The sequence below is a fragment of the Eupeodes corollae genome, chromosome 1, assembly GCF_945859685.1.
Source record: "Eupeodes corollae chromosome 1, idEupCoro1.1, whole genome shotgun sequence".
NCBI classification, from domain to species: Eukaryota; Metazoa; Arthropoda; class Insecta; order Diptera; family Syrphidae; genus Eupeodes; species Eupeodes corollae.
This window is the reverse complement of record NC_079147.1, coordinates 206090663-206162751: the sequence shown is the minus strand read 5'-3', so window position 1 is coordinate 206162751 and position 72089 is coordinate 206090663. Positions and strand designations below refer to the sequence as shown.

The following is a 72089-nucleotide window of genomic DNA, read 5'->3' as shown; positions in this document are numbered from 1 at the left end:
CGTTCTGGAAAGAATTGTGCAAAACTTAACCGTCAACAATAGAGGCACAATCTTCCAAAGGTCCATCCAATTGGTAAATGAGGGCTAAACCAAGTATATGCAACGACGTCTTATGGAGAAAACGTTACCATGGACAGCTATAACTTTGAGGTAGTTGGGTACTTTGTCTACTTAGGCACCGCCACTATAAGCTCAGACAACGACACCAGCGCTGAAATCAAACGAAGAATAACTCTTGTAAATCGCTGCTTCTTTGGACTTAGAAGGCAATTAAGCAGTAAAGTCCTCTCTCGAACATCTAAAATCACCATCTTTAAGACACTCATAATCCCGGTTCTCATTTATGGCGCTAAGGCCTGGACACTGTCAAAGAAATATGATAGCGTTTTAGAATGCTTAAAGAGAAATGTCTTCGGGTGATTTTTAGTCTCGAATGCATAGATGGAGAATGGAGGAGAAGATGTAATGACGAACTATACGGGCTGTACAGCGACACTGACCTAGTTAACAGAATTAAAGTCCAACGACTTAGATGGCTAGGTCATGTAGAGCGAACGAACATCAACGCTCCCGCCCGGAAGGTCTTCGAATCCAATCCCGAATCTGGCTGGAGACGCATGTTGGTCGAGGCCCAGGCCCGCCTGGAATGAAATGACAACCTACGAGATTTCTAGATGAGAAGATAGTCTTTAAACTTCTAAACGATGAGCTAAAAAAACGATTAAGTGAGCCAAAAATTATTCACTTAGCAGATTTCTAAAAAGTCTGACGTCAGATGCTTTTATTAAATGCTCTGTAGTAAAAGTAATAAAGTGTCTAAATTTACCCCGAAAAAAAAAATTAACAAAAATATAAACACAAGAAGGCAAATGGATCGGAAACCGGAAACAAAAAGCGTATGTTTTTAAACACTAAACAAATTCCTTATAGTTTGTTGGTAGGAACGTCTACGCCCAAAGGCTTTTGTGCCAACATAAGTTATCTAAAAAAAATTACTTATCACTGTTCAGCTTTTGAAAGAAATTCTAAAAAAAAGCCTTAAAAAACTCCAATTTATAATCAACTTATCATACATTAAAGTAAGATATGTACTACCTCCAACAGAAGTAACATCTTTCAGACCAATATCACTTACAACAATCATGTAAAAAAGGCTTAACAAAATAATAGAAGACGTTTGCGGACTACATTGTTCTTTTGGCAGCATTACCTGAATCATTGCAGTTAATGACGAACCGCCTGTATAAATATTGTCAGCTTTGGAGTTTGATGGTCTTAATCTTAATAAGTCCAGAAGGCCGCAATTTGTCGAGGTCATTGAAGTTATCACGGAATTCAAATACCTTGGAGTTCACTTAATGACAAATTTGAGCATGGAAATTCGTCTTAAATACTTAAGCGAAACAAACTTGGGGAACGAAACAGTTGGGAAACTTCTCCAATACTTTATTAAGCGAATTTTTAGACTGCCATCAAATACACCCAACTATGTTATTAGGTTGGAATCAGGGATATTACCTATGTTCTTACGAGCCCTAAAAATGCAAGTCGATTACATCTTGAGAGTTATGAAGATGAGCAATAATAGGCTGTTGAAAATAGCAGCGCATTAAGTAATACGAACCAAAACAAGTTGGTGTGCTGATTGGATAAATTTGCCAAGAGAATGTGGAATGGAACTTAACCTTTTGTATAATAATCAGGATAATTTAAAAGCTTCTTTATACCTGCTCATTTCCACAGTGGACATAAAACAACGAGAGAAATACTTGAATGACGCCACAGGAATTATATACAGCAGCTAAATCACAACTTGGAAGAGAGGAATTATTGTGGAAATTTTATTGATGGTTAAATTGATAGGTGAAGTAATGCAGCTGAATTTTATACCTCATAGAGATGACTTACCAATTATATGCTCATTGTGCAATTTAAATGAAAGGGAAGATGTTTTAAACTTTGTTGGAAGATGTATGTACATTTCTTAAAGAAATAAGAAGGAATGCTTTTGCTAGCGAAATACTGATGCAAAATCAATTCTATATCAATTCTGCAGGCTAGATCTTTTCTATAGAAACAGAAATAGAAATAGAAATAGATGAAAGAGGTCGAATTTTGAAACATCAGTTTGGATTAAGAAATAAAAGTTCCACGATAGGCCAACTCCATCGATTTGCGGAGGTGTTGGAAAAGGCACTTAAAATAAAAACAAGTATGATCGGCTATATTTTTCTATGCTGCTCAGGCCTATAGCAAAGTTTGGCACTTTGGATAAAAACTGCATAGGGGCCTTCCCAATCTTATGTTACTAAACTACTCTTTAGACTATACGGAACGACCAACAATACTCGGAACTAAAGAAATTTGTAGCCAGTTACCGCAAGCAAATTTCCTAGGACCAACGTTACTCGTATATCATTATATACAAGGAATATTCCAGTGAATATCAATGCTATCATTTATGATGATACTGAAATATTGGTGCCAGATAGATCTGTTGCAAAGGCTACGCAGAAATTACAAAATGCATTCGATAATTTTAGTGTATATTTGAAGGACTGAAAAATATACTGGTTTCTAGAAAATAACTCTGAGCCATATACCAAACTTATGATATAAGAAAGTACCGAAACCCGTTTAGACAAAGCATAAAGAAAAATAATTCCGAACTCATCCGAAAATTTCACAACAAAGCCCTTTGGAATAATAAATGTCTCTGGATATATAAGAAATAGCTATCTAAATCTTGACCTTCAAATTTAAAGAGTATCACACAATAAGCGACTGCAAAATCATACCAATTCCGAAATGATGGCCGACAGTATTTGGTGATTAAGAAGAACCAAGCCTCATGAGCTATAAACTCTCCCTAAAGTGAATTTTAAATTTAGAAAGTAAAATCAACTATCGATCTTTCATCGATTGGTACTGGTGTTAAATTAAACGGCACTCCCATTGATGTCTTTTAAAATAAAGTTTTTTGAATAGGTAGCTATAAATTTTAAAGTTTTATTTAAGTTTTTATAAAAGTTGTTACGAAGGTAAAGAATAAACTTGATACAGTTTTTGGGACATTTTTACTTTTAAGCACCGCATTAAAAACTTTTTCAAAGAGACAATTAAATTCTCTTTTTATCATTTTCTTCCAGATGATTCGATTTTTTATAAAACAGTACTGGATTTATTTCTAGGAGATATTTTTTTAATATTTTTTTTTTTAATTTAAAATTTTACTTATTCGAAAAATGTCAAGAGCTTGGGTAGCCTGAGGCACAACAGTGTTTAAATTTTCAAAACTAAAAGTTTTACTCAAAAGTGTTATTCAGGGACTATTCAGTCTCACTTTGTAGACATTAAGCTCTATTATTTTTGTGTTTAATGACAAAAATAACTAAATGTAATATTATTCCAACCTTTTACCTGTTCAACACACTGTTTATGTTTGCAAAGATATTTGATCGCGATAAAATTGTGGACTATTGCACAGCGACGTGTATCTGACTGCATGTGACACAAATGCGCAAACCACCTAAACCAAGACCAGATCCAGACCCAATCCATATAGAAGCTGCCGAAGCTGATCATGCTTCTTACCAGGCCAGCTAATTTAAGTCCCTTCTCGTATTTTTAACATTAACACAAATAAATTGATCAGTTTTATTGGCGCGAACAAATCTTTCATAATAACTCAACTAATTAATTGGTGATGTCTGTAAGTTGGTTTTGGTTTGGTTTGCGTCTGGTCTTCTGTCCAGGGATTACTGATGTGTGGTTGCATTTCTACATTAAATATTTTAACATCGATGTAATTTCAATCTACGCTCATATCTAAAACAACAAAATATGCAAAAGTGTAGTTAATTTAAATTAATTGCATGTTGTGTTCCAACGGCGCGGCGGCCGGCGGGTACAGTTGAATCTGATGTACTGTTTGTGGTCATCATCAGACTTATACAGAAGGGGGCTTGAAGCTGTAAGATCTGTTTTTTGAATATCAAATACAGTAACAACTGGAAGATGAGGGTTAAGATATTAGCACGACATTTGTATATACAAGCTCAAGTCTCTAGGCCGGTCTTGCATTTTTGAGAGCATATATAGCAGACTAGCTAGGTAACATATATAATCTATAAATTGATGACATGAAGGGTGTGCTGCCAGCTCAAACACTTAACCCCTATATAATTTCCTCAACTTGTTTGGTCTTCATCTTATATCTATGAATACCTATAAATAGTTCTACAGAAATATTGGATAGAATGTCGTCTATATATTGCGGATGCCCATTCATTAAGATTTGGTCGTATTTAAGGCGTTGCGTGGTAGGAATTCTGATGCGTGTATCGGTATCGGGTGGCGCCTGTTAATTTTTGCTTCTGTCTGAATTGGACAGTGGTCGGCATCGGAATCGGGTCCGGGCGTAGAAAACGGTAGTAATATAGATTGGTGATTTGTTAATGTGCGTCATGAAAAGTCTACAGCTGAAGTTAGATATTAGGCTCATTCAGAATTTATTGTAGGCCTTCAATTTTGTGTACTACCGAACACGTTATGAGAAATAATTGCAATCGGAAAATATCGAACATGTATCTTCACTAATTGAAGAGTGTAGTCACTAAGAAAACAGTATGAAAAAGTACTTTTTATTAAAAATCACTTGGTTTTTTAATTATTTTTATTTCTAGTTCCGAAAAATAAGATTTATTTAATGTAGGATATTGGTAACTGATCACCTGTACCGAACTTGCAAATATGTTAAAATTTTGTACAGGCGTTCGACCGAGTTTCGAAGGATATCTTGTATGGGATATTCGCAAAACACTCACATACTATTTAAGTGGTCTATAACATCCCAACAAAATCAAAACTTCTTCACTGATACAGTTAAAGAACTTTCAAGACTAGATTGATATATGGTATTCGGGGATATTCGAAGAAAGACACAATTATGGGTTTTTCAAAACAAAATTAAACGGAGAACTTCTTCAAAGAAATGGTCAGCCATGATATTTACGAGTCTTGAAATAATTTTTGTTTTGGGATATTAGTATTTCATAAGTGGGATATTCATGAAACGGGATGATGGTAGATATTTTACCAATATCCCACTTGTTAAATTTGTATAACATACATTCTGTAATACAAGTCTAGATCGAGAAGTTTTAGCAGCCTTCCTTGCATCACATACTTTTTAATGTGGACAATGTACGCAAATTCAATACGCATTTGCGTAAATAAAACGCCACCATCTCTACTCCTGAACACTGAATAAAAGTTAACACCATACAAACCTAAAGAAAGACCCCAAATGACAACACAGAATCAATTTAAAACCAATTTGTCATCTAATTTACGAGAGTGGATACTTTTGGACAACGTTCTTGGTTACGTACGGCCTCGATCTTGTCTTTATATGGCCAACCGTGGACCGTTCACTGCGTCGTCGCACGCGGACAACTAAGAACAGCAACAACAACAACAAAAACTTATCATTCTCCTTGAGTTAAATTTGAATCTTCAAAAATAACAAAACCAAACCAAAACATCTCGAACACAGGAATATTTCTTATTTAATTTGTGTTCTGTTTAAGGCTTGAGGCTGGGTTCATTTCGCGGAGAGAGAGTTGGTACTCAGAGCTCTAGGAGGCTCCTTCATTCTTAAAGTTTCTGAAATTATATCTGCGGCAGCATAAGAGGGCAGGAGGACAAATGAAATATTGAATTAAAAACGATATGCGGTGAGCGCGTGCACTTTGTCTCTTGTTTTTTTCTTTGGTTTGCTTTGAAATGTGTGAAGATGGTGCATAGTGGCAGTGGCAGCGAGGCGACTTGGGGCCTTCTTGGGTCTTTGGGAGGCAGTTTGTGCAGTGAAATAAGTACCTATTCCTTTTTAATATACTTAAACCCTAGATTGGAGTACATTTTTAGAAGACAAAAACGGTTGGGCGATGAGCGGCGCGGTACACTGCTGGTGGTGATTTGCTGGTTGTTGCACCGATTTTCTGATGTCTCGTAAAACGACAACGAATTTATACAAATTGAAAGTTTGTCCGAATGTCTGTTGGCTGTTTGTAACGTTTAGATGTCTGACATAAACTTGGCACGTTCATGTGTGTGAATTTCATTTGACGCTAGAGGGGGTTAATTTACAATTATTTTATTTTAAATACGGATATGAATTCGAGAAAAATCTAAGGAAGATATTAGATTGGAGGACAAAATTTAAAGATTTTTTTTACCAAAAAATACTCAATAAATTTATTATTTATTTAAAAATGATGTAATTAATTGAGTATTTTTACTTTTGACTAAATTTATTGCTTTACTTGGACTTAGTTTAAAAGTGTTGATGTTAAAGCATTATTTTGATCATTGAAAAATTGGTAATAGAGGTAACATTTGAAAATTTGGACCCTAAGGATACCAATTATATCCAGTCAGTTCATGAAAACAGATGAAAAGGTGGCTAGTGTGTAGGATTGTACTCACAAGATTCGGTCAGTTGATTCAATTGACCCGATTATTTTTGCTAAAATCAACAAGATATTAAAGAAAAAGAATTATAATGAGCTTCCGTGTCTGAAACTCCAAAGAACTGAATAGAACATAGACATACTTATGACAGTGATAATAGTTCCACTAGAATTCTTGAGGATGATGATCCGACGGAAAGGGTGGAGGCAGTGGGAGCTGCTTTCCAGCAAAAATATAAGCTGAATGTAAGCATTCGACTCAACCAAGAGCTAGAACAGAGCCTTACTTCAATCATTTTACCTTTAAAATGAAATGAGGCAATGGCGATCTGAGAACCGCTGTTTCCTGCGGTTCCAGGACGATTTCTTTGCAACGGGACAAAGTTCCTTGTTAAAAACAAAAAGTCAGTAGGTTTCGATGGTATATCCAACATTGTACTAAGACATTTGCCGGTTAAAACAATTGCATTTACACCACACTCTTCAATAATGCACTGAATAATGCATATTATCCAGTGCATTGGAAGACCGCTGTGGTTCATCCTCTCGAGAAAAAGGGAAAGGGCAACTCCAACCCGTCAAATCTTCTTCTGAACGTCAACAAAGTTTTCTAGAAGGTCATCAATAGGGCTCTGACTAAGTTGGCTGGCAGATAACAAAATAATTCCGGATAAACAGTTGGGGTTCAAGGCTGGTCATGAAACAATGCACAGGTGCCTTTCTGGTTCATTTGGAAAATTCTTTCGACACCGTATTTTTAGAGGGTCTTTATCTAAAACTGAGCAGGCTTGTTATATGCTTAACAAAGAAAGTTTATTGTCAAAAGTGGCAACATAACTCCTACCACAACGTTGCAAATTAAAAATGGTCTTCGCTGATTCTCTTTAGTATTTACACCAGCTATCTGATAGATAGTCTAACCAAGGCAATAGCTTACGCTGACGATCTAACTGCGTTAAGAACGATCCGAAAGGTTGATGTTATTAAAATTCTCTTGCATTGTGATTTTGACAACATTCAACAATATTGCGACGACTGGAAACTGAAAATAAATGCCTAGAAGTCGGTTAGATTAGTAATTTTATTTCGACAGACATAAATGCTGTTCTGACCAGAGCCAGAAGACCTTTGGTCTTAGGAATCTGCTGTTTTAAGGCAGTCAGATTGACTACAAATTGAAAGTAATTTGCTACATGCTACATACGACTAATGATCGTTAATGGCTGTCCTGTATGGTTCAACTTTCGCCCTTCCCGGATGGATAAGTTTCAGAATGAAAATTATTTGGAAAATACACGCTTCAGCCATTAGTTAGTTGTTACTTACGGCTTATTAGGCTAGTTTTATGAGTTCTTTTCTAGCTTTATGAAAGTTTTAAGTTAGAAAAAATACGTATCACTGTCTTGCGAGTAATTGAAAAATCCTCCAATTCCAATTGACAATTCTTGCCAAGAAAATCGCTTTCATAAAATCAAACTGGGAAGTAATAGAATAAGTGTTGTTCGTACTCTATCCAATACTTATCAGAATGTTACCTAGAAAACTTATTTAGATAACAGAGTTATGTTTGAATGTGGTTCTTTGAAGAGTCAAAAGTCATTTAGGCCAAGAAACCAATTGCTTCTAATGTTAAAAAAAATTGTGGAAAAATACAATGATTCCTATAAACCGAATGTACATGTGATAAATTTGTCTTGTACAAAATTTTAACAGAATGAGTATGAGAGGCTTTAAAAGTAAGTCTAAGTCCAAGAAAAAAAATCAATCACTAATATTTCTTCAAGCTGAGAAATTCTAAAAGAAACAATAAAAAGCAAACCAAACAAGTCACCAATTCACTAATGATTCCCTAATTTATTATTCTTCGTCTCCAATTACGAAAAATGATTTAACAAAACTGTTCTATAATAAAAAAAAAAATATACTAATTTGTTAAACAAATTCATGGATATTGACCAAAAAATAAAAACGCAATAAAAACGTATCAAAGAAGCTGGCTTATTAGACGCTAGATTCAAAACCAATGTAAATTATGTAAATGACAAATCTTATCGTTCATTGATGCCATTTAAGTGCCATAAATTAACAAAACAAAGAATAAATTTATAACAATTTATAAGCAATTTAAGTGAAAATTGAAGCATCTTAGCAAAAAAAAGTTCAAAGGAAGAATAAAAAGCTTCATAACAATGGAATTGACCTACAAAATTTTAAGCCTTCTATAATAACAATTCTATGATAGGTTAGGTCCATGCTAACTTGACAACATTTCTATAAATACGCCGATTTCTGCTGAAATTCTTGCAGAAAGTTTTGTGTGTCTCTTTAAGATGAACATTTTGTATTTACTTGTGACAGTTTTCTTCTTATTTTTTGGCAACTCATGTCATTGCGCAAAGTCGGTCAGTTCGAAGAGGCGCCTAACTAACAATAGAGTTATTGGTGGTGTAGTTGCTACAGAACCGATATATTATCAAATATCTCTCCAAAAATTCTATCCAACTTCTCAAACGTGGAGACACATTTGCGGCGGATCCATTATTGGAAAAAGTCATGTTCTAACTGCTGCTCATTGTACCGATGGCAAAAAGCCCGAACAATTATCTGTGGTTGTGGGTACTTCTAGCTTGAGGGCCGGAGGATTAAGGCACTTGATTAAGTCATATGTTCAACATGAATCCTATAGCTCACGGGGAAGTTCGGTTTATAATGATGTATCAGTTATTAAGGTCGAGGTTCCGTTCAAATTTTCCGATAAGGTCGGTCCAATAAGCTTAGCTGAGAATTTCGATCGTCGTATGGAGAATAATTATCCTGTGACTTTGACGGGTTGGGGTGTTATTGATATGTATAGTCAATTAATCATACCGGAAAATTTGATGATTTTGAACTACACAACAATTTCAAATGAAGAATGTAAATTAAGAGGCTACGCAGGAGTTTCAAGCAATGAATTGTGTGCTTTTGTCGGAAGAGGCAAGGGATCATGTTTGGTGAGTGTACATATATTTAGCTGCATACTTATCTTATTCCTTATTAAAATTATTGCATACTTCTGAGTTCAAAAAGCCAATTTTGGCTAAACCTGATATTAAAATTGGTATTTTGGTTCTCTATTAAATATAAATAATTTTCTATATTCCTGAAATAACTGCACAACAATTGAAATTAAAAGATTCGGTCATGTTTTCCTTACTCTAAGAAATGTTGGATATAGCACCTAATATTCTCTTATCTAGATGTACGTTTGAGATTTCCCAAGCTGAAAATCCAGTTCAAAATCACTTTTAATTTGAAAAAAATTCTTTCTTTTTTAATATTCAACTACCTTGTTCTATTTTCATCAAAAATTATGGTAATATTGCCTTAAAATTCAGAACTCATAAAAATGGTGCTTAAGTTAAAATTTCAAAGTATTTAATTCAAAGGTAGTTTTGACATAAGGGAATTGACAGTTAAATTCGATTGATATTTATATTTCAATATTGAACATTTTCACTCATAATATAAGAACATATGAATAATATTTTAATTCTCGTGTTTTACTTTCAAACAATTCTTCCAGTTTTTAAGAAGATCGAATGCATACTTTAGCTAGTTTCATAACTTTTTTAAGTACTTTAAATCAAGGCAACATAATAAGGAGTTCATAAGACAGGTTTTTATTTCACAAAAATTGTATACAATTCTATTTTCAAAAAATTTTATACACTTTTATTTGAATCGTAGTTATTGGACTCGACTTTTATTTATATTTAAATGTAAAAAAAAAACAATGTAGAGTGTTTTGTATACTTTTCTTTAATATATTTCTAAGTGATTTGATTACACTGATCAACAAAATTAAATTTATTATGTACATAACAAATGATTTCGCTGTCCTTAATTCCAATCTACTCCCAGGTTTTTGAAATACATATATGCCTCTAACAAAATTTCAAAAACGGTGTTTTCAACACTAAGATAAAACACATACAACACAGTCTCAACAATGAATGATTTTACAGTTTTATACCTTCTAAATCATTTAAGAGTCTTACTAATTTTCTTTAAATTCTCATAAGTTATGTGTCTTTATTTGACTCTATAGTATGAAATTTTGAAGAAAAAAAACTCTAATTCCATTGTTTTGAAAAGTAAACTTTGGAGTTCATTTTTGATGCTGATTATCTTTGATTTTAACAATCTGTTAAAGTTTTAAAAACACCAATTTTTAATATTATTTTCATATCATTTCAATATATTTCAAAGGCCTTGCTTAGACGATGTGTTAGTGGCAAATCAAAAATTACTTTCAAAGCGTTTTTCCATTTTTGTTGAAAACCGTTTTAATATAAATGATTCTGCTGGTCTTCAATAAGATTTTTCGAAAATTATAGTACTATAAATATTTTAACTGAATATTGAAGACAGGGCTTAAAGAACTGGAAAACAATCACTAATTTTAATGAAACAAAACTATTTCATGAATTTAGATAGCCTCAAAACCCAATAAATGTGCTTTCTTATTTCAAAAAGTTTTATCTCAAAAACCTGACGTAATAAAGAACTAAGATCATTAAAACCCATCGGAACAGGGCAATTTGATTGTCAGAAATAAAATCTTGTCAAACAGTGTTACAGGGGTGAACAGATTTTTTAGGAACTTTTAAATGTATTACCAATCTCCTAAAAGTAAACAAATGTTGCATACTTTCGGTAGTAATCTTATGCTTTTGCTTAAAATTACGAGTTGATGACTCTTTCGAAAATTTATAAATAAGGCGCAATTTCATAAAATATCTTTAAAAATTTATGAAATTCTTACTAAAAAATAAAGTAAAATAAAACAATTTATTTATTTTTGTTTTGGTTTTTTACTTTTAGGGTGACTCTGGTGGTCCATTGGTCAATCGCGATCGAAACATTCTAATCGGTCTCGTCTCATACGGCTCTAATATCTGTGCAAGCAATAAGCCTGATGTCTATGTTCGAGTATCAAAATTCATTCCATGGATTCAAAGAGCCGTAAAAGATCTGATACCATGAACCAACAAAAAGCTGAATAAAATCAATTAAATGGCTTCACTATATCTACAATTCCAGGTGTTTAATTTTTCTTTTAAATAATTAAAACTCCACACTTGAACGGGACGAGGAGGGCTGCCTGTAAAAATAAAAACCGCCCATATTTTTTCTTGATCTTAAATAAATATTAAATAGAAAAATAAAACCAAACCAATTTACTAGCGATTCGATGCAGATTTGTACCGCGTGCTCCACGAAATTCGATATTCGATTAGTGAAACTATTTCGAATGCCCACCTTTTGGGGCAATTACATGGTTCTGTAGAGAAAAACAAACACACAGCAGAACCCCACAACCTCTTCGGATATGGGATGATAGGTAAGGTATACCAAAGTGGTTTGGTTATGGGGCATTGGGCATATGTATCTACCCAGATTACAGCGGCCGGCCAAGCGGCGACGACGACGATGCTGATGGTGATGATGATGATGATGCTGCTGAAGGTGTGAAATCCAATATCCCCGAGACCTAATAATTTGTTCGCCAATGATTTCATCGTTTGTTCCTTTGTAACTATAAACCTAAGGCTGTGGATATAGTAGAACAATCGAACTGGGTATATGAACATGGCGAGAAGTCATTTCTCTGGAGCGACCTAGGGCAGCATGCTGAGGCCATAGACTATGGTGGTAACATTCGTTTCATGTAGATAATTCAAACATCCTTGTCGTCGCGTCTTCAACAACCATGAGTATGGCTACGACTACGACTACGACGACGAAGTAGTCATTGTGTTAGAGCAGCTGAAAACCAAGAATCGAGATCGGGACGGGTTTGGGCTAGGGACTTGGAAGAGCTAGCCTGGCTGATGATGGGCCATTGCGCATCGGCTTACGTTTTATGTGCGAATTGTTTTAGGTTCCCTCTATATACAAAATAGATTTCTCTGTTTTTTCTTTATTTTTTGTAGTTTGTAGTTCTGTCCAAAGGTTTGTCGTGTCGTCGTGCCAGTTCACAACAGTGTGGATTGAACAACATTAACCCTAGCAGTTGACCTGGTATCATACAATATTCCTTCTTCTTGTATTATATATGTACATGTGTACAGCTACGTGTGAAAGCCCCTAAGAAAGCCAACACTTCTTTGGAGTCTTCTCTCAATAATTTCACACTTTATCGTGGAATTGTCTTTGGGTTCTTTGCGCCTTAATGTATCTGTATCTGTCTTTGTATAAACCTCCTGGACAGAGAGTTAGGTTAAAGTTATTACTTGAGACAAGAGGATTTGTGACACTTGCACTGCATAGGTACACAAAGCGTTTGAGTTGCACCTCGCTCTCTCAGAGTTTCTACATTTTGTTTGTGTGGACAAATAGTTGGAACTCGAGAGGGACATTATGTCGAGCAATTGAAATGGACATGATAGTTTTTTTTTTGGAGAAGGGAGGTCTATAGGCATATCTACCTCAGCATAAGAACCAATGGTATAAAGATATGGAATGTTTAGCACATTGGTTAAGAGGAAGTATTATGCCATAGGTTTCTAAGAATTCGGGAAGGCTTGACAAGCCAAACTATTGAAAAGCAAAAAAAAAACAACTACATACCTTCCACGAAAAATAATGATATGGGCTCAAGAGTACTCTGCATGGGCCCGTAAGAAAAGCAGCTCAATAAGGACTCAAACAGTACCAAAGAAAAATGGAAGGACAGTTTTCTAAAATTGATTTGCATATTGAATTGAATTAAATAACACAAATATTAAGATTTTAGTAAAAGGATGAGAGAAGTCCTTAGGTTCCTAGAAATGAACAGGGGATAGACATTACGTTTTTTTAAGAAAAGTGGTTAGAAAAGGAGAATTTTTAATTAGTGATCACATTCAAATCATACGTTTCAGTAACTTTGAATAAAGAAGATATATGTATGTATTTCGGAGACCTACAAAGACTTATTAGCTTATTTATACAAACTCTTGGAATATGATAACTAAGATAAAAAGAAGGGGTACTTAATGATTCTCTTGTGGAACACCGGAAATTATCGCAACGGTGGCAAAACAAAATTTTTTTAAGTTGGCGCTAGTTTGTGACTTCATTTTTAGATCCATATTTGAAAACAGGGCAGACACAAATGGCGCAACTATCTCGAAAAAAGCAACTCAATGTAAACTTGCCCCATACATATATCGGACTGAATTAGGAATTTCAGTAGAACATATGTATATATTCAGCAGGCTATGCTAAAAGCATGCTCCTTCCTAAACTATGGCAAATTCCGCTGTAGGGGAGATAGCACCATTAAACGTAGGCGATGGAGAACAAAAATTCCGCCTACCTGACCTCTACAAATTTAAGATAACTTTATCGAATCTAAAATCCAAAAGAGCTGCTGGAGGTGATAGTATCATTGCCAAATTATTCAAATCAACAGGCGATGACTTAATTTGGGGTATGCACCAACTCATCAGTGGTAGGAAGAAAGCATGCCCGTGGAGTGGAATCTAAGGATAAATTGCCCAATCTTTAAGAAAGGAGACCCTCTGAACTGCCGTAACTACAGAGGCGTCAGTCTCCTTAATATCGCCTATAAGATTCTTTAGGCCGTATAATGGGAAGGTCTGAAGCCGTTCAAAAACAACCTAATAGGTCCTTATCAGTATGGCTTCAGACCAGGAACGTCCACCATTGTCCAAATATTCACATAACTGCAGATCTTGGCAAAAACCTAGGAACTTCAAATATATAGCTTCAAATGTCTACGTGAGCTTTGCTTTAAATTCTGACAACAGAACCAGGGCAGAAATCAAAAAGAGAATAGCTCTTGCAAATTGTTGCTTCTTTGAACTTAGAAGGCAATTAAGTAGTAAAGTTCTTTATGGAGCAACTTAAGTCATCCTCTATATGAAACTCATTATCCCTTACTGTCATCTAGCGCTGAGGCTTGGACCTTGACGAGGCAAAATAAAAACGTGTTAGTGGATGCTTGGAAACGAAAATTCTTCGGGTGATTTTAAGTCATGTCTAAATAGTGGAGGAGAAGATACAACGACAAACTTAAGTGGATGTACAGCGACATTTATGTGTATAGTCAAATGAACAGAACTCCAAAGACTTAGATAGCTAGGTCATTTTAAGCGAATTAACATCTATGCTCCACCCTAGAAGGTCTTCAAATCCGATACGCAGGAACGGTGCAGTACAGGTGAAGGCTGCGACTCAGGTGGCGCACCGGAGACCTAAACCAACTCAGCGTGATAAAATGGATGCAGCTAGAAGTCGTGTGTTGGTTGAGTAAGTAACGAAGTACAATATATCTTGTTAATATCTTTGTAAGCTTACAGAACAATTTACTATTTCTTTTATATTAAATTTAATACTTTATTGAAATTTATTATAAATAAATTTGTTAAAAAAAATTAAATTCACATGGAAGGTAGTTCATATGAAAAACATTATAATTCCTGAAATCACGAGAATCGTTTAAGACTTGTTTTTTTTTTTTGTTGATTATTTAAATTTGTTAGCTTTATATTAAGCAAACAAGGCTTAGATTGAGAGATCTTTGACTTTAAGTCAATTGCATCGCTTAGTAAATTCGTTTATATGGTAGAAGTTTCTTCGGTATTGACTAAAAACCAAATAAATTATATTTATCATAGTTTTGAACATTTTCAAACATTGAAATATTTTTATGATTTTTTAATTATTATACAAATCCGAATTTTCTTTTATGTATAGAAACATTTATGCAAACATTCAAACAAAATCCAAAAATGTATCCACATCACCTGCGGTGCTACTTCATTTTCATAAGTCAATTATAAATTCGCCAGCTACCGCTTTTATGCAAATTGCTACCATAAACGTGAACAGATTTCTGCATTAATTCAATCCCCCAATTGACAAAACGAGTTCTAAAAGGCCAAACCCTATTGGATGATGGCCTATATCGAGATTGTTATCCCCCAGAGCAGCACGAGTAGGCAATTAAATTCGAATATTTCTTTTTATTTATTTTCTCGAGCCTTCAGTCTTATATGGACTCGGCATCGTCTCGGCCGCCGCTGCCCGTCCAGCCAATGATGAGTTGAAGATGGTGTGATAAAAAATGCCTGCCCAAGAAGCGACAATTTCATCAACAAAATCGTTGAATGATATTCGAATCTCAATTCACCGGCACTGGCTGACCACACGCACAGTTCCTCTGAAATATTGCTCACAGAGAGCCGCTTGTCATCACAAGAACGAAAAGTGATCCTCATTTATGATAACACGCGATATTATTTATGACAGTCGGTCTCGGCAGAGAACAAGGACAATCGGTTGCTACGACTACCTGGGGACCGGTCATTGAAGCGATATCAAAATCGGCAGCAGAAGCAGCGTTGATGATTTAGTTCACTATAAAGTCTAAATAAAGGGTTTGTCATCATCATAATTGGCATAACCATCATAATGACGTTGAACGTCATTGGAAAAAAAAAGGTATGAATGACAATGCGCAAATTCAAGGATTGAAACGTATAGAGAATAAAAAAAACACGAAGACTTTTTTTTATGAAGACATTGGTAATAGCCTTTTGTTGAATCTCAAAAGACTATATAACTGTGAGAGGTTGCGAAAGAGAAGATTTCTTAAGAAAATTCCCGCGTAGTTTTCCTATCCGATTTGTAAATCTTAAAAAAAAAAAATGAAATGCAAAAATGGATTTAAAGGCGAATTTCATCTATTTTAGAGAAGGGGAACTAAGTTCTAAGCAAAGACTGCTTACTTTGCAGTTCTTTTTAATCCATAAAATTAAACTAGAGACGTCTATTTTAATAAGTACGTACATTGACGCACGCAATGGTCTACAAAAACTTGGTGTCATCAGGGTAAAGTGAGATGTGGGAATATTTAGTAATCAATTCCATATTTTTAATGGTGAGGATAAAAGAATAGGACTTATGTATCTACATTGTGGTACACCAAAGATACTAATAAAAGGTTAGGAAAGAGCGCATCTGAAGCGAATATTAAACATTCAGTTTTCTTAGCTCGAAGAAATCTATTTGAACAAAATCGATTGGAAGTCGAAAATAGAGAGAATAGAGAAGTATAAGTATATGAGGAGATAACGTCTGCTTCCGTTCGTTTTTCAAGCGACTCTACGAGTCTCTACACACATTCCACAGGGTTAGTAGCTGTAGACTAACATTTCTGAAATCTATATGTTGTCTAAGGGTGAATGAAAAACTCAAAATATCGTAGAAAATAAAACTTCAAATAACTTTCGAAGTATTAAAAATATTCAGAATCTAGAATGAAAGGGTAATCGATACAAAATTCCTTATAATACGAGTAGGTGGGAAATGATTTGGGGATCACTTAAAGCTTCGTTATTAAGAGTCCTTTGTAGTTTACGGACTGCTAAAAGGACTTTTTTTCATGAATTATACTGTCTTGAATGTCCATAATTAGAATAGTTGAGTAAAGATGGCAGAGCGAAGTGAACGAAGTTTTCAATTTAAGAGGTGAAGAAGAGGACTTTATTTTACGGTTTGATAAATATACATACAGGGGGTGGACTAAAATGTTTCTAAAACTACTTTTACAGATTGGTTAGTTACATCAAAAGGAACTCTACTTAAGTGTCTTGATTTCATTAAAATTGGCCCTAAGAAAATGTAAAATTGTTGGAGGAGAAGTCTGTCAAGATCTATTATTTTTCAAATAACAGATTTGAAAAGAAGCAAATTGGTATAAAATCAAAGAAATATTAAGATACTGCAGGATTTAAACTACTCTTATTTTAATATAAAACTTTTCATCTCCGTCATTGGTGAAATTCACTTAAAATACAAAAGTGTGTTTAGCCCACAAGATCGTAAAAGAAACAAAGAGAAACTGTCCCTCAACAATTTTATTGTTATGATTTCGCGAAATTTTTCAACACTATACCTTACCTATACTCTTAAGGTACCGAACATACCCAGCGCTGAACCTTTGGTTCAGATAGCATGCTGTGCCACTGATGGCGCTGCTGTTATATTCCAATACCTATATGTACCCGGTTGTTCCTTATGGAAAATGACTTTGCAAAACATATTAATTCACAGATCTCAAAAAAGGGGTTCCTTTCCTGATGACGGCTGGATTGGATTGGATTTGGTGGTGTTGAGAGGAAAAATTACCCAAAAAACAAAAGAAGACAGCATTATCATCGCTTTATATGAGAAAATAAGAAACACACGTCAGACAGGGATTGGATATATTATGTAGTTATAGATGGAGCCTTCTTGGCTTAGGTATTGGTTTATGCGCACCGCAGTGATCATAGAGTGATGCGGGTTCAAGAATAAGGAATAATCGCACCAGCAACAGCAGCACCAGCACCAGGAACACCACAAGCACACAGCATCACACAGCCTCTTCATCTTCATAGATAGATATTTTTTAACTTGAATTCACGGTGTGTCGCCTTTTTTGCAATCTTTATTTTTGTTTTGTTTATTCAAAGAAAAAAAAAATTCTTTAAAGATTCCTATCAAAGATTTGTGCGGAGTAGGCAACTTTTTGGGTTCTAGAGAGTGTCTTCTGTGAAGTGTGCGAGTTTGTTTTTTTATCTGTACGAATGCAAGGATATTGTTTCTTATTTCAGCAGAGGTCAGGAACTTAGATCAAGTCGTGTGTAACATTTGTCATTTGATGAACTCACTCGATTTAGCGATTTAGGGATAAATTTAATAGAAGGATATGCATTTCTATTTCGGTTTTATTTTTACGATTTGTTGCCAAAATCGTTCCACATACTCATATATCAAAGCTAAATTTGGGAAATATTTTGGTGAAGAGTTAGATGGGCAACAAAATTTTGTGTAAGACCTCCAGTATTCTAATGGAGATAAGGAACTGAAACGACACCTGGGCAACCGTTAAGGAACTTATTCTTGTATGTTTAAGAATACGGGGAAATCACCAGCACCATGTAATAACATTTCCTGTTATATCTAAGTATTAAGGTGTGTCCACACCAAATATTTGAAAAACATTGTTTAAAAAAAGTTTCTGAAATGTTTTAAATGGAACTTTTTTTGAGTAAGCGAACTTCTAAATGTTATTCCGTATTTATGTTTATTAAACCACTCACGTACTTTCTGTTTATGTCAATGTTTAGGGAATAAATAAAGTTTCCTAATGGGAAATTCGAAATAGGGAACAGAGAAACATTTTATAAACATTTCAGAAATGTTTCGCGAGCGTCCATACCAAAGATAACATTTTAGAAATTTTTCTTTGTTCCAGAAATGTTTTTTAAATGTTTAAAAAATGTTTCTCTGGTCTTAAAACAACACCATAGACTTTATTTCAATGGCAGCACCGAGAGGAAACAAATTGTTTCTCTGATATTTAATGAAGGAAACGAAAAGCTTACAGAAATTGTGGACGTTGGAAACATGAAAATTGAAGATGGTAAGCCAAATATCTCTGGTAACATACAAAAATCAAAAACTTAACATATATTCAACTGTGATTTTTTGCTCAGACTATTCTGTACGATCAGTGAAGACTTTTCGTAATCAAAGGCCAAGGTAGTCGGAAGTGGACAACGGTACCAAACTCTGTCGATTTTCGAACCTCTTTTTACTTCAGAACAAAGAGAGTTAAAAACTTAAAATTCCACCTTTGTAGGTGGGTTAATTTTAGATATCATTACTTTTCACTGCAGACTTTTTTTTTAACACTTACAAATTTGTTTGGTGTTCATTCTTCGAATTCACTAAAAGGATTGAAGTTTTTCATTTCAAGTCTTTGCATAACCTCAGATTTTTGTTTAGTTGAACAATAAAAAGACCAACAAAAAAACTACCACAAACAATAATTTCAACAAAATATTTAATTAAATGTTGTTATTCGTACCCACATTAAATTAAATTTGGGGTTTTTCAATAAAAGGTTTAATTTAGGTTAACCGATATTTGAACAGCAGGTGAAGCTGTTTTTTTTTTTTTTGATTTTTTTAATTGATTTTTTTTTTATTTTCGACGTTTCAAGGTCCATGTACATGTATTCGTCCGTTAGAAACGCCCGTACGTTCGGTAACATTATTTTCGGTCATATCTCAAAAACGAGTAGAGAATATCAAACAGAAATGACTTTAAAACAAAGTGAAAAATATCCCAAATATCTTAATAATCCAAAAATCTTATATGACTTAAATAAAATTTTATATTATACATTGTAACGTGGTTCAAAGGTTTTTCTTATAAGGAGAAAAAATATTTGTCACCTCGAACATTTTTCGAACAAAAATTGATATTCAGCCCTACTCTGCTCTCACAAATAACTATTCTACTATTGATTCGAAGTGAATCTATGTCGATAACGTCGGTAATACTGCACGGTATTCTTCTATTCACATGAACGCATTCATTCTATACAATAAAGATCCGCATATGAAATGTTACGGATTTTTCATTTGTCAATTGTTGTTCGCAAAATGTAAGTAAAATCAATTATTTTTTTATATATAAAATATTATTAACATTTTTAGGGGAAGAAAGACACACAAGGCACATTTCTCCGAAGCTCTCTTGTTGAGGATTCTCACCTTATTCCTCTGCTTACAATTGGAATAAAAGGTCCATTTCCACAAATTACACAAATTAAACAATTAATTTTGTTTAGGTGTATTGATTAAACTTAATTTTTAATGAATCAAAACAATTTATGCAACATTCTCAAGATTGTCACATGAGCAGCTGTAAACGTGAATGTCAAATTGGTTTGGGATAATGTAGTTCATGGATAGCAAAATGCAGAGGCAATGTGAAAGGGGATTGAATGGGTGAATCGAATACACGATACACGTAAATATCAGAATAGGGCTGATTACCTCAAAAATAGTTGTATGCGAGTAAGGTTTTTGACACCTTTTAATTATTTTTTAAGAAAATCAACAGTCTAAAAATGTTAAAAGAAAAAACATTTCGAAAAATTTAAACCTCAACAAAATACTGTTTAAAAATTGATAATTAAAAATATTGCCTTCAAACCAATTTTGTCTTATAAATAATTCTGTTTTTAACTATTAGAAAATCCAATTTTCAGAATAATTACAAATCTTTTGAAACACTTTACAAAAATCGTAAAAACTGACATTCGATTCGAATTTCTCATGAATAGTTACAAGGTTCTAAGTCAAAAAAAAAACTTTTAACAAAGCTTTGAATCAGGCCTATGATGAATGAGTTTCTTCTATTAAGGCATCTATCAGTTCGGATTCTATTTTGCTGATTAAAGGCTGGAAGAATAGTTCCAGCAGCAGCAAGATTTGGAGAATCAGAGATTGCAGAAAAGCTTACGAACATACTTTTTGAACCTTTAGATCTTGCAAAGAAATTTGCTGCACTAAGGTTAACGTTGTTTTATCTGACAATTCCAGCACTCTGAAGAGCAAGGGAAAAATGCAGAGCATCTTATGTGGCATAGCATTTGTACTGGTCACATTGGAAATCTTTAAGTCAAAGACTAAATCGTCAAAAATATCAATGCCAAGGTTGCTTTGATTATTAAAGAGTTCACACAAGAAGATTTTGAAAAAATGGCAGTAAATCGTGGAGGCTCCAAAACTATACTGTCCTGTGAATCATATCTTGATTCACATAAAAGCTAGGTAAAAAATTATAATAAAATAAAAATTTTAGCAGCAGAATCAACTACCAACAAAAATAAAGCAGAATGTAACTTTATTGATGTTTGATGAGAAGAGTAACATTAAGCTTCTTGATCCAGTCTACACTTTAATAAACAGGTTTCAAGCTGTTGATTGTTTTGCTGGATAATCAACTATCTTTGGTTAAGTTTAAAACTCCGAGATAGGTAAAAGTTGCAACACGAAATATTTTTGAAATCGCGTGTGCATATGGCTCTTAACAAATATGCCCTCTCAGTTTATCATTTACATACTCATTTTGCAACGGAAAGCTGGCAGTTAGTCAAAATGATTTCTTGTCCCAGTTTTTGTCTAAGCATCTCAATAGTCATGGAATTAAAGATTGGGCTCTTAAACCAACGTTTTTATGATTCTTAATGAAAAAGATATTAAAAAAGCAACTGTTTTTTGGAGTATGATCTCTGAAAAACATTCAAATCTGGCAAATTTTGCAAATTCTGGCTTCAATCAAAAGATTTTTTTCCAAGTCGAGAATCCGCTCCTTCATATTTATTATTCACTAAAAATCGAGGGTAAGCAATGTAATAATAATGTCTTGATAAAAATTTCGAAGACGAAAATTGATAAGACTCAAGGACGGATCCAGACTTTTAATCAGGGGGACACACACTTAACACATAGACGAGTTTCTATTCACAGCCTAAAAATTTTCTTTAATGTTCTGTAAAGAAGGCGGACAAAATTTAAATAACATAATGTTTATCTTAACCTTAAATTTACACGTTCCAAGAGCTAAGGTGACCCCTTCAGTTTAAAAATTATTTTATTTTTAATTTGGACGACTGCCGACTTTGAAAGCATTCCAATATTCCAACAGTCTTCTAAATATTCCAAATTTAAGAGCTAAAACACAAAAGTTTAGAGAGTTTTTGGTGCATTTCACGCAGAAATAAAAGAAATTATTTTGAAACGTAGACCTTTCCCAAAAATAATATACACATACTTTTCTTGTTTCCATTTCTCTAAATGTGAAGGTGCGCTTTTTTTGACGTTGTTTTTTCGAACTCAATTTTCGGGAGTCCACTATTTCAATCGCTATCAATCTGCCTACTCGTAGATGCTAGAAAATATTTTAATCTTAAAGGAGTCAACAAAATTTAAAAATTGTAAAGGGAAAAATGTTTTGTTCTTGAATTTAACGAAATAGGTGCATTTTAGTACATAATTTCTTTAAAAACTTAACAAAAACAAATTGAGGTAAAAAAAAAGTTGGAACGACCCATTTCTATGTCAAATTACACGTTTCAGAATCTATTTCCACTTCAAATCTCAAGAGGTTAAGAGCTTTTATATCAAGATATGAAAAGTTTATTATGTTTTTTGATTAGCCATTAGATTAGTTTAAAAAAAGTGTCACGCCATTTTGTTTCTCACAAAAAACCTTGATTAACTTAATTTTTTTGGAGAGCGTTTTTTTCAAATTAATTTTTATTGATATACAATTTTTAAATTTTGTCTTTAAAATATTTTTGGTATGGAGTTGTTTAGTGTTTATAAATGTATATTTTACATGGTGACCCCTTTCTGAGATATCGAGTTTTGTAAACAAAAATCAATATATTTTTAAGAATAAAAAAAAGCAAATAATGGATTTCTTGAGAAAACTTAAAAAAAATGGTTTTATGAAGAGAACTCTTCTGGATCAATACCGACATATGTTTTGCTTGTAAAAAGAAGCCAATTTTTGATTTTTAACCAAAAAAAGTAAATAAAATGAAAAATGCCTTATGCTAACCGACTTAAAAGCTTAATTTCCCACCTTGAACTCAATCGACACAAGGGTTTCAGATCGGAGGACTCTAGTTCGAGTTCGAAATTATTTACGAATGTAATACTAGCCATATAGTTCATATATGTCGGAAGCAAAAATCACCTCAATATTCACTATTTATGTGTAACTTAATATAAAGAATCTGAATATTTCTTCTTTTTTTTAGAGCTTTAAAACATTACTACAGTTTTTCCAAATTTAATTTGCGTGAAATTAAAATTTTAGTTGCTTTTGACAAAAAAACACTTTTGAAACCTTTAATTGTACAACTTAACTGTATAAGCTTAATGGCTCATATGCCCCCCCTGGATCGTCTATTTAAATACAATTGATGGTCTACATTTACATAAAGACAATCGGCAGGTTCAGCCGACATAAGGAACTTGAAAGTAAGGCAATTTTCTATCATCTGATTGGATAGCTGCCAAAAATTGCCTTCCAATTAAGGCAACTTTATTGGAAAGTTGACTGGAAAGTTAATCAAGAAAAATCTCCCTAACTATCAAGTCAAATCAACTGAAAGGTAAAATTTATTACTCTATGATTTATTTATTTTCTGCACAACTTTATTTAATGCTTTCTGTAAAAAGCTTCTTTGTAAATTTGAAAAAAAAAAAACAAGTAATATTTCTTTACAATACAAAATACAAATCGTGATGGACTTGTAGCTTGTCTGAGGAGTGTTCTGTAGACAATAATGATTTTGGTAGTTTTTGTACTTAGAGTAGAGGTTTGTGAAGTAAAGTTCTGAATTTCGAATTTATGAAACTTAAAAAACTAACTAGTTGCGTTAGTCAAAATTTACGTTCAAAGAATGAAGTTGACTGCAAATGAAGCCCCTTATGTTGTCTGATCCTGCCCATTAGCAGAAAAGCAAGAATATTATTGAAAATGTAGGTAAATATTAAAAAAAAATATCGAAATTTACGTGCATCTTAAGATCCTGAGGGGGGGTACTAATATTGATATTACAGCTAGTAGCAAAAAAAAACTCTTTAAACCTAAAAATACTTTTCTTTAAACAAATCGCAGAAGATTTGTCTGCATACAAATTTTGTAGAAATTTAAATTAATTAATCTTACGGGCTTTTAAAACGAGAAAACTAAATTACCAAACCTAAATACATACAAATAAATCTCACAATATTTAACTAAATCACTTCACAACTCCACATTTTAAAAATTATATTACTCAAAAATTAATTATAAGACAGCTTATTACATATGTAGGCACCTGTGTTAGTTATCTAATATATTTAAGACACGAGGTAGAAACTTTGTCATCAAATAAATTCCATCGTATGATTGATTGCTTCACATTCCTCACGAAAACCATCTATTTGGTCTATAAAATGAGAAAATTTAGTTAAAATCTCAGATTGCATTTTTTTCGTTTGAAATGACGCTTGTGGGAATAGCAGCCTTGGGATATTTAATTATTTACCCCTGTAGTGCCACAGATATCAGTATAGGTAATCGATTTTGAATATTAGTGAAGTGAAAGTGAAACTAAAGACGAAATCCAAACTTTTCCAGTTGGTAATGTGAAGCCAGCGGTAAATCTTACCTCCTACATCTTCTCAGGTCAGGATGTCTTAGATCCTGTGCCGTATATAGTTTCAATACAATATCGAAAAACAAAACGAGAATGGAAACATTTGTGTGGAGGTTCGATAATATCCTCGAACTATGTCCTCACCGCAGCACATTGCTTGTTACCACATTTCGATGACTATGGCATGACATCATTTCGAGTTCTTGCCGGAAGCAATAACCTACGAAGCCGCATCGGTACAAGTCACAGAATTGTCGCATATACAGCGCATCCAAATTATTCTGACGAAGAATTCAAAGGCCATGACATCGGGCTAGTTCGAGTTCGTCCCAGATTTAAATTCAATAAAAGAACCATAGCTAAGATAGAGTTTGCGAGCTCCGAACGAGTTATGAGTGATATTCCGACAATTTTCCATGGATGGGGTTACACACATTATAAACAGGCAGAAAGACTTCAGGAAGGTAGTTTCACAACTATGTCAGATGAAGTATGCAAGTTGGAACTGCACGACGTCTTGACTTCGACAGACATTTGTGTAACTTCCAAGGACCTTAGTACTCCTTATAAGGTACAGAAGTTGTTGTCAATGCTGACAGTAGTGAATTTTTTGAAAAATTGTCTATGTTTTTTATTTTAGGGCGATTCCGGTGGGCCACTTGTGAATGAGAGGAAAACTTTTCAAATCGGTATTTGTTCTTATGGTGCGTGGAATGTCAACCTCAATTACAATTATCCAACTGTTTTCACCAGAGTTTCTGAATTTACGAAATGGATCAAGAATGAAATCAGGAATTAAAGAGAAATGAATCACATTTTATTCTTAACGATTTCCTTATTGGTAAAAGGTAAAGATGATGAGACTAAAAACACAACGTTTTACTTAATTTTATATACATTTTAATTAAAAAACATAACCACAAAGTTAATTTGTATAGCGATAGAAAATGTTTATTGTACTTTCTCCTTTTTTTACTTCGCATCGTGGTTCTTTGTGATTTTTAATCTGTTGATTTAATCAAATGCACGAAAAAGCTAAAAAAGTCCTTTGTCTTAAAAACATGTGTGTGTATGTATTCTCAAAGTTTTCTTTTCAAAAAGGATAACACTCTCATACCACTTCTACCATGAACCAATATGTATTATGTAAACATTGAAGTCATCAGGAAACTAGCGGGGAAGGATTGTTGTCATAAAAAGTATTGTAAAGGTACATCACGAAACAGAGGGAGTAATACACTTTGCATTGCTCTTTTCTTTGTTTTGTAGAAAATTAATAATAAAAGTCAGTATGTCCTTTTAACCACCATAATCATGTTCGAGTAAAGAACATACAGTAGATACAGTAAATTTACTTATCCTGCAAAAGATAAGGCAATATATGTAAAGTTATTGGCTTTTGGAATTAAGTCTTTGACGTAAAGGAGATCAAAGGGTTGTTTATTTTATGACATGTATAATACGGTTGACAATGGTCTTTAAGGGATTATCCTTTATTCAGTTTAAACATAGAAAAAGGATATGGGATGAAATTAAATTTTGAGTCATTAGTGTACATATACAATTTATGGAAAAAGAATCAATTCAGGATTAAAAGAAATGTGGTAAAATTATTTGAGATAATTAAGGCATTTTTTTAAAAAAAGAGGAATTTATATTCAGCTCAGCAAATTACATGAAGTTCTTCCTTAATTTAGTTCAGAGATTAATGTCTTGAGATCAAAGCGAAACTGAAATGTTTGTACAATATTATCAAAAGACTTTAAGAGGCAAGCAGATACGACTACGGTGTGACAGAAAAAAGTAACATTCCCCTACAATGTAAACACTTCAGATTTCAGAAATGTACTAATAAAACCACTTAGCCATACCGAGTTTTGATTTTAGAAGTATAGAAATTTAAATTGCCAACACTATTTAAACTGGCAGGCATTTTGTCAGATGTGAAGGGATTTATTTTTAGTTTGATTGGCACTTCTACATGCTTCTTTTTTTTTAACTTTTGCGCGGTTATTCAAGGCTATGTAGGCGTTTTATTTTTGAAAATCACATCAAAATTAACACCGAGTATATGAAGTCCCCAATCCACGCCGGTAAGCCCGACACTGTTGTCCACTTGTAGGACAACTTTCGCTGAGTTATTGACAATTAGGAAGGCATTAACTTTTTTTATTTTAAGCGCACACTAAAGGGGTTACGAATAAAATGATTAAAACACAATGGGAGCAATATGGAAGAAGGGCAGGATTAGAAAGAAGATACCCATGCACAATAGTTTCGAATGTCTGCACATTGTAATGAGTGGGGAAATATTGAGCCTATGAAGTGTTCCACATTCGTGAAGTGCGGCTAAAGAAAGAATGCCTGTACGGCGTTGTTCAAGAGAGACAAATGTCTCGTTAAAAACATGATCTCCCATCATTTTTAGAGCTATTTTTTCACTTCTATCTAAAAGACTTAATTACGTTAAAGGGCGCACCAGCCCAAATATGAGAATTATAATCGATTTTTGGACTATGAAAGATTTGTAAATTATAGCCAGATCAGAAGGGCTACAAAACTTTTTACATCGTCGGAGAAAACCGAAAGCAACATTTTTGCCGATGTCAATATTTGATCACTCCACAACGAAAGGAAATACCTAGAACAAGAACTGAAAGCAGTTCAGTCTCCTCAATGCAAGTACCACCAATGGATAAGTAAGTGGATCAGTAAGAAGCTTTCGTTCTTCATCTTAAAATTGATCAGCGTTTCTATGACCTTGAAAGAAGGGAAGCAATGCAATTGGATAATAGTTAGAAAGTGGGGAGTATTTTAAGGACAGACTGAACCAATGCTGTTTTTCATCCACTCGGAAGGAGACCTGTAGAATAGGAAAACTATACGAGTGCGAAAAAAGATTCGTCCTATAAAATCGTTTTTCAAGTACAAGTGTTATTTAATTTCAAACTTCAATACTTCTAAACAAAACACCCTTTACACCCATTATAAACCTTAAGCATTATTTGAAGACTGAGCTCTAGGGCATTATTTTTTATAACATAACATAAAATGTTAACACTTGTAACAATATTTATTTCTAACATGCACTTTTATACGACCTGGTAACTCGAAAACCCACATTTGTCTACTGAAAATAATAATTGAAACGCTTTTTTTTAAAAACTTGACAAATCCAATTAGACATTGAATTAGACCCTTCCAAATCCTACAAAATAGTAAATTCTAGCACACTTTGTGAAATTGATATGAAAATACAGAAATATTGAAAATATACCTAACTAAACTAAATAAATGTAATACAAAATATTATACAAGACTTACCATTTGTAGATCTTGAAAACTTGATATGCAGATCTGAAAAAATAAAAGTTAAAAGATCAATAATAATATTAAAATAAGTAAGTATGCAACATAGTTTTAAATTTATAATATTTGCAGTTCAAAGTAATTCTGCACCAATTAATTTGCCATCATATTAATCAATAAAAACTGAAACTTAAAATACAAAAATGTTGCTAAAACGCCACCGCAGCACCTTCATCAACAATTTTGTAATCCTTTTGAGTAAACCAAAAACATATTTACAAATATTGTTAGTTTCGACAAAGGAACTCAACTCATAAAAATTTTCTCAAAGATAAGATTTTTATTTTATTTGCAAAGCTTAATGTATTTCAATAATTAAGTCATCTCTATCACAATCATCATCATCATCATCATCATCATCATCATCATCATCATCATCATGTTTTTAAACCAATAGACTCTTTGATCCAATGCTCAAAAGCAGAAACCCTTGTAAATACATCAGGTAGTCCCACTGCACAGATACTAGTTCCATATGAAACAACTCCGATTTGTTGCTGTCGATCACGAGTCACCAATGGACCACCAGAGTCTCCCTACAAAAAAAAAACTCCCATAATTAAAAAAAAAAACACTCATTTTCAACTTAAATTTTGAAACTTACAGCACAGGCTCCCTTAGCAATGAATTGAAAAGCACAAATTTCATTTTCAGTAACTTGACCAAATGACCGTTTACATTCATCATTCGAAATTGTCGTATAATTAAGCATTCGCAGATTTGACGGATATGGTCCAAAGACCAATGGAGAGATTGAACCCCATCCAGTCACTGTGACGGGTTCATTATCGCCAACACTTTTCGTTCCGAAAATATTGATTTTCGAAATTTTCTCATTAAACTCAAATGGAGGCCTTACCTTGACCAAGGCAATATCACTTGTGGTCAATTTCAGATAATTTTCATGGACCTTATAGGCAACGATGTCATGACGTGATCCATCTTTTCGGCGAAAGTCAGTCGTCCCAGCTAGCACAGATATACTCTCGGGGTTATGTCCATTGACACAATGAGCAGCGGTGAGGACAATGTCCTTGGATATTATGGATCCTCCACAATAATGTGTCCATTCGCCGTTTCTATCATATTGTATTGATATTTGGTAGGGAATTGGTCCTTTGGTTGCACTGCCACCAACAATTCGATTATGTTGATCACTATCGAACTCTTCTTGAGATTCAGTTCGATGAGTCAAAATTAATACAACTAACAACGTAAAAGGAGCGACAAACATGTTGACTTAGCCAGTGAATGAATTAGACTCTATTGTGGTTGATAGGTTTCGAAGCTTATATTTGGTACAATTAGAACGTGACAGGTAATTAATTTTAAAAATAAATATACATAACATGCCCAGACTTTGCTTGGTGCGAAACATTATCAAGGTTTGAAAGTGTGAAACATCTATTTTGATTTGTTTAACTAAATGAGACACTATCTAACCACCTACCCGCATAAATTTTACGCTAATAGTGACGAGGCTTTGGCGAAATTGAATGACAAATAGATTGCATAAAAAGTCATACAAAGCCATCTAATTTCGATATAATGAAAATCTGCATTAAAATAGAGGTTCGTGGGATTTTCTAATTTGGAAGCCTAAATTACAAAATAGAAAGTTAGGGGTTGCTTAAAAATGATATAACATAAAAAAGTAGAATAAAAATTTAAAGCAAATAAAAATTTATTTTACTGGTTGCGGAAACTTTGCATAACAATCATTTAATCAATCAATCAAATTTCTGCTTACAACGTTAAACTAGCACTAAACAAGCATACAAAAAAAATATTTAGATATATTCCCGACTAAAATGTTTGGTTGTTTTTTTTACAAACCGTTCAAAATCTCATTACTTGTTTGAAGTAGAATTTCGTTTAAGTAAAACTCATGATAGCTTTTTAAATTCCGGGTCAGCAAAAATCGCCTGGGACAATTTTTTTTCGCTTCATACTCATAATTAGGCTGAAAGTGATACACAATCAAAGAAAACATAGCAACTTCTCTAACTTGTTTGTATTCATTCAAATATGAATTCAAATATTGCCCTCAATGCTTTATAAGAACAAGGAATCAAAAATCTTTTTCTGATAATAAACTCAATTTAATAATAAAATAAACATTTCAACAACAAATTTGAATTCAATCATAATTATTTTTTTTCAGCAACATGTTGATAGGAATAAGAAAAATCCTCTTCCAAAACAAAACAAAAACATATTGAAGAAAATTCAAACTTTCGTACGAAATTTAGACGTGATTGTTGTTTTAAGAACAATTTGGAAGAAAGTTTAGAAAACAATTCACAATACGCCTTTGTTCGCAGCATGTTGCTAGGAACAGATTATGATTATGTGATTAGCACAGTAAGATAAACCACGAGAACGTAAAGACAACATAAATCCACCAATCCGCCACTTCAATCTTCCATTCAAAGGCATTGCAATTGTAGTAACATTGTATTTAATCTTAAGAAAATCCTCGTGATAAATAGGTATAGCTAACAAAATCAGCAGCACTTTTGTTGCATCATTCAGAAGTGTATCTCCTGAGCGGTGCTCCTAGAGATGGACATCGAATGCGATAGCCTTTGATACGCCAATTAAGTGGTAATTCATTCTGATTTATATATTTATATAAAAACTGATGGTGGTCGGTCATGGTCCCACCATCACCATCGCACCAGTGACTTCCCCTTCCTTCTGCTATTGCCTACTCCATACATGATTCCTATCTACACCAAATACAACTCGAACTATTCCCAGTTCTGGTCGTTTCCAGGTAATTAAGAGAACAAGCAAAGCTGCTGCTCCGAATCAGTATCCCCAGAAACACCACTGGTGGCAACTCAACATGAACATCATGAATTCACTCAGCGAGTATACCTCAAGTGGGTGGCATTCGTTCCCAATCGGCACCTTTTCGTATCCAACAGCAGCAGCAGCGAAACCCAAACTTCGAAGCTGCAACGCCGATGCAGCATCGGATCTCATATGCAAAACGCCACCTACAGGTGAGTTCTTTATCAGTGGCACGGATTTTTATTTTAATCACGGAATGATTTAAATTTTTCGCCTGCCTGGGGATCTGATATTTTTATTTATGCGGAGGTTTTTTTTGTTTATTGTATTCTCTCCTGGTGCTACTGCAGCTTGATGGTTGTTCAGCAAGCCATGTGAGGTCCATGTTGTCGATAGGGATGATGCAGCAGCTGAAGCAGAATCAGCTACCGTAGTGGATGAAGTTTGTGAATTGAAAGCCGCCTCAAGGCTACAATAATGATACAAAAAAAAAACTGTTAACACCACACCATCTCTTCGCAGTCTTCAGTATCAGGGCCAGGCTAATGAATCAAATTGAGTGGGCAATAATAGCACGAGATGCCTGATGATGGCTGGCCCGCCACTAACACTGACACCGCCATACCGCCACACCGCCACACCGCCACACTGCTATGACTCTTCAGACTTGTGAATTTGTTCGTTTCATCGAGTTCTTTTTTTTATTGGGTCCTGATCTTTGGACTTGTTAATTGTTGTTTTACTCCGAACTTGAATGGCTATATAGGTAGGTAGTTATAATATACATACCTAGGGTTATCGATTTCTTTGTTTTGTACGTTTTTTTTTTTTTGCAGAACGAGATGCTGATCATTGCAAGGCTGTGCTGCTCTGCACTGTGAGGGTTCCAAAACAAGGGCGTCCAGCATGGCGACGATGTTTCAATTCAAGTTAATTGGGCCACCCAATAATTGCCCATCGCATATTTTTGTTAAAACGAAAAGATAAAAAGTCTTGCCTTTATTTTTTAGTACACATCCTGGCCTGATGGCATCGATATCGCAAGAGAATTGATTGCAGCAAGAAATTTGCATCTTTTTGTCTGGTTAAGGAGTCTTCATATAGTATACAAATGTGAAGCAATGAATTACATTACATTACAATGAAGTTTTCAAGCTTTTGTACAATGAAATTTGAAATTGAGGTTTTGATTCATCTTCATATTTCAGTGGAGGTAATTCAAAGAAGGTGTCTCTCTATCATTCTGCAAATACCAACTTTACAGCTTCCTCGTTTTAAGTCACATGCATGCTTTAACTTAAAGAGACACTCCAAGGAACTAATTCTCCTGAATGTTGCCCTAACTCCCATCAAATAACCTATACCTAACTTTTAAATAATTTCATCTGCATTATTGATCCCTGAATTCGTATGAGGGGTCAACTTGCTTTCAGAGTGTCCATAAAATTTAACAAAAAGAAACTTCTTAAATACAACCGACACAATCATAATCGTAAATAGGAATGATGATAATTCTAACCAACCCCTTTCCACTCCCTTCCTTCGTCCTTCGTAACGCTCAATAAAAATACAAGAAATCCCTCTCTGACATGTGAAATGTAAAATACCATCACCCCAGCCCTGAGAAAAAAAAAATAAAACTTAAAGGGGGGTATTTTTTTCCTTCGACTTAAAAAGCCAGAATAAAACCTAAAAATGAATCCTTGAAAGGAGACAATTTAATAATACGGATCATAAAGTAAGTTCCTTTATTTTTACTAAATCCATATTCGGATGATGGTAATGGTAAGCCTTGGCCGTCATCCCCATTGGAGGTGATTTCGCATGTGTGGATGTGGATTTTGAATAGATATATGTTCATATGTAGAGAGATAAAAAAGAGAAAATGTTAAACAGTCAAGGTATGCATATATTCATGACTGCAAGAAGAATATTTAAACATAAAACTTAATGCCAAAAAAAAACAAGAAAGGGAATTTTTCATGTTTTTAGTCTTGAAAATGTTTTCATGATTTAGCTTTCGGGATCAGGATGTAAATTTGAATGTTGCTCTTGCAAAGTTTTTGAGTTTGATTTTTTAGTTGAAAGCTCTTTGCGAACATGATATCCTTTATAAGTGGCCTAGAGGGCAAACAAAGAACAACACCTGGAGTTTTCTATTTGATGTTAAAAAAAAATCAAAGCTTACTTGAATCTTAACAGCTGCTTCAGTCAAGTCTTTATGGTCAATATTTGAATCTTCAAGATTTTCCCGAGGCTCTTCAATTTTTGTATCTGATTCTTCTTGAGAATTTGGTTCTGGAATTTCAATTAAACTTGAACCTTCTAACGGAGTTGAGTCTTCCTCCCCTTTTAAGGAAACTTTCAAATGTAAACTTGACTGTTGCTTTGGCGAAGTTGTTGATTTTGTTTCTTTACTTGAAAGCTCTTTGCGAACATGATATCCTTTATAAGTGGCCTAGAGGGCAAACAAAGAACAACACCTGGAGTTTTCTATTTGATGTTAAAAAAAAATCAAAGCTTACTTGAATCTTAACAGCTGCTTCAGTCAAATCTTTATGGTCAATATTTGAATCTTCAAGATTTTCTCGAGGCTCTTGAATTTTTGTATCCGATTCTTCTTGAGAATTTGGTTTTGGAATTTCAATTAAACTTGAACCTTCTAACGGAGTAGAGTATTCCTCCCCTTTTAAGGAAACTTTCAAATGTAAACTTGAAAGTTGCTTTGGCAAAGTTTTTGATTTTGTTTCTTTACTTGAAAGCTCTTTGCGAACATGATATCCTTTATAAGTGGCCTAGAGGGCAAACAAAGAACAACACCTGGAGTTTTCTATTTGATGTTAAAAAAAAATCAAAGCTTACTTGAATCTTAACAGCTGCTTCAGTCAAATCTTTATGGTCAATATTTGAATCTTCAAGATTTTCTCGAGGCTCTTGAATTTTTGTATTCGATTCTTCTTGAGAATTTGGTTCTGGAATTTCAATTAAACTTGAACCTTCTAACGGAGTTGAGTCTTCCTCCCCTTTTAAGGAAACTTTCAAATGTAAACTTGAATGTTGCTTTGGCAAAGTTTTTGATTTTGTTTCTTTACTTGAAAGCTCTTTGCGAACATGATATCCTTTATAAGTGGCCTAGAGGGCAAACAAAGAACAACACCTAGAGTTTTCTATTTGATGTTAAAAAAAAATCAAAGCTTACTTGAATCTTAACAGCTGCTTCAGTCAAGTCTTTAAGGTCATTATTTGAGTCTTCAAGATTTTCTCGAGACTCTTGAATTGTGAATTCCGATTCTTCTTGAGAAATTGGTCTCGGAATTTGTATTAAACTTGAAACTTTTAATAGAGTTGAGCTTTCCTTCCATTTTAAGGAAGCTTTGGGTGTATCCAAAGTAAAAGAGAATGATTCTACAGCTGTAGAACGTCTACCATCCGTTGATGGATTATATGGCCTTATGCTTACTTTTTTCTTCGCCAAAATATTCTACGGTAAAATTGATAAAATCAAACACGTCTTAAACCGAGAGAGTTTTGTAAATAGGCGAAAAACAGATTGATATTTGATATTAACGTTTGGTAGTCGAGAAAATACTTCACTCACAAGAGCAACACAAATAACTTAATTACAAAACTTACCTTTTTGCGAACATAGAATCCTTTAAATGAAGCCTAAGATAAAAAATGTTTCGTTTTAAAATCCTTTTTGAAACCAAACAGTTAAGGTAAAACCATAACTACCTGAATTTTGATTGCTGCTTTTGTCACTTCATCTTGCTTTCCTAGAATAAATTCCTACAAAAACAAAAAAAAATAATAATTTTTTAAAACATCAATAATATTGCACATTGGCCAACCCTAAACGATGAACTTGAAGATGAATCTGTAGATATTTGATGCTGTTCGAACAGAAAAAAAATTGTTTAATCATTTACAACATAACAGTTTAATTTTGTTTAAATACCGCATTACGCTGAAACTGAATTGATTTTCGTGTTTGGTACCCGCGAAAGACTTTCTAAAAAAAAATATAGAATTAACGATTTTTTTGTAAAATAAAGAATGAGAATGGGTTAAATTATATTTTACGTCTTTAAACTAAATCTATGGTTTTTCTTTCACTTAAAACTTCTTACACGTACAAATATATTAATTTATTATTTACATTCCTTAAGAAAAGGTTTTGTAAGGAAATGCAATGTTTTGTGAACGCAATCCTTAATGAATGTCATTAAATTGGTTTTGTAACATCCACACACATCCATTATATTTATTCACTTAATTCTTTATTATTAATAAATTGTTCATTTGTAAACTATTTTAATAAAATGTCGGTACTATTTTGTAATTCACTACCTACTACTTTTACCTATGTAAACAAGCACATGGCAACACTAAAAAAGTATACTTCGAAAATTCGAACAAGCTAAAATGAAAGCTCTTTGCACCTGCGCAAAAGCTCCGCGTAAACAGTATAAAAGGCAAGCCTTGATAGGAGTACCCTACCCAGCGTCCGCTAAGCAGCTTATTATTGGAAGAGAAGCATCTGTCTATGCCCTGCACCAAAAACACTAGTGTTTTTGCCCTGCACTACTGCGACGTTTCACAAGCGTCCTTTATTGTCTGGCAGTGCACGGATGTTTCATTCCCTTCTCTCTTTTTTATCATTTTCACATATTTTGCTGAAGGGCACTACGGGGTCTGGAGCAGTGTTGCCGCAAGCCGAAAAAAAAGTCGCTAGATGGACCTTAAAAATCCGCTAGATATGCTTAAATTTTTAAAAAAGTCGCTAGAAAAAATTTTCAGTACAAATATCACAAAAACATATTCAATTTTAACAAAAATTTTTATTTAGTATCGTAAAAAAAAACTTATAAACAAGTTAACATAAAAAACTTAAAAAAAAAAACAAATTCAGTCTCAAGTACTTATCATTTTTCAAAGGAAAAGTAAGAAAGTTTTAATCACAAATAAATACTTCCATTGCTTCTTCATCAATTTCATTGACTTCAATATCTGAAGTATTTTTGAAATTACTTTTTTTAGAACATTTTTAGGGATTTCATAATTATGACAACTTTTTGTTTGTATTTTTAATTGATTTCGAATAATGATTATAGAATTTAAAGTTTTCGTTGACATTTTATTCCTCAACTTATTTTTAACAATATTCATCGTTCTAAAAATGCGTATTATTATTATATTAATAAAAAAACATGTTTTTGCAAAAAGTCGCTAGAAAAGTAGCTAGAAAATTCCGCTATATATAGCGACAAAGTCGCTAAAACGGCAACACTGGTCTGGAGTGTGCGAAGTTCCACTAGCGTCCACACGAAATACTCCTCCGTAGATGCCAGATGCAAAACAGTGTTGCCACACCTTTTTATTAAAATCATTCTTTTTTTTAAATTTGCCATGGTTGTCACTATTTAAATGCATACCACCATTTTTTACTCTTGTTTCTTTAAATAAAAAGCCATTTTGTTCTCTTTTAAGTAAATTACAAACAAGGTGTTTTTTTTTCTTTATTCCTTCATCTTCGACTCAAAAACATTTGTTTAGCTGCCCATTCAACGGATACTGCGGTCTTCGAACAGCATACCTGTGGTGGAGAGTCAAACTAAGCGGCGTTGGCTAACCTTTTCCTTCTACAATTTTCAGATAAGTGTTTCAACAAGTTCTCCACACCCAAGCTTTCACAAGTTTTATTGGCGCCCATCCAAAACCTCAACTAGCTTTTAACACCGACTATTTTAAAGAAATCTATTGATTGCATTCTTTAGTAACTTCATAAGGTAGCCAATGGAATTATTGCAAAACATAGCGAAAACAATATATACAAAGTCAACAACTAAGTACACAAAAATAAAGAGTCATCGACATCAAATTTGATTTCTGTAAAATTCTTGCCAATGGAGCGGCCGGCTATCCCAAAACTCTCTTACCAAACTGTTTCATCTAAAAGGTTTCTTGTAGACCCTATAACTTACAAAGAATTAGAACATCCTCCAAGAGAAATAGACAATAACAAAAGTGGTTCTAATTGGTAAACCTAACAAGCCAAGAGGGAACCCAAGTAGTAATAGATCTATTAGCTTACTAAGCACAAAGTAACATTTTCGAGAATGTCCTAAAGGATCGCCTACTAATCCATGTTGAGAAAGCCAATATGTATCTTATTGAGCAGTTTTCAGTTTCAGGGCAGATCACTCCACTTATCATCAAATACTTAGAATAAAGGAGTATGTTAAAAACAACCTTGATGTTTAGTTTTTCTAGACATAGAAAAAGCCTTTGATAAAGTATGACATGACGGACTTGCTTACAAACTAATTTTGTTAAATTTCCATGAAAAATAGACAGTTTTTTGTTCACACTGGAATTGCGAAGTAACGGAGTCCCACAAGGTTCTGTGATCGGACCTATTCTTTTTAAGATTTTCATGTCATACAGAATTTGCCATATTTGCAGTTGATACTGCTTTTTTATCTCAAGTGTATTTTTTCACCAACAAGCCTCGGATACGGACGGATTGTTGAAAACCCACGCAAACGTATTAAGGACAACGAACTTCGGATATGCACGTGGAATGTTAGGTCTCTTGACAGACCGCGTGCAGCCGAAGAATCAGAGGAGGCCCTAGACTGCTATAAAGCAGACATCACCGCCATTCAGGAAATACGATGGGATGGGCTGGGCCGAGCAAAAAGAGGATGAAAAACTGCGACATTTGCTATGGTGACTGCTACCGAGAAAACCAACAGCGCTTATTTGGATGCTGCTTTGTCATTGGAGTCTTGAGCTATAGGTGCATCAATGAGCGCCTCATGACCATACGCATCAAGGCTAAATTCGGCAACATTAGCCTTATATGCGCACACGCCCCCACAGAAGAGAAGGATGAAAACACCAAGGATATGCTCTTCGAGCCCTTAGACAAAACATTTGAGCAGTGTCCTAGCTACTATATTAAAATTGTCCTGGGCGATTTGAATGCTTAGCTAAGAAGGGAAGACATCTTTGGTGAAATAATCGGGAAAAACAGCCTGCACGACAACACTTCCGACAACGGATTCAGGCTTATAGATTTTGCTGCCGGGCGAAACGTCATGGTAGCCAGTACGAGTTTTCCACACCTCAACATCAACAAAGAAACTTGGAGATCTCCACATCAATCCATCGTCAACTAGATTGACCATATTGCGATCGACGCCATACACGCTTCCAGCATCATCGATGTCCGAACTTTTCGAGGAGCTAACATCGACTCGAACCACTACCTCGTTGTAGCCAAGGTAGCACTTCGGGTTTCCAGAACCAAAGCAAAACAGGGAGATGCTGGGAGAAGATACAACGTCGAACGTCTACAATCGCAAGAGATAGCCAAATCCTTCTCTGACCGAGTTACAAGTAACCTCTCTAGACTGTCCTTGCCACCAACGCAATATATCGAAAACCAATGGCAACATTGCCTGCAATTAGAGAAGCCGCCTCTGACATGCTGGGTTTCAAGCAGCCAAGCAGTTTATATGCCGAATCCGAACGGCTAATTTTAGAAAGCACTTTTTCATGAGAATTTTTGGATTCCTCGAAAGAGGCAGTACCCGGAAATAAAACTTAAGTTGGTACAGGAAGGATCGAACCTAAGACCTCTCGCATGTCAGTCTACTTACATCGCCTATAAAACCTTCTCTGCCGTAATATGTGAACGTCTAAAGCCCATCGTCAACAACCTGATAAGTCCCTATCAGTGTGGTTTTAGACCAGGAAAGTCCACAGTCGATCAAATACTCATACTACGGCAGATCGTGGAAAAAAACCCAAGAACATCAAATCGACACCCATTTGTGAGTATTGAGGCAGAGGCGGTAAAAATGGGTTTAACGGTTAATGAGGGCAAAACAAAGTGCATGCTGTCGCCAAGAAAGAACCTACAACCCCAACGTGTCGTTCAAAACGTCACTATCCACAGACCCAACTTTAAGGTAGTCATTGACTTCGTCTACCTAGGCTCCGCTATAAATGCAAAAAACAACACCAGCGCTGAGATCAAGCGACGAATAACTCTTGCTTACCGCTGTTTCTTTGGGCTAAGAAAGCCATTGGACAGCAAAGCCCTCTCTCGATGAACCAAAGTGTCACTATATATGACCCTCATCATCCCCATCCTGCTATACGGTGCGGAGCATGGACTATGACAAAAGCGGATGAAAGCACCTTGGATCGTTTCAAGAGAAAAGTTCTTTGTGTGATCTACGGTCCCGTATGCATTGAAGGGGAGTGGGGGAGAAGATGGAACAACGAGCTGTACGGGCTGTACAGTGACGTTAGACTTTGCCAGAAGGGTAAAAGTCCAACGACTAAGATGGTTGGGTCACGTAGAGCAAATGAAAATCAATGTTTCGGACCGGAAAGTCTTCGAAGCTACACCCACAGGGCAGAGCAGTAGTGAAGGGCCGCGAATCAGTTGGCGCGCACATGTGGGAAGTGATCTCACCCAACTTTCAGTTCACACAGGACTGTAGCGCCACCTTAAGTAAATAACAGTTCTTTCTCAGGAAGTGCTTAACAGTCTACACTTCTACAGTGTTCACTTGACACTCTTAATGAACTTATATTTAACCTTTAACTTATGCAGTTTTTGTATACTTGGTTTTTTTTGTGCAATTTCAGTTTTAAAGTATTACATAAAGATTGTGTGTTTGTGTTTTCCTTGCCCTGCTCTAGCTCGAAAACGCAAGAATTACCTAGGAGAATTCTTCTTTAACGATCTAAACGATCTAAATCATATCGGTATAATCAGCCTCTCACGTTTCGTAAGGGACTCAAGCGCGATGCAGAAATTCAAACAATTTAATGAAGGACATTTTTAGTAACAGCGTTCGTCGTGGGCCTATGACTTGGCCTTCAAAAATAATTCTTAAAAAAAGCTAGATTGTTCGTTGTTCTTAGAAGCATTATTGCAATAGTTCCAATTTGTCAATTTGAAAATTTTGAACATTTTTCTGGACGTTTCAAGGTACCTACAATACGTCAATAATTATAAAATTATTTTTAATGTGTTCAAAATACTTCAAGATATTAAAATATAAACACTTAATATTTGATTATTATGTACGAACTGAGCCTACGGGGTTGTCCGCCACTATATACAACTATACATATGTACATATATGTTTCCTCTACCAAATGAAAGGCAAATCAATTTCTTACTACGTTTAAAATTTCCCAACCAATAGAAGTCACCCGAGACCAGCTTCTTCGTCATCCGAGTGCTAATTTTGTTTAGCTTCGTTTTTATTCAACACAAATTTATTAACAAATAGTAAAAATTATTCTTGTTTCGTCACAAAATTCAGAATTTTTCAAATTCCCAAAGTTCTTTTCAATGGTTTTAAACAAAAATATCAATTGTCAAAGTTTGTAAAATGTGTCCTCCACAACCACTAAATTATGAACTTAAATAGTTATATTCTCATTTAAAATATTACCTGAATTTTAACAGCATTCGCATTCATATGTTCAAGTTCTTTCCTGGAAGCTATAACTTTCTCAGTTTGAAAATAAAGATCTTCGGTATCCAAGGTACCCTTAAAATTATAAAACGAAAACAAAACTGTCAAAGCAAGCCCTATTTTTTGAACCTTTCTCACTTCTTCTTACCTCAATCGATGATAAATACGTCTTCACAAATTTTCTATAAGCCCATTGAATAGCCGGCCTTGATTGGAGCACCTCAACTTTAGTCAAATCGCATTTTCTCACCAACTCATCCAACATATCGTCTGCATGGAATTTTATAAATCGGGGGTCTTGATTTCTTTTGCGTTTTTGATCAACAAATCTACGAAATGTGATTTCCATCGCATTCAAAAATGATCGGGTTTTATCTTTGGGAAAGTTGCATTTGGCAAATTGAGAATAAACTTCGTCTGTCTTGAGAATAGCATCATCGATTATTTCCATCGCAACTTGGTTAAGGAAAATTAAGGTGGTTATCTTGTTGTTTGATGTTACGAATTCTAATTACCATGTCTACTTACTTTTACACTTATCCCTGGTGTTGACCATGGCCTGGAGATAGTCGGCAATGAACTTGTAAGTGCAATCAATCGAAGGCTGACACCGAAGAACCTCACGCGATATATCGCCCATCAATTCTTGAAGGCCTTCGGGCATTTGTAGAACATGATTACGAGATTTTTGGCGATGGAGCAAGAAATTCATGATAAAATATCAAAATAATTAAAATAATTAGATTCTAATCGACTGAATCGAAGTAAAAATGATTTCTTTCAAACTACAGTGACTCGAAATTGAATTATTTAAAGCGAATTATTCGCAACAGAAACTCGATTCGATACAGAAGCTTAGTAAGCCAACGGTAAAAACGTATAAGACATCAAATTCCCAAACCAATAAAAGTCCATTTGTCACTTTTTGAGCTAAAAAATACAATCCACACCTATTTATCTCATATCACCACCTAATTTAGTTCACTACTGAGATTGTAGGCAGCGCGCAGCAATGCAGTTGCTCAATTTGACAGTTCGTCTGTCATTTGTCACTGGCATAGTTATTAGACGTGTACGAATTTTTGTTTTGTGTTGTTTTAATTTTTTCATCTCCAAGAAAATTATTTCCTAAATGTTAATTTTATTACATTAAGACCTGAGAAACCATCACGAAAACCACCAACAACAATGTCGTCTGCAAATTTGGCAAATCTCAATGTGGATGCGCTGTTCGAGCAGCACAGCATCGCCGAAATCGACATCGTCCAAAAGAAAATCCAAACCGAAGTCGAAAAGAAACGCGAAGAGCTCCGGACGATGGTTGGGTAAGTGTTGCTTGCTCCACTTAATACCACAAATGAATCGATAAACATTTCCATTCCAGAGAACGCTATAGAGATTTGTTGAAAGCCGCTGACACCATTGCCACGATGCGAGAATCCTCTTCGGAATTGTGCAATCAGATCGAGTATATCACAACCAACTGTCGAAGTCTCAATGAGAAGCAACTGATTGGCTTCAAGACCGACACCGACGCCATCAAATCCCGATCGACAAACAAACAACTTAACAATTACTTCAGCACCGTGGTGCAGATCAAACTCCTCACCACATTGCCGGAGATGATATGGTCGCACATAGACAACGAACGCTTCTATCTGGCCACAGAGTTGTTCATATTCAGTCGACACATTAGCACTGGGCTGCAGCTGGATGTGAACAACACACTGATGCAGTATTTCCCCGTGGCCAAGAAGCAATGGGAGATCCTGAAGCCTTTTCACTTGACAATAAAACAAAGTGTCCTGTCGACCCTGGAACGTGAAGAGCTTTCTCCAGAAGCAGCCACTGATTGTTTGCTGAGTTTGTTGCTTCTTGAGAAAGGCAATTTGAATGGAATTCTCAAAACATTCGTTCAACTAAGGTGCTCGGCATTCCTAAGCAGCATGATCAACGAAGGTGGCGACCAGAAGAGGGTCAAAGACAGAATTTTGGGCAGTTTGAGAGTCATCAACTCGACTGTTCAACTTGTGCACAAATGTTTCTTTGGTAAGATTATCATTACTTTTGTGTAGAGTACTTAAGTGTCTCTAATTTTCTACGTTTCTAGAAAACAACAAAGGTCTAGTTTGCCAGAAGCTGGAAGAACTAGAAGACGCCATGCCAACAATCACTCACGTCGATTGCCACGACTCACAATTCGCTCATTTATTGCCCGATATCATTGCAAACTTTCGACCAAAATTCGACTCACTGACCTTGAACGAAGAGCAAGTCAAGACAACCATTGAAAATTGGCTTAACGACAGCTCCAACATAGCAGGAATCCATTTGAAGACTCTCTTCAATTTGGTATCGTCAATGAAAATTATTCAAGAAATCAAAAAGGATTCTATTGCTGCTCGGAAGCAGGATCCCAGCTGGGGTTATATCTGCGAAAGATTCGGAATTGCCCAGAAACTAGATTTCTACGAGTTCCAATACAAACCATTGATAAATCAAAGAATCCGTGATATAATTCGTCAGTCTTGGATCAAGGCCAATGAGGGACTCTTCAAGAGAATCGAAAAAGTACTTTTGGCCAAAAATCAACAAAACAACAATGATCTGTGGTTGGAGAGTTCTGCTGATCTCCCGATGAGTCTCAAGGATGCTCTAAGCGACGACAAGAGAATCAAAAAGCTTCTGATGAAGTCCAAGGGTTTCGATGGAGAAATGATTTCGATTTGCTCGGAATTTAATGATCATCTGGCGGCGATTGTGTGTGAAATGAACTTGCTTCTCGACGAACAAGAAACCAAAGCCGACGAGAAGCTCTCCTTGGTCGAGTTCCTCAAGGAGACCAGTGAGGAGCAAATTCGTGAACTAATGGCGAAGATGAAGAATGATGCAAATTGTGATAAACAGCTTCAACAGTTGCTGTTCCTAGTAAGGCTCCTTGCAGCCATAATTGAATTGTGTCCAAATTTGAGAGCTTGCTTGTCACAATCGTACCACGATCCGACAAGTTGGGCCTCGCAGCCTGTTGCCGAGAAGAAAACCCTTGAAAATTGGACTCGGGTGTGCAATCTGTTGGAAGACGAAGGATTTGTGATGTGGAAGAGTGTGTGTAGATTGATTCTTGAAGAAAATCCTGTGGAACACATGATGACTCCGCGAATTGGACACAAAACTATTCTCGAAGATTTTGCTGTAAGGAGACCCATTTCAGCGTCATTTGGTTCTAACATAAATGTTCTTTGTTTTTTGTTTTTCTTTTAGAATTGGGAAACAGTAACGATTGAACAGAAAGACGAACAGGATCAACCTGTTCAGTCGACATTCCGCATCCCCAGCCAGCCCCGGATATCTCTCCAACAGTATTTGTTCTCCATCACCAGTGCACTCAATTTTTATATTCCACAAACCTTGCCTCAGAAAGTCCTCTACGTGTTCAACTCACAGTTGATTCAGGGTCTCTTGCAGCACTACAAGTCCCTAATCAGTGGCGACAAATTCACAGCTTCGAGTCAAAATACCGCCCTCCAGCTGTACTATGATGTAAAATTCCTGCAATCGGTTTTCTCATCCAGAGACGATCGTTCTACTGTCGATGAATTCCAATCGATTACGAATCTTCTCAAGGAATTCATCGATCCATTCGACTTTGAATTGTTTAGTGAGCATATTTCAATGAACGTCAAGAAGTCCGTTACAAAGATGCATTGCCAATTGGGTGTGATTATTCCCTGTCTGCTGCACAACACCACTTCGATTGTTCAACAAGAGAAAGATCCAAATGTCCTTACTCTCAGCTCGAATGGATCGACTTCGATCTGGTTTCCATTGTTGCCTATTATTACACCGGGATCGGGGAATGTAATGAGTGGAAAGCAGCCACAACCTACCACGACTTCTGTGCTTACAGAAACCGAAAAGGTAGGTTCCATTTTTGTAAAGAGTTTTTCGGGAAGATTTCAAAGAGAAATAAGTTAATTTTCTTTTCTTTTTACGAATTCTCTTTTTTTCTGTATTTTATATTTTTAGGACATCAGGTCCTTTGAGTAGCATAAAAATATAATTGTGTATTCATAAATACTTCATATCAAGTAATGCTTGTTTGTTGTTGGTGTTTGCGTTGTTGTTGTTATTGTGCACGTTTGAATCGATTGAATTTTATTAAACTTTCGTTTTTATTTTTGGTCAAATTTTAACTTGGATTTTAAAATATTTATAGTTTTCTGGTTCCTTTTAAAAATTGGTAATTTTATATAAAATTTGCTCACTATAATTTTTAATCAAGTAAAAATATGGAAATGTTGTCATGAGTGTTTTTTGGTTGTTTTGTTTAGTTTAACTTTATTCGCCTTGATTTATTTGTTTTATTTTGTTGTTCATTTGTTTTTATTTAGTTAAATTTGTATTAAACAAAATATTATTTTCTATTTTCTTGTTATCAGTCTGGAAGACAATTAAAAATTAATATTTTACTTATTTTTTAATCTTCTCCATTAAGACGACACCTACAAGAAAGTCAAACCGCAAACCAGAATCATCAGCACGAAGTCATAAAACAGGCGCTGCAGCTTTCTTTGGAGCAATGTCTCAAGAATGGTTCCGATAGCCCCACAAAACACTTTACCAACACAAGTTATTATAGTTACCTAGGCAAATTCCTCCCCAAAAGTATAAACAAAACAATAAAAACTGTATTTTCCGGTGCAATATTAATAAAATAAAATGATATATCAAAAAAATGGGCTTTTTATCCCGAGATCGAAAATCAATTTCATTTCAAAAAAATTTCGCAAGCTTTGTAGATGTGTACTAGAGCGTTTCAAAAAAAAAAAATTTATTTTTTCTCGGAACCAGACTCAAAAGTTTCGTTTACATGCCAACAAGGCCTCTGAAAATATGAGCCCTTAATATTAAAATTTAGGTAATCCGCATCGCACTTTTCCATTTCCCATAAGAATAACACAGGAAAAAAAATTTGTTTTTCTTCTGATTTTTATAACTAACGAACGATAAGTTGCATAGTTCGCGAACATCGTCTGAGATATCCTAACTACAAAAAGACAGCTCTTCAGCAAGATCAAATTAATGTAAATCCTTAAAAATTATTTTTTAATTTAAAGATTAAGAATTTATTTGAAATAAAATATTTTTAATTAGTTATATAGTAATGAAAACTTAATAACTCTGATAACTTTTCTGGTCATGTGAAAAATTTTTAGCTGTTTTCGTGCGCAATTTATTTAAAACTGTTTGAATAATAAAATTTCAGCAATCTTTGAGGGCAAAATATAAGAGTTTTGTGTTTTTTTTTTAAACTTTCAGTTTGTTTTGAAACTAGTAATCTTACAAAATTAAGAGTATTGTAAAGAAAACGCCTTAATTAAGGGTAAATTAAACTTTGATCTTAAATAACTTTCGACTGAGTTGATTTATTTACATTAGACCTTTTTTGTAGAGCGTTCAATTCTCTACAAAATACATAAAAGGTATTACAATGCAATTTATCGTTCGTTAGTTATAAAAATATGTGAACGTCTAAAGCCCATCGTCAACAAACTGATAGGTCCTTATCAGTGTGGTTTTAGACCAGGAAAGTCCACAGTTGATCAAATATTCACATTACGGCAGATCCTGGAAAAAACTCAAGAACACCAAATCGACACCCACCATCTTTTCATCGATTTCAAGGCCACATATGACAGCATCTACAGGGACGAGTTGTATAGCGCCATGTCTAGTTTTGGCACCCCTGCCAAACTCGTCCGTTTGTGCAGGATGACCATGGAGAATTCACGCTGCTCCATAAAGGTTGGAAACAACTTAACAGAACCTTTTGATGTCAAAAAAGGCTTTAGACAAGGTAATGCGCTGTCATGCGATTTTTTTAACATCGTGCTTGAAAGAATAGTGCAGAGCTCACACGTCAACACTAGAGGCACTATCTTTCAAAAGTCTGTCCAATTACTGGCATATGCTGATGACATTGACATAATCGGAAGAACTCAGCGTGATGTCAATGGGGCTTTTGTGAGTATTGAGGCAGAAGCGGCAAAAATGGGTTTAACGGTTAATGAGGGCAAAACAAAGTACATGCTGTCGTCTAGAAAGGACATACAACACCGACGTTTTGGTCAAAACGTCACAATTGACAGACGTAACTTTGAGGTAGTCAAGGACTTCGTCTACCTAGGCTCCGCTGTAAACGCACAAAACAACACCAGCGCTGAGATCAAACGCAGAATAACTCTAGCTAACCGCTGTTTCTTTGGACTAAGAAAGCAATTGAGTGGTAAAGTCCTCTCTCGAGGGACAAAAGTGTTGCTATATAAGACCCTTATCATCCCCGTCCTGCTATACGGTGCAGAAGCATGGACCATGACAAAAGCGGATGAAAGCACCTTGGGTCGCTTCGAGAGAAAAGTTCTTCGTGTGATCTACGGTCCCGTATGCATCGAAGGGGAGTGGAGGAGAAGATGGAACGACGAACTGTACGGGCTGTACAGCGACGTAGACTTAGCCAGAAGAGTAAAAGTCCAACGACTAAGGTGGCTGGGTCACGTAGAGCGCATGGAAACCAATGCTCCGGCCCGAAAAGTCTTCGAATCCGCACCCACAGGACAGCGCAGTAGAGGAAGACCGCGGATCAGGTGGCGCGCACAAGTGGAAGGTGACCTCACCCAACTTGGAGCGCGAAACTGGAGACATCTAGCTAGGGACCGAGCTAGATAGAGAAGTTTGTTGGGTGAGGCCCTAGTTCACACAGGACTGTAGCGCCACCTTAAGGGTATGTCTCCCGCAGAAGCGAACTCAGAACTCATGTAAATGAATTTGAATGTATTAGTGAAAGATCGTTACTCTCTTCATTATCAAATTCAAAATTTGAATTTCCAATTACTCTATATTTGCCTCTTGATCTTTTTTGTTTCTCAGAGCGAGGGATATATTTCCGCACAAGCTGCCAATCAAAGAAATAAGAAATCGAACAACGTTGCATGATTAACCGGTTTTTCTTGGTATGTCTATTTAGGTAGATTTGTTGTTGTCTTTTGCATATGGTTCGAATTTTATAAAGCAAGTGGGTATTTTGCTATCGAAGGAGATGTTTTTTTCTTGAATTTCTTTTTTTGGTCGACATTTTCTAATTATTGAAAATCAAAATACCTATTTTATTTTAATATTTTTTAACTTCCCATTGGAAATTATTGTAATGGGTCCGATTTGTCAAATTGAAAATTTTGACATTTCTCGAGGTTTCAAGGTCCCTAGAGTCAAAATAAAAGGTTTTTAGAAACATGTCTGTGCGTGCGTGTGTACGTACGTTCGTACGTCCGTACTTTCGCGACGTTTTTTTCGTCGTCCATAGCTCAAGAACCAGAAGAGATATCGACTTGAAATAAATTTTGTTATACAGATAATAAGGCAGAAAGATGCAGAAAGGGCTATCGAGAAAATTGCGTGGGTGGTTTTTTTACCATAGCAGTTTGAAAAAAAGGTGAAAATTTTGGATAACCCTAAATATCTTACGAACCAAAAACGCTAGAGACTTGAATTAAATTTTATATAATATATTGTAACGTGACATCAACCAAGTATATTTTTTGAAAAAAATCCATTTAACGGTTTTTTTATAAATCAAAAAACTGAAAAAAAAAATGTGTCACCTACCAAATTTTACGACTTAAATATGATATCATCTCCAAAACAATTTTGTGCAACGAAAAATAATGTTTTTCAAATCTGGTAAAATTTTGAGAAAAATCAAATTGACAGTTTTTTTATAAAAAATAAAAACCTAAACAAAAATTAATAAAAGTTGGTAAAAATTCGACTCAAATATCTTTTCAAAACTTTGAGATATTGGCTTTAATTTACTTTTATCTTTCAAATAATATTGTTGTCAACATTTAATAAAATTTTGAGAAAAATCGAATTGACAGTTTGTTTACAAAAAATTAAAAACCGAAAAAAAATAACAAAAATTGGTAAAAATTGAATATCGATTCAAAACTCTTTTCATTTCATTTTTATATAAAAATCCAACAGTCCGTTTTTTCATAAAAAATAAAATCTACAAAAAATAGTACGCAAATTTGGTCAAAATTGATACGAGTACATAAAGACAAACTTTTAAGCAAGACAAATTGACAGACGGAATGGGAAGTTATAAGTGTGGGTCACATCCCAGCCTCTTTTTTGAAATAGTTTGACAGGATTGTGCACACTGATAACTTCCCATCACGTCTGTCGATTTGTCTTGCTTAAAAGTTTGTCTATCAATTTTTAGCAAATTTGCGTTTTATTTTTTGTAGATTTTATTTTTTATGAAAAAACGGACTGTTGGATTTTTATATAAAAATCACTAAATATCGAAAACAATATTTTCTGTGAAATAAAAAAAGGTTTGAAGCCAATATTTTTAATTTTTGAAAAGCTATTTGAGTCGAAAGTAAATGTTTACCAAGTTTTAGTATTGTTTTTTTTAGAGTTTTATTTTTTGTAAAAAAAACTGTCAATGAGATTTTCTTCAAATTTCTATCAAAACAATATTTTATATAAGATAAAATTAGTTTGAAGCCTTAATTTCAACTTTTTGAAAAGATATTTGAATCGATATTCAATTTTTACCAACTTTGACTAAAGTTTTTTTAGATTTTTATTTTGTATAAAAAAAAATGTCAATTCGATTTTTCTCAAAATTTTATCAAATTTCAAAAACATTATTTTTCGTTGCACAAAATTTTTTGGAGATGAAATCATATTTAAGTCGTTAAATTTTGGAGGTGACACATTTTTTTTCAGTTTTTTTGATTTATAAAAAAAACCGTTAAATGGATTTTTTTTCAAAAATATATTTCTTTGATATCGCGTTACAATATATTATATAAAATTTAATTCAAGTCTCTAGCGTTTTTGGTTCGTAAGATATTTAGGGTTATCCAAAATTTTCACCTTTTTTTCAAACTGCTATGGTAAAAAAACCACCCACGCAATTTTCTTGATAGCCCTTTCTGCATCTTTCTGCCTTATTATCTGTATAACAACATTTATTTGAAGTCGATATCTCTTCTGGTTCTTGTGCTATGGACGACGAAAAAAACGTCGCGAACGTACGGACGTATGAACGTACGTACACACGCACGCACAGACATCTTTCTAAAAACCTTTTATTTCGACTCTAGGGACCTTGAAACGTCGAAAAATGTCAAAATTTTCAATTTGACAAATCGGACCCATTATAATAACTTCGTATGGAAAGTTAAAAAAATGCAATACCCAGGAGTGATAGTACGCAAAAAAAATCAAGAAAACAAAATATATGACAGCGAATTCACGATACCTACAATACCTCTTTACCCATTTTTATACCTACACTACAATGTGCAACCACAAAACTTGCCGAAAGTTGAACCAAAAATCAAATTCTGCTTATACGATTGACTACGTAACACCCAAATCACGAGTCCATGACCTCACATCATACCACATACTCGAAATAAAAAAAATTTTCTTTTTTTATATTTTCGGTTATTGTATACCGCAAGCAAAACAAAGAATACAAAAACTAAATGAGCCATGAGACCAACAACAAAAAAAATCTAAGAGAGGATGGGCGGGCGAAATTCTTTTGCAAAGAATTCTCTTCCTGAGCGCTGAGATGCAGTGGCATTCTTGGGAACTGGAAACTTCATTGTGTGCGTTTACAAAGAAATTTGTTGTTAAAAAATGCAAAATAGACCTCTTTTATAAAAATTAAATTAAATAAACAGTAGACGCAAGAACTTTTTACTTTTTTAAATAGAATAAACAAAATGCCAAAAAAAAATAAAAAAAATATTTTGCAGTTATATAAACTCCCAATCCCTCACAATTGCACCACAAATGTTGTTATATTGGAATGCATTTTTAATTATGTTGCGACAAATATTTTTTTTTTCAAAATCGATAGTAAGAGTAATATATATGGTCCTTTTTTAAAAAAAAAAAATTAAAACTAAAAAAATAAAAATAAGCTCGCCCCATGAATTCGCAAAAAATATTGGAAAAAAAAGAATGCATTTTGGATTTTTTGTCTAAAAAAGTTACTATAACTATTTAAAAAAAAAAAATTTAAAAGCAAATATCTGAACATATATTTAGAATTTGAAAAAAAGTTAAATTGACTTAGCTAGCTGTTATACTTTGGAAGTTTTATCAAATATTGCACCTATTCCACAATGCAAATTTGACCTATTTTTCATCGTTTTCTACAATTTTTCTTGGAATAAATAAATAAATTAAAAAAAAAAGAAAATCGATACTATTTATAAAAATTTATTGTTTTTTGGAAAAAAATATAAAAAAGATAAAAAATTATATTTTACACACTGCCCCATTGATTTTCGCAAGTAACTACCTGAATTTAATGATTTTTTAGTGATTCTAGTGCTGTTAAGGAACAAACAATTTTTTTAAATTTTTTATTCCTTTATACATATTTAGCCCAATATATTTTCAATCAAAACCCGTTTATTTCGTTTAAATATTTAAAAAAATGTGAACGCTACAAAGCTAAGCGTAAAGCACCAATCAATTTTTTTGCATGCCACATGCCCTTAAGTAAGTAAGTAAGTAAGTTATAAAAATCAGAAGAAAAAATAATTTTTTCCTGTGTTATTCTTATGGGAAATGGAAAAGTGCGATGCGGATTACCTAAATATTAATATAAATGGCTCATATTTTCAGAGGCCTTGTTTGGCATGTAAACGAAACTTTTGAGTCTGGTTCCGAGAAAAAATAGAAACAATTTTTTTTGCAACACTCTAATGTACATATATACTATATTTAATTTCAAATATATACATGAGATTGATTTTTTTATAATCAAAGCTTGCGCTTGTGAATAATGGGACCGAGCTAACGTCATTTTTATTTCTCGAGACTGATACAAATTTAAGTTCCAACTGTTCCGAGCCTATATACATATGCAGTTACAAATCAGGGTTTTATATTCGAAAAAAGAGTTGAAATATCAAGTGAGGTCTTGCAAAACCAAGGGAGGTCTGGAGATTTCAAGGGAGGTATGGAGATTTCAAGGGAGGTATGGAGATTTCAAGGGAGGTCTGGAAATAAGAAGGGAGGTCTGGAAATATGAAGGGAGGTCTAGAAAAATCGAGGGAGGACTGAAAATATAAAGGAGGCCTAGAAATATCAAGGGAGGTCCATCATAACAAAATGAACAATGAAAATAATAAAATTCTTTTTATTAGAATCTAGGGACCTTGAAACGAATGTCAAAATGTTGAAAGCCACAATTCCAAAATTTAAATTGAATAATTTATGTCAATGGTTTTTGGAAAATTTGTATTCAAATCAAAATAAACAATTAAATTAAGATCCATGTTTGTCGAAAGTGTGAAAATAAGATTTAAGTTAGCTAAATCTTTTTGTACTAAAATCAATTTTTAAAAAACTGAAAACTAAAAACTAGATGGTTTTATGTTGTCGAGTTGTTGGCAAAATTTTAAATTTCTTCTTCTATAACAATTTAATTTGTTGGATATTAATGTAATAATTAAACATAAATACAGTGCTGGCATCCTGAATAATGGTATAATGGTATATAAACATTGAAGTATATTTAACAAAATGAGCCTTAATTTCTTATTACCTGTAACGAATTCAATTTTTGTTGTTAATTGAATCTATAGATTTTTAAGTGATTAACTTACCTATTTAGATACTAATCTCAATCAAAGCAGCTGACAAAACCGAACCATTGAACATGCTCCAACTACTTTTACCTATATTGATACAGCGAAATTCAATCACAAGTTGCGACATCAACAAGCTCATCGTTTTTATTTAGTTGCAACAGTTACAGTTCCTCATCATTGTCGTTGGGCCCACCCCAATCTGTATCAACTCTTAATAAGGACATACATCCATCGAAACGTTGTCCAACCCCATCAAGCTCTGTTTCTAAATTTATGGACCAATTGACGAAAAAAAGGAAGACTAGTTGAATAAAGCTTTGGGTAACTGGTTTTTGGATGCAACCTTCCGTTAAGAATTGTTTATTCAATTGTTTATTTTAAAAGTTTTATAAAAAAATAAGGTTCCAGTTCGAAAAAAAACTTTGAACAACGATTTGGATCAGGTCTATCATAAATGAGTTTCTTCTATTAAAGCATCTATCAGTTCGGATTCTGTTTTTCTGATTAACTGCCGTAAGAATAGTTCCAGCAACATCAAGACTGTCGTCTCAATGCTTCATAATGCTGAAGGCAGACAAGAATTTCTTCAGGCCTTCGACCTATCTGGAGAATCCGAGACTGCACCTGTAGATCTTGCAAAGAAATTTGCTGCACTAAGGTTAACGTTGTTGTATCTGACAATGCCAGCACTCTGAAGAGAATGGGAAAAATGCAGATCATCTTATGTGGCATAGCACTTGTATTGGTCACATTGGAAATCTTTTAGTCAAAGACTTAATCGAAAAAAATATTGATGCTAAGGTTGCTTTGATTTTTTAAGAGTTCACACAAGCAGATTTTGAAAAAATGGCAGTAAACCGTGGAAGCTCCAGAATTATATTGTCCTGTGAAACCAGACTGGTGATCATATCTTGATTCACATAAAAGCTTGGTAAAAAATTATGATAAAATGAAAATTTTAGCAGCAGAATGTAACTTTATTGATGTTTGATGAGAAGAGTAACATTAAGCTTCTTGATCCAGTCTGCGTTTTTATAAACAGCTTTCAAGCGGTTGATTGTTTTGCTGGAGAATCAACTATCTTTGGTTGAGTTTGAAACTCCGAGATAGGTAAAAGGCGCAACACGAAATATATTTGAAGTCGCGTGTGCATATGGTTTTAATTAAAAATGCCCTCTCTGTTTATCATTTACATCCCCATTTTGACAACGGGAAGCTGACAGTTAGTTAAATTGAAATCTTGTGCCAGTTCTTGTTCAAGCATCTGAATAGTCATATTAAAAAAGCAACTGTTTTTTGGAGTATGATCTCTAAAAAAACATTCAAATCTGGCAAACTTTGCAAATTCTGGCTTCAATCAAAAGATTTTTTTCCAAGTTGGTCGTATGTTCACTCCATGTCGAGAATCCGCTTGACTTTTAAACGATCGAAGGAACTCCGTCATATTTATTATTCACTAAATATCGAGGATAAGCAATATAATAGTGTCTTGATAAGACTCAAGGGCGGATCCAGACTTTTAACTAGGGGGTCACACACTTAACATACAGACGAGTTTTTATTCACGGCTTAAAAATATTCTTTAATGTTCTGTAAAGGAGGCTGACAAAATTTAAATAACATAATGTTTATCTTAACCTTAAATTTACACATTTCAAGAGCAAAAGTGACAACTTCCGTTGTTATTTTAGAACACTGTTTTCCAGCAAGGTCTGATCAAACTTTTTAATTTGGACGACTGCCTACTTATGAAAGCATTCCAATATTCCAACAGTCTTCTAAATATTCCAAATTTAAGAGCTAAAACACTAAAGTTTAGAGGGTTTTTGGTGCATTTCACGCAGAAATATAAGAAATTGTTTTGAAACGTAGCCCTTTCCCAAAAATAATATACACATACTTTTCTTGTTTTCACTTCTCTAAATGTGAAGGTGCCCTTTTTTTGACGTTGATTTTTCGAACTCAATTTTCGGGAGTCCACTATTTCTATCGCTATCAGTCTGCTTACTCGTAGATGCTAGAAAATATTTTGATCTTAAACGATTCAACAAAACTTAAAAATTGTAGAGGGAAAAATGTTTGGTTCTTGAATTTAAGGAAATAGGTAGGTTCATTTTTACTTCTCTAAAAATGTAATAAAAACAAAGTAAGGTAAACCAAAATGTTGGGAAGAAACTTTTGTATGGCTTTCACAATTTAAACGTTTCAGAATCGATTTTCACTTCAAATCTCAAGATGTTTAAAGCTTTTATATCAATAGATATAAAAAGTTTATAATGTTTTTTAATTAGCCATTAGTTTAAAAAAAAATTCACTTTTCCTGCAAAATTCGTTTTTCTCAAAAATTTAAATGCCATTTTGTTTCTCAAAAAACCTAGATTAACTTAATTTTTTTTGGAGAGCGGTTTTCTTTCAAATTAATTATTATTTATATACAATTTTTAAATTTTGTCTTAAAATATTTTTGGTATGGAGTTGTTCAGTGATTATAAATATAAATTTTACATGAAGACCCCTTTCTGAGATATCGCGTTTTGTAAATAAAAATCAATATATTTTTAAAAATCAAACAAAAAAATGACATTTTTGAGAAAACTTAAAAAAATAACCGCTGTATGGAGAGTACACTTCTGGATCAATACAGAAATAAATTTTTCTTGTAAAAAGAAGCCAAATTAAGAACATAAATTTAGAGATTTAAAAAAATGTATCGGTTAATGTTTGAAAAAATTGGAATTTTCGATTTTTAACTAAAAATGAATGTGGGGACTGCTGTTATTTTTCGTAAAACAATGAAAAAAAACGCCTTTTGCTAACCAAAATGTTTGATTAAAAGCTTAAGTTCGGCATTTTGTACGAATACAATACTTGCCATATAGTTTCTATATGTCACAAGTAAAAATCACCTCAATATTCACTATTTATGTGGATCAAAATAATAAGAAGTAATTGAAAGCGAGTTTCAGGAATTTAAAGGCAACTTTATATCAAGGTTTCTTTTTAAGAACCTGAATATCACTCTTTTTTTTAAATTAAGGTGGCTCAGGCAGGGATTGAACCCAAGACCCCTTGCATGACAGTCCAACACACTTTTTGTTTTAAATTGATTTTTATTAATTCAATCTTAAGCTAGCTAGACAAAAATTCATAAAACTAGCCTAATTATCCATAACTTATAACTAACTTAATGGACCCATACGGACACTCTAAGTTTAACAATAAAACTTAATACTAATGCCTTTCGGCGCTAAGATCTATTTTAACTTCAATTAAATTTTATTTATTTTTGTATTTATTAGAAAATTTGAAAAAAAAAACTAATATCAATATCTTTTTTTATTTTTACTTACAAACTATTTTAAATTAGGTCCTTAAATAAAACTGAAAACTAACTTAAACTGCCTATAAACTACTTAAAACAAGAGCAACCACAGCAGCAAATCTAACTATCTAACATTTTTGTTTTTTATATTTTGTTGTTTCTTTTTTATTATTTTTTTTTGTAATGCCATGTTTTTTTAATGTTTTTTTTTTAAATGTTTTTTTTTTTATTTTTTTTTTATTTTTTTTCTGTTTTGTATTTTTTTTCTATTTCTTTTTGTGCCACCATGCCTATTCTACTTAAAACTAAATCCTAAAACTATAAAACAAGTATGTAAGCCGGCCAAGGCTTAAAACCCCATCCCGTCTACCCAATATCAAGTGCCGATTGAAGCCACCAAAACTGGTTCTCCTGCTTCACCCTATCAGTTCGGTCCCGTTCGGATACAGCCCTCCTGAACCAAAGGGGCTCTGCTCCGCCTTGTGCCATGACGTCCCGATTGTACAGGAGTCGTCTATCCACGGTTCACCGTCTGACGTGGTAGATTAACGGAACTGCCAATCTATCCTATATCAGACCGCATCTATCTAAAAAGAGGAATGCCTCTGGTGGAATGAAGCCGCTCAAGCGTGCACTTTCAAAATACTCGTCGGTCGGATAGAACACCGCGAAAATTAAATTGTTGGTCGAAGACATAGCTCTTGCAATGTGATCTCGAACGAGTTTTATCACGAAATTGTTAATTCTGTTGATTCGAGCCCCGTTGTATAGGACCTCGTTGGAATAGCAAATAAGAAGATTCGGCTGTTCGATATAAGCCGGTACAGCGCCGTAAACACTGCCCCTCGAACACCTCAAAACTTCTCCATCTGGGAAGGGGCTACGTTGAACCACACAGGACAACCATAAACGATAATCGGCGGTATGAGGGCCATGTAGCAAATTACCTTTACTCTGGGGTCAAGCCGACTGCTAAAAAACAGCCGTTTCGTCAGAGTGAAGGCTCCTCTGGCCCTGGTCAGAGGAGCATTTATATGTCTGTCGAAATATAAATACTGATCTAACCAGATACCGAGGTACTTCACTACACTTTTGCTCGCTAATGGCTGCCCGTGAAGATCAACGATGACCATCATGCGCCAGTTCTTGCACGTATCCCTCGTGGCCCTAGCCAACGGAGTCCGGAACGGAATTGTCTACGACTTCTGGACATTTATTTTCAGTTACCAGTCGTCGCAATATCGCTGAATCTTGTCGAAATTACGCTGCAGGAGAATTCTAATAACCTCAACCTTTCGGGCCGTTCTGTATGTGTAAATGCTGAAGAGAGTCAGCGAATTCACTGCTTCCTGTTGAAGAAAATTTTTAATTGAGAATGTTGTGGTAGAAGTTACATTGCCACTTTTGACAACAAACTTTCTACCGTTTGGCATATCATAAAGTATATACAACAATGGCTTGCTTATGTCAAGCTTGCTCAGTTTCAGGTAAAGACCCTCTTACCATACGGCGTCAAAGGCCTTTTCCAAATCAACCAGAACAGACATGTCCATTGTTGTTTTGATTTATTCCATTGGATATCAGAAACGAGTTTAGACGCAGAATGAATTGCGTCATGACCCGCCTTGAACCCGAACTGTTTATCCGGAATTATTTTGTTGTCCGCAGCCCACTTAGTCAGAGCCCTATTAATGATCTTTTCGAACACCTGCTGAATTTTTGTTTTTTATTGAATTGAAGATGAGCTGAAGCTCAACCCCGTTGGCCCCGTTTGCTCGGCGGTTATGGCAATTGCCAAGGAATCGTTATTGAATCGCATGAAACCGCGGTTCTCAGATCGCCATTGTGTCAGTCCAACGCACTAACCATCATGCCACGGGTACTACTCATTAATTATTTATAGACAGAGGAATCAATATCTTAAGTAAAAAAGAAAGAAGGTTTGAGAATTTACGATACCCAAGTTTTGTTTGCCTCATTGCCCGGTCTTTATCATAAGGAAGAAAAAGAAGAAGATAGACAATATTTATGAAGTTCACATTTGAATTATTAAACTTCTTTATTTTCAATTCTGCGGAAAAAAGTATGTTAACATAAAATGTAGATAATTTAATTTTCTACCGCAAAAATCTTAAAACTAACGGTTGTGAAGATATCGAAGAAGCCCTTTTCCACCCCTTTTTTCGAGTTAGCAGCCAAATGGGGGTCTTTCAACCCTGAAAATCAGGTTTTATGCTCAGACTGAACCCCTCTACACATCAAAAGAAACAAAATCGTGTCTTACCCAAAATGCAAGGTTCGGCCAAAATTTTGTAACATTTCAATGGACTATATAGTTACATACTTAGTTTTGAATTCAAATATGTATTTAAGGTATTTGATAAACCATAAAAAAACCACTTAAAAAAGGATAATTGAGACTTATCTATTTATTGCAAACAATATCAATAGCAGTATGAATTAATGAAAAATAAGAATTTCTGATCTAATTTTATGATATACACGTAATTATGTATACATAGTAGTAAAACTAATACAGTGTCAAAAATATAACATAATTATACAAATACGACTAATCCTTTAGTTTATAAAATTGACACTTTTCCTAAGCAAATAATAATTTATAATTAAGAATAGTTAGTAGAATTTTGCAAATCAGGGTGCTTTACGGTTTTTTCTTCGTCAATGATTTCAAATGTTTTCTTTAATCCATCTTCTTCTAGATATCCAAATTTCGTTGTAGATTTCTTAAACGGTTGAATACGAAGAATTTTCTAGTAAATTAATTGAATTAGAACAATCATAACCACTTAAAGAAGATGATTTCAAGTTCTGAAAACATATCCATTTCAGGTTTCGACATATCCGGGTGGAGGAAGGATTTTTTCATATATATATATATTTTTTCTTATCATGGAAATTGTATTTTCCAACGGATCTTGGTTTAAATGCGAAGTAATTAAATAATTTTTTTCTGAATCCAGTGAAATGTTATCCCGCAGATCATTAATTGTTTATTGAAGACCTAGAAAACAAAAAGGGACTTTCATTCTTCCCTCCGAAGTCCAAGAAGATATATTTTTGGAAAAATCCTTTAGATTTTTTTTTAAATTTCCGGTTGGTCGTTAGCAATGACATTTTTATCAGGATTTGATGAGTATTTGCTAATATTGTTTAAGTTGTCAAATAATTTATTTACAGTAGATATGAAGTTAGCAGTGGCCAGAGCTATAGGTTTTCTGTCTCTGTAAAAATGCAATCGCTACTCAATTACTAAAGTTTAACTGAAAGCTTTTCGAAGAGTTTGGTTTGAGGTGCTGTCTTCAAAGTTTGTTAAATATATGGACAGTGCACCATCGAAATCAAAATGCTTACTCTTTCGGGAACTAAAATATCTGCTTTAAGCAATGTATTTCTAATACTTTTAATTAGGTGTGGGACATCATGCAGAAGAAAAGCTTTATTACCATCTACTTCATAAAACGTTTTACCAACTACAGTCCTAAGTACCTTATAAGCATTTCGACTGTTGCTACCCTGATCTGTTGTTACAGCACATACTTCATATTCTAAAGATGTTACTTTGGAAATGCAATGTTGGATTATTTTACTCAAATCTAAACCAGAAATGTTTTTAATATATAGACCAATGGCTTGTTTCCAGTTTATATTTAAACCACGTTACAAAACAATTAAAGCATTCAAAGCTACTACACATGATCTGCCAAGATAACCATGATCAACAAATCCATAGATAACGTCTATGGCTAACACACCATCAATAAAAATTATTTACTTAACCCCGGAACGCATTTTAGTTTTTACACATTTTTCGGAGAGAGTGAAATGACCAGAGTGTCATGCAACGCGACTGTTCTAACCAAAGTAAAGCACCGTAAGAAATTATCCATTTTATTTGTTAGCTGTCTGGCGGTAAAAAAAATTCTGGCATTCTGGTTTCGACTGAGACCGCATCACTTCACCACATTGGCGCATCCCAGAAAAAGAATTGTATTTTTAAATTAAATTCCTTTATTTTTGTACTGTAAATTAAGTAATAGAATAAATTAAATAAATTTAAGTTTTGTTCACCAAAAGGAGAGAAGAGCATTATTTTTGGTTGGGCACAAAAGCGCAAACGTCTTCTGAAGTGCCATATTCTAATTAAGGTTTAATAGCCATTTCATCTAGTAGTAAGATACACGTTCGGTCCAACTTGGAAAGAGACGAGCATTTTGAATTAATTAAATTATGAACACTATTTACTATTCCAGGTGAAAATTCGATATTCATGTGCCATCTTTTAATGGTGGATACAGCAGGTAAATTAAATCCGATTTCAAGCAAGTACTTATACAGAACGGGCGATTTGTAAACAAATTTCAGAAATAAATCCCTTTCTTCATTACCCCATTTTGAGTTGGGCTTATAAAGGTACTGACAAGAAATAAATGTTCTGAGTGGGTTGCTTTTTATACTGAAAAGTTCGTTTATTTTCCTTTCAGCTAAGTCATTTATTATATCTTCTTTGCGTTTTTTTGGGGATCTATAAATAATACTTGTGAGGTTTGCCCTGTTCGAAAAACTGGTGGATGGAATCAAGGGAGAACCATTTTCTGAGAATAGAAAATGCTCTTCTATTATTTCGGCTTCTTTAGAGATAATTTTGTTGCAGTAAACTTTTATCTCTGGACCTGGAGGAGAGCGATTTCCTTCTAAAGACAAGTAGTCATCATCTATAAACGAAGAAATGCAGGCATAAGTTGGCCTGGCAATATTGATATATGTCTCTAAAAGCTTCCTACAAATATCGTCCATGAAATGACCATTGCAGGAACAAGATCCAAGGAAAGGAAGGGGAAGGAATTTGGAAGGAAACATTTAAGTAATTTGTGTTGCTAGAAAATGTTTTTAGCAAAATTTAACTAAACCTTTACCATTTGAGTTTTGCAAAAATACATTTCCAGAATGCTTTTTCCAAACCAATCTCGCACTACTGTAAGGTAATGCAAAAAAAGATATGGAGCACCCTAGCTTGTATATACTCAAACAGTTCCAATAAGAACATGGAACTCGTTTTATATAGGATATTTTCCGACTGAATAAAAATGAAAACTAAACTAAACTCAATCCGCTTTCGCACCCCTTAGGAAGTTAGCACCAGCTGAATTTGTATATACATATCTAAAAAGGCTCTACCGCTCATGCGCACTGCTCACTGCTCAATGCACATTCATCGGGAATATGGTTATAAAACAAAATTAAAATAATACTTGGAAAATACTCAAGTACTCAATTTGGCAGGCACAACGTTATAAGTATAAATACTCAATGGTTGGACTCTCTCCTTTCCTCTTTTTTTTTAGTTTGTATTTTGCTTTATCACCATTATTCACTCAAGAATATTTTTGCTTAAGAAATTAAAACTAAGACGATTGCAACGCTCCATGCGAGGTAAGTTTCTAACTTGCTTTTCGAAAAGAAGGTTCCTCTATGTATAAATAATATTATGTTCTTGGACCAGTCTTCAGCTAAAAAGAGTACTTTCAGCTCTCTTGAATTTAAAACAATCGTATTGCGTTAATGGTTATGACTCCCATTACCTGTTTGATTATTTGTATTTAACTTTCTTGAACTTTATACTACTTTTACAACTAATTTTGGTTGTAAGATTAAGAAGACCAAAAAACAAGTTGAAAAATTGGAATACAATTGATTGTCTGCATTGACATCATAACGACAATGATAAATTGTCTACGTTGAATTGTATACACGAAGATAATCGTATAGTTTACATTTTGTGTCTACATTTAACAACACTTTCGAAATACTGAAAAAAATGTCGGCAAATTATTCATGTCAACCTACAAACAAAATTAAAAGCTGAAAATCTTCACTTCGCGGCACCAACGCCAATAATGCGGAATAGATTCGCGCTATAACTTTCTGCTGATGAAAGTACTATGGATTTTATAGACAAAGTTATGAAATATTTAAGTCTTTAAAATGTGTCATCACCTTAAACCTTAAACGTCAGAAACAAGATTAATTTCCAAACTAAGTTCATGCAAGAACCACTTTTAAAAGTTTAAAGCTATTTTAAAGCTTATTGGTTTCTCTTAAAAGCACCTCCAAAGTTGTATAGAATTTGTTTTCTCATTTCAATATTTAACTAAATTTAGAAATGTGTCGAATATGAATGAAATATCCGAAGGCCGAAGGAAAAACATTGATAAAGATAACTTGGTAATTTTAATTAAAAGACATGTAAGGGTGAAATATCTAATGTTACTTTGAAATTGTAGATAGATACTTTTATTTTTGAGATTGTGAGACTCGTGATCTCACAAAAATAAAAAGAAAACAACATAACTCCACCATAAATTTCGTAAATTCAATTTTCCCCATTTTTGTACGTGATTGTCATAGTGATTCAAATGTTTTATTTAAAAACAGGCCCAAAATATTGAAGAATGAGACGGTATAATACGCCACCCTCATCACCAACCCCCGACCCCCCCAATATAGCTTACTAGGTCATACTTCACTCTTGAATGAAAATTCACCTGCACGTAATTTAAATTATAAGTGAAATGCCGAGACCCATCAGAGAGGGTATTTCTGATGAAATGGAAGCTTGGGTAGGGAATAGGGACCCGGAAAAATGATGCTCCAAAATCTCTGAGCAAAGAAAAAGAAGACAACGATAGGAGGAATTTTGGGGGTGAGCTCTATAACACAATCGAGTTCCTCAGAGTTGGAGCGTGTGTAGATGGGTATATGGCCTCTCTCCCAATCCCAACGTATGCCGTCGTTCTTTAACGTAAGTGGGTCGTTAGTAGCGTGAAAATTTATTACAATTCTATATCATCACAGGTGTTCCGGAGATGATATCGGCTTTTGGGGGGCACGCCTGTAAATCCCAGATGTTCTCCTCGAAAAAGCTAATAATTTGTCAATCGATGCTGGAATGATAGCATAGGATGTTGTTGTTTTATTTATTTAATTTTTGTTTGTTTATTTATTTATTTACCCATTTTGTATGCTGAAGCGAAAGGTATAGATGATGGCAATGGTGGCGGTGGGGCTTAGGGTACCTTACCTTACCTATGTCTTCTTCACATGAACAACATGTGTGTTGCTTAAATTTGTTTAAATTTTAATATCGTTGTCATTGTCGTCTTCGTATCGTCGGATCGGCGGGCGGCGGCGGCGACGTCGTCGTGCGTCGTTGGGGCGGTGTGGTGTATTAGAATGAATAATTTAAAGAAATACACTCATTTTGGGCCTTAATGAGATTTAACTGTGAGAAATGAGAAAATTTTGAAAGGCTGGGTGCCGGGTTCGTAAACAAGTTATTATTACCTTCAATAACAACAGCTTACTGATGCCTTACTGTTTGTAATTTAAATGAGATATTATTAATAATTTAGGGAATTTAAAAGCGGAATTTCAACCTGTACCTGCCTTTAAAATTTGAGTGCCTGCCTAATGAGATTGTTTACATATGTACATACTCGTATATGTACAGAGACATAAAGAAATTATTTTCTTAGATATGTTAAATAAAATTGGTTTCAAAAAGAGTTTTTAGTTCCATATATGAAGAAACATTTAGCATACCGGCTAAATATTGTTTTTTATGTTTGGACAAAATTCAACTATTTCTTTTTAGGTTCTCTGTTTTCGAATAAACTATAATTTGCAAAATATTAAAGACAACATTTTGTGTAAGATAAACCAACATTTTTTTCAATACCTTTCCTTGTTTTCAAGACATTTAAGCCGAAATCCATTTGTTATCAGTTGTTGTTGTTTTTGGAGGTTTTCGTTTTTTGTATTTAATATCTTTTGACTTAAACATTTGTTTTTGTTATCGAGACATTTTTTTCAAAAACATTTTTTACTAATTTTTAATAGCATTTATTGAATGATTTTTTTTAATATAATATCTATTGCATTTCTAATAAAATTACAATATTTGAACAACAATATTTTGTAAAGAATGATTTTTTTTTAATAATAAGCACCACTCAAGGGGATATTATTTCCTTATTATGCAGAGATACAGCTCTAGGAAGTTGAGAGAGGGTTTGAAAGGAGATGTCGGAACACATTGCTTTTAAATTTCTGAATAATGCAATGACTAGGAAAGACAGAGTGTGGTAAGGCATTCGCATAGTACGGCTAAAGAACGAATCTCTCTTAGTACGGCCACAGTTAGACTCATGGGTATACTGATTAGCATTCCTCGAAGCGCGTGTATTACGGTTGAACTGTTTAATGGGAGGAGTGCAACTGGCTATTTCACTAGAGCATACACCGTTAAAATAACGGTAAAAAGGGTCAGACAAGAAACTTGACGACGATGTTCAAGCGAAGTAAATGAACTTATGATGATATTATCACTTATCTTTTTAAATGCTCTGCGTTCAATTCTATCTTAGAGACTTAAGTAAGTTGCAAGAGCACCAGCAGAGTGTGGTAAGGCATTCGCATAGTACGGCAAAAGAACGAATCTCACCAGCCCAGAGATGGGAGCTATACTCAAGCTTTGGACGCATATATTACATAAGTCTTGTAGATAACAGCGAGACCAGGAAACAAAAACACCTTGCGCAATTTTTGGAGACTAGGCGTATGTTCCACAAGAGGTTGTTGGTGACCCACATACCGAGAATATCGAGATGTTCAGTCTTATTGATGAAAGTGCCATCCATGGCATGGGCAATGGGGGTATATCTCGCTTTAACGATATTGGGGTTTCGAAGTATTAAAGTCCTAGTGGTTTTTTATTTCCCATTGTACAATGCTATTTAGGTCGGAATTTAAAGAGCTAATCAAATTTTGTCATTGCAGTTCCACATCCAAAGAAGAGGGATGTGAGTCTGAAAACGAATATGAAAAGCTTAGAGTCCTATCGTCAGCGAAACAATGTATTGGATTAGAAGTTGCTGACAGGAGATCAGTAATAAAAATGAGAAAGAGTGTTGTAGATAGAACAGAGCCCTGGGGCACACCAACATTTATTTTGTGGTTTTCAGACTTGAATTCATCCAATACTACTTGTTTTCAACGATCTGAGAGGTAATTACTAATCCAATGAAGCAGGGATTCACGAAAACCGAAAGCATGCATTTTCTATAAAAGAGACTGATGCCAAACCCTATCAAATGCTTTTAAAATATCAAGTGCAATCATTTTACTTTCTCCACTACGATGTCAAGATTTGCTCCACTTTTCGGTAAGGTGAACCATGAGATCACCAGCGGTCCTATTACTGCGAAAGTCGTCCTGACAGCCATTAAGATGCTTTTGATCTTCAAGATATTTCTTGAGCTGATAATTAATCAGCGTTTCCATAACCTTGGAAAAAAGTTATGTAAGTGCAATCGGTCGGTAATTAGAGAGTGAGGAAGATTTGCCTTTTTTGGGGATGGGCTGGACAAATGCAGTTTTTCAACCACTCAGAACGAGTCCTGAGGAGAAGCAAAGATGAAAAAGCTTACGCAGAGGGTTGTGCAAACGTTGAAGAACACCTCTTCAGAAAAATATCGAGGATATCATCCAAACCAGCTGATTTCGAATTTAATTCCGGAGATATATGCGCCGGAAATCAATGTTTACAATTTTTTTTAAAGTTTTTGTTTTTTTTTTTTGTAGATTTTCATTTATTGTGAAAAAAACTTCGATTCACCTACAAAATTTACCACACCGTTAATTTTCGATGCAAACAATTATTTTTAAGCTAACCACATTTTTTGTTCGCCAATTACTCCAGGTGACAAATATTTTGAATTAGTTTTTTCGATTTCTTAAAAAAAACCTTTAGTTGAAGCCTTTCCAAATTTATATAAAATTAGTATCACGTTGCAATGTATAAAATGAAATTTAAATGAAGCCGATAGCGTTATCGGTTCAAGAAATATTTCGAATCAATACAATTGTTCTCTTTTTTTTAAATGCTATTGTAAAAAATCACCTCTTCACCGTTCTTAAGATATAGCAGACAAAAACAATTGTAATGGAGTACGAACATATGTATGCTATGCACATACCCTTCATAATAACCTGTAATTAAGATTCTAATCTAACTAGAAATCTGGACTGCATCTATAACTCCAACGAAATCAGTCGCCTTAACCTAAAAAGTGTTAGGAAATATTGAAAACATATATCATCAAAAGAACAGCTCGACATTGAATGCACTAGTCTCTAAAGAATTTAAACCAATATCTTTAAGCTAGGTGAGAGATTAGAAATTATATGATTATATAATTATTTAATTACTAACGAAAAATGTCTATTTCGCAATTTCAAGATATTTTAAGTGTCACTATTGCTGAGCAAATCAAAGATTTAGCCACAAAATCTGATATTGCAGCGTTATCCGCTGAATTTGACACACTTAAAAACACAAATGCACAATTAACTCAAAAATTGAAAACAATGACCGACAGCTGTGACTTGCTGGAGTCTCAACTTGAAATAATTTCACATAAACACAACGAAAACTGCTTGGTACACCTTCCTATAGACAGAGAAACTAGTGATGTTGATCTAGCAAAACAAACATGCAACGAGCTTTCTCAAGTTAAAAGAAGGTGAACAAGTTAATTTTAATAAAACTCGAGAAACCATAAACTCGCAAACACAAAGAGGAACCGTTTTTACTCAGTAGAAGTTGCGGATAAAATTCTAGATGCCACTAGTCAGATCAAAGGAAAAGGTATAAGCATCCATCGCGAACAATCTTTGATGAACCGAAAGAAAAGGCAAACACTTAATGACGTGAAAAACAAACTTCTACAAATTAATCCTCAAGGATTAGCTTACAAGCTTTTGAAAGTCATGTAAGTTCTGGCTTATAAATTTTCCACTTAATATTTTTTTTAATCAGAATTTTCCATAAGCTTATAAATATTAAGTTACTTCACTTGCTCATAGCTTAAATTTGTTTAATTTACAAGTCAGTAAGTTCTGAATTTATCATCAGTCACTATAACTAGCTTGTAAATTAAAGTCAAACTTAAGCTATATAGAAAGTGACATAATTTTTGTTTTATACCTTTATTTATCACACCAATGGCACAAAATTCCAATTCAAATAATAATACTTGATGCAACTGAAATCAACTTTTGTAACAGCTGAAAATTGGTCCTATTGCATTTCAAAAGAGTGGAATTAAGCCAATTCTTATAAGTTAGCCCTAATTCTACTTGACTTTAATTTATGGCCCCCAGGCTGGGATTGAATCTAGATTTCTTGCATGCCAGTCCGTAATATCAAACTTTCTTAATTTCTCTATTTTAATAAACTTAATATTACACAACACTTTAAAGTATATGTTTTAATTCATACATTTTATGAGGAAGTTGGTGTAAAACGCTTTTTTTGCACTATAAGAACTCTTTGGAAAGTAACAAAATACTACTATGTTGGAAAATGATTTATGTGATCAGTCAGACAATTGCGAATTTCTCAAGAATTAATTGGAACTTTTTTATTTTGTGCGCACACTTAAGAGGTTATGAATGGGATCAACTCATGACCATTCACAGAAGTAAAGGTATTACGGTTAAATTGGTTGCGAATTTTGAGCAAAATAATTCTAATTCGTTAAAGATATAATACAATTTTTGTAAAAATGTGAAGGAGGGGCGTACATGTATGATAAATATTTGTTTCAGGTGAATAAAATAGTTCAACGTTTCTCGTAACGCAAAGTATCTGAGTAAATCTTACGTGTCATTTTCAAAATTAATTCTAAAACTTACTTACGCACCCAAAGTTAAGCTTAAACTTAAATAGCACAAAGTTCTTGTTTTTAAATTAAATTTGACAACAATTTTTAAAAAATAATTAAAACTCTTGCTAGACTATTTCAGGATTGATGAAATATTTCAGGATTTTAAAGTGTAACAAAATAAGAGAAAAAACCATAAACCTGAATCTATATCACATTTGTGAAACTAATTTTAAGAAAAGGTTCAATGCTTTTTCTTACACTTGATAAAAAGAAGTCTTCCACAAAAATATACATTTATTTCAAACCAAATGTGAACAGCTGTACATTTTAGTTTTCTTGAAAAACAAAAGACAAATAGTTTATAATTTTTCGTCAATGATAAAGTCGATTAGAAAAGAAAAACACCATCAAAAATATTGGTCCTATAAAATCCACTGAAGTTTACTTTTTTTGTTAAAATTGTCAAAAGTCCTGATGGTTGAAAGGATCATGGAGAAAATGTGTTCTCAGAATTAAAACTTTTCTAAATAGTTCTATAAATATTCCCTTGAGTTGACTTCTTGTCCTTACCACGACTTCTTTTTGTCAAAGAGTACAAATTAAAAAAAAGAAGAAGAAGAAAACTAACTGCAACAGATAATAAATTTGAGAACTGCAAAAGTTAGAATCCTCAAGTAAAATAAGTGAAAGAGACTGAGGTATCTATAAAAAGGTATAAGTAGGTATAGGCATACCTACTTTACTTTCACCTCGAGGCTTGCACTGGTAGTGCTATGGTATACAATTTTGTTGCAGCATAAAATTGTTATAAGACGGAAACCAAATTACGATAGAAAGGGAACCACCACGACGACGAGCGACCGACGGCCTCCCACTGCCGCCATCACCATCATCAGCGCCAGCCATCATCCAGAGTAACCTGAAGTGAAAAAGGAAACGGAATGGAAGAAATCTTAATTAAAGGATAACATTATCAACGTCCTGGTACTGGCCTTTCTCTGAAGCTCCTTCTTTTGCTGCTCTGACCTCAGCTGTCACCCTTCACCCTACAACCCTTACCCATCATCCCTTGCACTCCCTTGTCATTGTGCACACAATTTCAAAAAAGTTTCCTTCCGTCATAGTCGTCATCATCATCACCTACCCTACATTATAAGTCCCGTAATTTTGTTCTTCATTTTCTTTTCTTTTCTTTTTCTCTTATAAAAGAAAACCTGTCTTATTTTCTGGAGGAAAGAAATTTCGGACAAGATTACAAGCAACATCCTTTCACCATTTGCCTTCCTTGTTACAACCAACTTGCATACATATACATAGGTACATCTTGCTACCATTTATGAAGGTTTATGCCACTCTACTCTTTTTGTGTGTGTTTTGCTTGCTTAACAGCAATAACAGAGGAAATCCTTTTGATGATGGTAATTTGTTTGCTATAGCCTCAACCTCCTTTCCTATATACATACATATGTATATTGCAACCATCATAACCATGTCAAGAAAGACGAACCAACACTAACCAACCAGTTAAATTGTAAAAAAATTATATTTTTGTATTTCTTGAAGGACACGAAGCAAATGACTACCCGATTTAATGGCAGAGAAAAGATGAATCTTTATAGAGAACAAGAAAACGAAAAGCAAAAAAGAAACAAATCCAGACAACTTTGAGGAAACAACAAGATAAACTTATTTACAAAACTGTATAGCTAGTCATGGTGTAGTATAAAAAGGACTTCGTGTCCTTTGAGGTGACTTTGTCTGTCTAATTTTGTTAAAATTTCAAGCTTTGCTGCCTGTGAAACGGGTCTTAGCTCTCTGTCTCTTTGCTGAATCTGAAATATATATATAGCCTCACCAGATAAAAGCTAACTTAGAACAGAAAAAAAACTTAAAGAAGGATTGTAAAAAAAAAACAGATAATATTAGAATAGTAAAAAAGAGGCTAAGCACAAAAAGCTGTTGATTTACTCTTAATGTTTTTGAAAAATCATCTTTTTCGATTTTATGGGGTAAAAGAATAAAATAATATAAAATTAAATAAGCACGAGACGAAAGAACCAAAGACTTCCAATTATATTGTTCTGCAATGTGTTGAACCCTCCAAATAACAAAATGGTTATCAAATACATAACTTAATTTTTAAGAAGTATGTAATTGATTGAGATTATTTGAGCTTGACAATTAAAAAACAAAATTATCTAAAAATGGATATTGAAAAACATTTAAGTCAATAAAACAGATTTCTAGAATTTTGAACGAACTAAAGCGATGTTCCGGGGCGGGGGAGGGGTGCAAAAATACAAATAATGTTATTTCATTGAGTCACCTTCATGGGAATTTGCTATGCTCACAGAAGCAACAAAAGTTATTTAATATAAAACCAACTGGGAATCATCATCTCACTGCTTAGGTTTTGAAAATAAATGTCCTCAATAGCTTATAAATAAACGTATATTTCAAACTAAGATATGCGTACAATTTAAAAAAATTGCAGAAGTCACTGTAATTTCTAAATATAGTAAGCCACAAACAAAATTAACAACCTACAGAATAATACCGCTTTTACCAATCGTGGAAAAAGTTTTCCCACCGAAAAGGCTCAACTACATAATAGAAAAAAGAAGATTCATTACATCAGTTTGGATTAAGAAATAAAAATTTCTTGGATGTTGCTCAAGCTTTTGGCAAAAAAGTTAAGCACTTGGGGCTCTATAGGGACATTTCAAGACAGTACTATGAAATCTTGGAACTAAAGAACAGAAGAACTAAAGAACAGAAGAATCCGGTGTTCCGCAAGGAAGCGTTTTATGGCCAAACTTGTATCTTGTTTACCTGGAATATAAAGCGGCCCATAGACACATTTTTACATGTTGGCCTTCTAAAAGAATTGAATCCATCATCGATGTTCCTTCGATTTAAATTTCCTGATCCTTAAGAAACTCCAATTCATTAAAATACCACAATGTTGGTATATGTAGAGAGTCAGTACGCTCACTGGAACACTCGCATTTTTTTTATTTTTGCCAACTCTCGACGGCAGGATGAATGCAACGACATTATTTTTCTTTATATATTATATTATATTTTTTTAGCAAAATTTCCAAAGCTTCTATTTTTTATCGCGATTTTTATATTTGCTGGATTTTATTTGCCAGATTTCTGGAAGTTCTCTATACAAATCTATAAAAGATCGCCAGAATCCCTAATCGCGATTTTATTAAAACAACTTGCGACGCACTACACTCAACAACGATTTACATGCAACTGAATAAGAAATGTGTGCGTGTATCCCCATACACATAACACCGATTGAGACACCGACACTAAAAAATCAAAATCTTTTGATTTCACTCGCTCCGTAGTCTCACACCGAAAATCGGTGTCGACACCAGCCCACACACAGCACACATTTCCGCACACCGACACAAGTGTGCGCACAAGTGTGGCGTCTATGGGCCGCTTAAGTGGCAGATAGATCCGTTGCAAGGGCTACACGGAAATTGAAAAATGCATTCGATAAAGTAAGTTTTTGGACGCAAAACTGACTTATCAAACTAAAAAAAAACAAAAACATAAATAATAATTTAATTTTTATAAACAGTACAAAAAAACCTTACTCGAATATTGCCAAAAACTGACTTTAAATCAAAAGTTTAAATTAAAAGAACAAATCAAAAAGGAACAAAAAGAGCTTAACTTGAATAACGGACGAATGTATAGTGGAAAAAACTTTCCAGACCAAAATAATATTAAATAAGTAATTACTAAAACCCGTTTGGGTACATGGAATCCGATTATGGGGCTAAACACAGAAAAGAATTGCTAAACCTATCCAAAACTCCAAAACAAAGTCCTTCGTGCAATCATAAAACCCGTTAAAATTGAAATGGTTCAGAAAAGGGGTTAAAAACACACTTATAAATAGCGATTGCAAAGCCATAAGAACTACAAAATGAAGACCATCTTAAATGTACGAGACAACAATAGGAGATTAAGGGGATCCAAGACCCAATCTGAGCCGATGGTCTTAGCAGAACACCTATATACCTTCCTTAAAACAAAATCTTAACTAACGCCCATGTTCCAAGTTTCGATCGAAAGTGAATTGAAACCACTTTTAAAATAGCATGTTCTTGAATTCGATCTATTCCGAAAACTTCGAAATTGCTTCGAACTGTCAGAACTGAAGGATCATGCAACCCTTCGATTCCTAGCAGAAGAAAGCTGTCAAAGATCAATTCATAGAAATAAAAAATGTGATTTGAATGCGTTCAAAAAATGGAACAATCCGAAATACAGAACATTGCATGTTCGAAAATCCAATTCACAATAACGAATTGTGGAACACCCAAATTCACTTTCGCAAAGTTTTTCTTTGCGCATTTGTCCATCTTTCATGGCTAGGCGGTTGACTGGTGGTTTTATTGCGATAATCCCACAATAATCGGTAACGATTCTTCTTGAAGACTTCAATTTTTCAATATTAAACTTGTTTTTCCATTTATTGTCTTAAATTTTTTTTTAAACTGAAATTTGTATTCTTTTGCAAAACTCATAAAGGCCCCTTAGTCGAATGAACATGTGAGCTGAATTGGGCTAACGAAGAGAATATGACAATAATTATAGAGCGGTCGTGTTCCGGGGTAATTTTTACCCAATGCCAGTGTATGTCCTCCAGGTGACATCAAATTAATATGATATGTAGGTATAGATACATACATAGGTATAAGCGTATGTATGTACGAGTAAAAATAAAGCTCTTCCAGAAGGTCCATCTCTCTACTTCCCAAACAAACAAAACAACTCCCATATTAAGGACTTAAAAGCGAGGACCAACGCGATGGTCAAGAAGATGTGTAGCAACAACAATGATATCCATGATGATGCATTCACATGGTTAAGGTCAATTTGTTGATGAAGAGAGAGGTGAATATAATATCCTCAAAGTTGAACATAACTTTGTTAAAAAAAAACATCAGGTTAAAGGAACCGTATCATCCCAATTAGCCTTGATGACACCAGACACGGACGACAATTACGGCGATGACAACGTCGACTACGAGCAACAACGGGAGGATAATTGACAGTTAATAAAAAAAAAACACCACTGCCTTTCTCATCTCAA

General features: G+C 34.1%; 5 protein-coding genes across 6 annotated transcripts; 3 read left to right on the top strand and 2 right to left on the bottom strand.

The window, feature by feature from the left end:
• Nucleotides 1–8791: 8791 nt before the first annotated feature.
• Nucleotides 8792–11552, top strand: LOC129941471 (chymotrypsin-2-like). The gene is made up of 2 exons (XM_056050109.1): nucleotides 8792–9466; nucleotides 11340–11552. Exons 1-2 carry the CDS (start codon nucleotides 8804–8806, stop codon nucleotides 11499–11501), a joined length of 825 nt encoding a protein of 274 aa, XP_055906084.1. The 5' UTR covers nucleotides 8792–8803; the 3' UTR covers nucleotides 11502–11552.
• A 12811-nt stretch (nucleotides 11553–24363) lies between these two features.
• Nucleotides 24364–25454, top strand: LOC129942340 (chymotrypsin-2-like). The gene is made up of 3 exons (XM_056051216.1): nucleotides 24364–24442; nucleotides 24507–25096; nucleotides 25166–25454. Exons 1-3 carry the CDS (start codon nucleotides 24370–24372, stop codon nucleotides 25322–25324), a joined length of 822 nt encoding a protein of 273 aa, XP_055907191.1. The 5' UTR covers nucleotides 24364–24369; the 3' UTR covers nucleotides 25325–25454.
• Nucleotides 25455–28201: 2747 nt separating this feature from the next.
• On the bottom strand, nucleotides 28202–29146 carry LOC129940749 (chymotrypsin-2-like). Its single transcript, XM_056049194.1, has 2 exons — nucleotides 28499–29146; nucleotides 28202–28430 (listed from the first exon to the last, which is right to left on the bottom strand). Exons 1-2 carry the CDS (start codon nucleotides 29126–29128, stop codon nucleotides 28272–28274), a joined length of 789 nt encoding a protein of 262 aa, XP_055905169.1. The 5' UTR covers nucleotides 29129–29146; the 3' UTR covers nucleotides 28202–28271.
• Nucleotides 29147–32543: 3397 nt separating this feature from the next.
• On the bottom strand, nucleotides 32544–40969 carry LOC129941054 (uncharacterized). The gene is made up of 12 exons (XM_056049599.1): nucleotides 40731–40969; nucleotides 40351–40658; nucleotides 40179–40277; nucleotides 34652–34705; nucleotides 34545–34586; nucleotides 34429–34482; nucleotides 34327–34359; nucleotides 33893–34174; nucleotides 33556–33825; nucleotides 33219–33488; nucleotides 32882–33151; nucleotides 32544–32814 (listed from the first exon to the last, which is right to left on the bottom strand). Exons 1-12 carry the CDS (start codon nucleotides 40912–40914, stop codon nucleotides 32707–32709), a joined length of 1974 nt encoding a protein of 657 aa, XP_055905574.1. The 5' UTR covers nucleotides 40915–40969; the 3' UTR covers nucleotides 32544–32706.
• A 286-nt stretch (nucleotides 40970–41255) lies between these two features.
• LOC129939776 (conserved oligomeric Golgi complex subunit 1) lies at nucleotides 41256–44938 on the top strand. Of its 2 annotated transcripts, XM_056047909.1 has the most exons (6): nucleotides 41256–41527; nucleotides 41587–42251; nucleotides 42313–43394; nucleotides 43464–44120; nucleotides 44229–44290; nucleotides 44698–44836. In XM_056047909.1, exons 1-5 carry the CDS (start codon nucleotides 41391–41393, stop codon nucleotides 44247–44249), a joined length of 2562 nt encoding a protein of 853 aa, XP_055903884.1. In that variant the 5' UTR covers nucleotides 41256–41390; the 3' UTR covers nucleotides 44250–44290; nucleotides 44698–44836. The 2 variants fall into 2 exon arrangements, with proteins under 2 accessions (XP_055903884.1, XP_055903883.1); XM_056047908.1 differs by lacking the exon at nucleotides 44229–44290 and having other exon boundaries at nucleotides 41257–41527; nucleotides 44698–44938.
• Nucleotides 44939–72089: the final 27151 nt, after the last annotated feature.

Excerpts from the sequence above, each read along its gene's own strand:
- LOC129941471 (XM_056050109.1), top strand. The coding sequence starts at position 8,804 with ATGAACATTTTGTATTTACTTGTGACAGTTTTCTTCTTATTTTTTGGC. Across the intron at positions 9,467-11,339 it reads GAGGCAAGGGATCATGTTTG|GGTGACTCTGGTGGTCCATT; the intron begins GTGAGTGTACAT and ends TTTTACTTTTAG.
- LOC129942340 (XM_056051216.1), top strand. The coding sequence starts at position 24,370 with ATGACGCTTGTGGGAATAGCAGCCTTGGGATATTTAATTATTTACCCC. Across the intron at positions 24,443-24,506 it reads TGCCACAGATATCAGTATAG|TTGGTAATGTGAAGCCAGCG; the intron begins GTAATCGATTTT and ends AAACTTTTCCAG. Across the intron at positions 25,097-25,165 it reads ACCTTAGTACTCCTTATAAG|GGCGATTCCGGTGGGCCACT; the intron begins GTACAGAAGTTG and ends TTTTTATTTTAG.
- LOC129940749 (XM_056049194.1), bottom strand. The coding sequence starts at position 29,128 with ATGTTTGTCGCTCCTTTTACGTTGTTAGTTGTATTAATTTTGACTCAT. Across the intron at positions 28,431-28,498 it reads TTGCTAAGGGAGCCTGTGCT|GGAGACTCTGGTGGTCCATT; the intron begins GTAAGTTTCAAA and ends TTTTTTTTGTAG.
- LOC129941054 (XM_056049599.1), bottom strand. The coding sequence starts at position 40,914 with ATGAATTTCTTGCTCCATCGCCAAAAATCTCGTAATCATGTTCTACAA. Across the intron at positions 33,489-33,555 it reads AAGCAGCTGTTAAGATTCAA|GCCACTTATAAAGGATATCA; the intron begins GTAAGCTTTGAT and ends TTTGCCCTCTAG. Across the intron at positions 32,815-32,881 it reads AAGCAGCTGTTAAGATTCAA|GCCACTTATAAAGGATATCA; the intron begins GTAAGCTTTGAT and ends TTTGCCCTCTAG.
- LOC129939776 (XM_056047908.1), top strand. The coding sequence starts at position 41,391 with ATGTCGTCTGCAAATTTGGCAAATCTCAATGTGGATGCGCTGTTCGAG. Across the intron at positions 43,395-43,463 it reads CTATTCTCGAAGATTTTGCT|AATTGGGAAACAGTAACGAT; the intron begins GTAAGGAGACCC and ends TTTTTCTTTTAG. Across the intron at positions 44,121-44,697 it reads TGCTTACAGAAACCGAAAAG|ACGACACCTACAAGAAAGTC; the intron begins GTAGGTTCCATT and ends TTCTCCATTAAG.